The sequence below is a fragment of the Helianthus annuus genome, chromosome 6 (genome assembly GCF_002127325.2).
Source record: "Helianthus annuus cultivar XRQ/B chromosome 6, HanXRQr2.0-SUNRISE, whole genome shotgun sequence".
Lineage (NCBI taxonomy): Eukaryota > Viridiplantae > Streptophyta > Magnoliopsida > Asterales > Asteraceae > Helianthus > Helianthus annuus.
The window spans coordinates 26,362,388-26,434,476 of record NC_035438.2 but is presented as its reverse complement, the minus strand read 5'-3'; the positions used below and the strand labels follow the sequence as shown (position 1 = coordinate 26,434,476).

Sequence of the window (72,089 nt, the reverse complement as noted above, 5' to 3'; positions counted from 1 at the left end):
TCTCACAAAAACCAAAGCAATTGCCTTATCATAATGTGTATAAATTCTAATCGTATGGTTTGTTTTGAATCAGATTATCATGTGCTTCATTATAGATTAGTCTACCTTTATTGTTTGCAAATGTCACGTGTCCTTAAATCAGTAATCAACTTATCAACCTAATCATTTAATATACATATTATCTCTACTGACAACCTTATCAAATGTCTACATTGTTTGGTTAAATCATCACATGGCTGCCATTTTCATATTATCATGCATCAATTAGTACATGACATCCTTACTGACATATTATCGTTTGATTAAATAACCCACAAGTCGAAATCACGACGAATAATCAAAGTACAAGCTCAATTGAGCAGCACCCGAACTATCGTTGGATAGTTATAATCGATCAGACGTTGAATTGTAATAGCGATCGAGTTATTACCCTGATTGCGGCAGTGTTTCGTGATCGTGTGTGTGTGATTGTAGTATAACAGTGCTATCTCGACGTCTACAGAAGCTATTTACGTCGTTGTAACCTCTCAGTTTTCATGCCAAGGTCGGCTGTTTATAGCAGAAATTTCGACACGCTTACGGACCGTATGACTAACTCCTTACGGTCCGTAAGGGAACCCGGTCTGCTTACGGTCCGTAAGGCTATCCCTTTACGGTCCGTAAAGGGTGCAGCCTACTTCCTAGCCTAGCTGAGTTCGGTTGTAGCTTAGGTGATTCAACAATTTTAACAAATCAGAACTGAGCAACGAATTTACTAAGATAATTACCAACGAGGGTTTGCCCCCCTCGAGTTTTAGGGGCCCTGATCCTGATTCCGATTATTCCGGAAATTTCAGGGTTTATGCCAAACTACTTGGGTGTCTTAATTAAGGTTTTCTTATTGGATAATTATTATCCTAATTACGGGTTTTATTGACAGTTGTTACATCCTCCCTACCTTAAGAAAAATCTCGTCCTCGAGATTTACTGGAATAGATGAGGATATTTTCGCTTCATTTCTGATTCCAGCTCCCAAGTGTATTCTGGCCCTCTCTTTGAATTCCACTTGACTTTGACTAACACCAGTCTTTTATGCTTGAGGAATTTGACTTTTCGGTCTTCAATTTCTAATGGTCTCTCTACGAATTTCAATTTTTCATTTACCTCTACTTCCTGAAGAGGGACTATCAGGGATTCATCTGATAAACATTTCTTGAGATTGGATACATGAAATACATCATGTACTCCAGCCAATTCTTCTGGTAGTTGTAACCGATAAGCTACTGGTCCTATTCGTTGAATCACAGGGAATGGTCCAACGTATCTCGGACTTAGCTTTCCTTTCTTACCGAATCGTACTATACCTTTCCAAGGAGAAACTTTTAAAAGTACTTTATCTCCGACTTGAAATTCTAAAGGTTTGCGACGATTATCTGCATAGCTCTTCTGACGATCTCGAGCTGTTTTCAGTCTTTCCTTGATCTGAGTTATTTTGTCAGTAGTTTCTTGTACTATTTCAGGACCTGATAATTGACTTTCTCCGATTTCTGCCCAGCATACTGGAGTTATGCATTTGCGTCCATACAGTGCTTCGTATGGTGCAGCTTCGATGCTTGAATGATAACTATTGTTATAGGAGAATTCTATTAATGGCAAATGGCTATCCCAATTACCACCAAAGTCAATTACACATGCTCGGAGCATGTCTTCTAATATTTGTATTGTCCTTTCACTCTATCCGTCTGTTTGTGGATGATATGCAGTACTTAGATTTAGTCGAGTTCCCATTGCTTTCTGAAAACTTTTCCAGAAATGAGAAGTAAATCGACTATCTCTATCCGATACGATGGAGAGTGGGACTCCATGCAGGGATACTACTTCGTCCACGTACAGTTGCGCTAACCTTTCCATGCTAAAGGTTTCTTTCATTGGTAAGAAATGAGCTGATTTGGTTAATCGGTCTACAATTACCCAAATTGCATCATTAGGTCTTTTGGTTTTGGGTAACTTAGTAACAAAATCCATTGTTATGAGTTCCCATTTCCATACAGGCATTTCTAACTGTTGAAGTAATCCTGATGGTTTCTGGTGTTCAGCCTTAACTTGTGAACAAGTTAAACATTTGGATACGTATTCGGCTATATCCTTTTTCATTCCTATCCACCAGAAATTATTTCTTAAATCTTGGTACATCTTATTGTTTCCTAGGTGCATGGTATACCTAGATTTATGAGCTTCTTCTAGAATCTTATTTCGTAACTCTCTTTGTTTAGGTACCCAAGTTCGTTTCTTATGGAATCTCCAAATTCCATCATTTCCTTGTTCTAGTTCTTTCAGGTAACCTTTCATTCCTTCCGCATCATCTTTAATTGCTGTTTTCTGAACTTCTTTGATTTGTGCCATTAAATCTACTTGTAGATTCAACCTCAGAGCACGGACTCGTTTCTGCTTCTCATTGTACTTACGACTTAAGGCATCGGCAACTACATTTGCCTTTCCTTTGTGATATTGAATATCACAGTCGTAGTCGCTTAGCATCTCCATCCATCTTCTTTGCCTCATGTTTAATTCTTTTTGCCCAAATATATATTTTAAACTTTTATGATCTGTATAGACGGTAAACTTACTTCCGTACAGATAATGTCTCCAGATCTTAAGGGCAAAAATTATGGCTCCTAATTCTAGATCATGAGTCGTATAATTTTCTTCGTGCTTTTTCAATTGCCTAGAAGCATACGCAATTACCTTCTTACGCTGCATCAGCACACATCCATAGCCTAATTTTGAAGCATCACAATATACTTCAAAGTCTTCTGTTCCTTCGGGTAACGCTAAGATTGGTGCATTTGTCAACCTATGCTTTAAAATCTTAAAAGCTTCTTCTTGTCTAGGTCCCCATTCAAACTTAGCAGCTTTACAGGTTAACTTGGTTAAAGGTACGGCTATCTTAGAAAAATCTTGGATAAATCGTCTATAGTATCCAGCTAAGCCTAGAAAACTTCTTATTTCCATTGCTGTTTGTGGGATTTTCCATTTAGTAATTGCTTCTATCTTAGCAGGATCTACATGGATACCTTCTTGATTTACCACATGTCCTAAGAATTGTACTTCTTGCAGCCAAAATTCACATTTCAAGAATTTGGCATAAAGCCTTTCTTTTCTTAACAAGGTTAAGAGAACGTGTAAATGCTCACAATGTTCTTTTTGGCTTTTGGAGTAAATAAGTATATCGTCGATGAAAACGATTACAAATTTATCCAAGTATGGTTTACAGATTCGATTCATCATGTCCATGAATGCTGCTGGGGCATCCGTTAATCCAAAGGGCATGACTGTAAACTCATAATGACCATACCTAGTTCTAAAAGCAGTTTTAGGTATGTCTTCTTCTTGCACTTTCAATTGATGGTATCCGGATCTTAAATCTATCTTTGAGAAGTACCTAGCTCCTTGTAGTTGATCAAAAAGATCATCAATCCTAGGTAATGGGTATCGATTCTTAATCGTAACTTTATTCAATTCTCTATAATCGATACACATTCTCATCGATCCATCTTTCTTTTTCACAAACAACACTGGTGCACCCCAAGGGGATGAACTAGGTTGTATGAATCTTTTGCTTAATAATTCATCTAATTGCTTTCTCAATTCTAGCATTTCGGTAGGTGCTAATCTATATGGTGCTTTAGCTATTGGTGCAGTACCTGGAATTAAATGAATTCTAAACTCTACTTCTCTATCAGGTGGTAACCCAGGTAATTCTTCTGGAAAAACGTCTGGGTATTCTGACACTACCGGGATGTCCTGAAGTTCCTTATCTTTAGTGTTAATGATTACCGAAATCATGTACACCATTTCCTGCTTTCTTGAATAACTAGCCAATTTCATTACGGAAATGAATTTCAGTGGCTTTCGGGGTTTATCTCCAGTAATTAAAATTGCTTCTCCGGAAGGTGTTTGAATTTCTACAGCATTTTTATCACATAGGATTCGAGCATGGTTGGCTATTAACCAATCCATTCCTAACACGACATCGAATCCGGCTAAATTCATTGGTAACAGGTTTGCAGAAAACTTATGGCCTAATAGTTCTATTTTTCCTTCTTGCCAGACTTTATTTATTTTCACAGAATTTCCTTCTGCGGTTTCTACTGTGAAGATTTGCCTAAGAGTGGTTAAAGGTAACTTAAGATCTTAACAAAATGAAGTATTTATAAAACTTTGGTTCGCACCAGAGTCAAATAATACTTTGGCAAACACATCATGTACTAGGAACGTACCAGCTATCACATCTGGAATGAGTTCGGCTTCTTGAGTGGTTAGCTGGAATGCACGCGCATTTCTCTTGGTTGCTCCTTCAGCTGGTTTGGCTTGGTTGGCTACAGGTTTAGCTAATTTAGGACATTCGAATTGGAAATGTCCCCTTTCTCTGCAATTATAACAAATTCTTGTTTTCTTCCTGCAGTCTTCTTCCCGGTGACCTTTTGTCTTGCAAAAATTGCAAACCATGTTGCATTGTCCATAATGCTTCTTTTTGCAAATTTTGCAGAAAGGAGATGATGAAGATTGCCCCGTTCCTCTTTTCTTGGTATTACCCACACGAAATCCTTGGGTAATCTTTTGAGCTAATTCCTTCTTGCGATCTTCCTCTCTTGTGTGTACCAACTCATCCGTTAGGGTATTAGCTAATTCTACCGCATCGTCAATAGTACGAGGTCTCGCAGCTTTAACGATGTTTCGGATTTCACTAATTAACCCCCAGATGTAACGAGAAATAAGTACCGGTTCTGGCGAAGCCAGTGTTGGCACCACCCTTGCGTATTCAAAGAATGTCGAAGTATAGCCCCGACAATCTACCCCTGTCATACGGTGACTTAGGAATTTGTTTGCCATTTGGTCTTTTTCATATTCGGGACAGAATTTTCTTTCTACAAGACTCTTAAATTCTTCCCAACTCATGACATAGGCTATCCTTCTTCCTTTTGCCTGGAGGACCGTGTTCCACCATTCTAGCGCTTCTTCTTTGAATAGATTTGATGCATACATCACCTGATCCTCTTCAGCACATTTGCTTATTGCAATTACTGCTTCGGTTTTCTCTAACCAACGCAGTGTTGCAGTTGCCCCTTCGTTACCTGCAAATTCAGTGGGTTTGCAAGCAAGAAACTCTTTGTAAGTGCAACCAGACGTTGCAGCTTTTATTCTTTTTAGAAGTGGGACTTGTTGCGGATCATGATCGTTATGATTGCCGCCTCCATTTATGCTGTTACTGCCGTTATCTTCCAGAGTACGTTTACTAGGATTTAATTGTTGTGGTTTGGTAGGTTTATGAACAGCAGCTACAATTGCTGGAATAGCCTGGGCTATCCCTTGTGCGATAAAATGCTCGATATCTTGTCGAGTTATATATTGATCTTCTTGTTCTTGCTCAGATTGATTTACTTCATTAATTGGTTCATTGTTAGCGTTTTCCATCTGCTAATTGGTAGGAATTATTAGTGTCTAACTTATTACTAACAAAATTAGCACAGATGAACACATAAATTATTACAACATACAAGCATAACCAAAATTGTCGATTTCTCGACTTTCATTTTGTCATTGTATATTGTATATGCCTCCGTACACACCGTATCTTACAGAGTTTTATTGCCCATTTTACAGAGTTTTAAGTTACTATTTACCCTAGTATACAATACGGGTCCCTGACTTTTTCGTTAGTTTGACTGACAGTCCTAATAACGATGCTCCCTCTCGTCGTACTTCCAAGTTAGATGCTCTCCCATTTCCTTGATCCTATTACCCGTACCTATCAGTTCTTCACCGAACTGACGGAGTTCAGCCAGGTTTTCATTACTCATGGGAGGATTCGGGATTGGTTCTGGGTCAAATTGTGGAAGGAAACTATAAGGACTATTGACTATGTTTTGGAATTGCCAGTCGTTTGTCCACCATTCTTCCAGTTCACCTAGTGGTCGGGTGTGGATTAAAGGTTCAGGAATAGTTGGTGCTACGTTTAAGGGAAATTGGACTGTAGCCGGGTAAGGATACAAATTAGTACGGATTGGGCTTATGACTTCACAGTTTCCTAATAGACGGTCTATTTCGTCTTGGAACGTGATTTCTTCTGGTTGTTTAGAGCTTTCGCCAATTTCTATACCCTTTTGCTTAAGATCTATCCCTATTTCCTTTTCTGGTGGTTTCGAACTTTCTCTAGTTTCTATTTCTTTTCCCTTGCTCATGATCACAGGATTTTCTATTTTAGGGAGTCTCCTAGTTGCTGGTTTCCTACGGCGTACTTTCCTCCAGCCTACGTATCTTCTCTTCTTTTTAGGTTTGGCTTTTTCTAGCGGTGGAGCTTGGAATTCCACAGGTTCTTCTATGTCAGCAACATAACCAGTAAAGTCGTAAGAGACTTCGATAGGCACTGGATATAAGTTGAGATTCTGAAATGCTTCCGATATCTCACTCATGCTGCATAGTATATATGCAAAATACAAAATGTACTGTTAAAACTTTGGAACAAAGCTTAACAAACAACACTGAAGTTTTATTGCATACCAATTTATACAGAAAACAACGGAAATAAACACACTGGGATTTTATTTATTTACGGGATAGTGATTTTTCTATTAGACTCGATTCATTGGAAATTTAGAGGTTGGCATTTTCTGCTACAGTAGCTAGCATATAGAGATTTGCCCATTTCCCGTCTATTTTATCTTCCCACGGTGCACTATTACCCAATTCTTGGACTTCTGGGTTAAACCTAACTCTCTTGGTTCGGGGTTTCTTGTTCTCCTGACTCTTTTTAAGTATCGAATCCCTTTTCTCTGGGGAAAGAGGATTCTCGTAGTTTGCCTTGCGGACAAAGATTCCTTCTTCTAGGTTTACTGGGTTTTTAGAAGAAGACGCAACATCTAGTTTGTGGTAGATAGTAGATAGCTTTTGTTTACCCATACTGTAACTAACAAATAATCAATTAATAAAACATATAATTACAGAATAACAACTAGTAAAATTAAGTATTTTGTCAAATACTTAATTTAGTATTAGGCTTAATCAGCGGCTCGATCAGTGGCTCAATAGTTATTAATTCTTAGCTCTGATACCACCTTCTCTGTCACGGCTCCCGACCCTACCCTGGACGGAGCCGGGGGCCGCGGACCAGATTTCAATGGTACCCGTGGTATTATTATGCGACAGCGGAAGTCTTTTATTACAGGATCTTTTCACCGGAAAATGCTCGTTTTTAATATATTACACAAAGTTTAAGGGATAAATCCCATAATTTACAATAAGTTGATTTCACACAGAAATCTTTATTTTCCAAAACACGTTTTATTGATTTATTCACACTGAGCCACTTTTCTGAGCTTGATAGTGCTTTACTGCACTTTTCCTGGATCACACAGATCACCTGAAACATGTTAAAAAAAAAGTTTTGTCAGCGGGGAAATACTGAGTGAATCATTCAGTTTTCCAAAACGACCTGTTAGTTATAAATTACAGTATTAAGGGCGATTACAATGTTTTTATTAACCAATTATCAAGAATGGGTATTTGTCACTCGACCGGATCTGTGACTGTGGTCATACCACTATTGGGTCCCGTCTCCCCAATAGTGACGAATATCAGGCTCACTCACCTAGAGTGATAAAAATAGTAATGTGCACAATACCCCACATACCAGCTGTAATTTGGTGATTACAAAGACTTAATCCCTGTAATTATAACCTTTAAAAATAATTTGGAGATTTGTAATACTTACTCACAAACCGTGAGAAAACAGTTTAAAAAGAAGAATGACTCACATTGCAGATTAACGAGCAAATAGATAAGCCTACTGATTTGCCTTGATTATACCTAGTTTAACACAATGCACACACAGACAGGTTAGTAACTAATACAGCAGTTACGTCAATTCACGAGATTAAACCTTCACAACAATTAATCAGTGCAATACTCGATAATTCAATCGGATTCACAACGAATAACAAAGCATAGTCCGAATTCGAACAGCACTCTAATATTCAAGTCGAAATCACGACGAATAATCAAAGTACAAGCTCAATTGAGCAGCACCCGGACTATCGTTGGATAGTTATAATCGATCGGACGTTGAATCGTAATAGCGATCGAGTTATTACCCTGATTGCGGCAGTGTTTCGTGATCGTGTGTGTGTGATTGTAGTATAACAGTGCTATCTCGACGTCTACAGAAGCTATTTACGTCGTTGTAACCTCTCAGTTTTCATGCCAAGGTCGGCTGTTTATAGCAGAAATTTCGACACGCTTACGGACCGTATGACTAACTCCTTACGGTCCGTAAGGGAACCCGGTCTGCTTACGGTCCGTAAGGCTATCCCTTTACGGTCCGTAAAGGGTGCAGCCTACTTCCTAGCCTAGCTGAGTTCAGTTGTAGCTTAGGTGATTCAACAATTTTAACAAATCAGAACTGAGCAACGAATTTATTAAGATAATTACCAACGAGGGTTTGCCCCCCTCGAGTTTTAGGGGCCCTGATCCTGATTCCGATTATTCCGGAAATTTCAGGTTTTATGCCAAACTACTTGGGTGTCTTAATTAAGGTTTTCTTATTGGATAATTATTATCCTAATTACGGGTTTTATTGACAGTTGTTACAGTTAAGATTTCATCACATTATGATGTTTGCATTAAACCATACATGGATTTTATTGGCTTATAGACAAACTGTTCTTTAACTTTAAGTTTAGAACTTTCAGGTTGTTTTATGAACATGTAAATATGTCAGCCAGTTGTAAGGGAAAACTGTTTTGATGTTCATCTAATGTAGCTCAAAACTATTATAAGCTACTAGAACAGTGATGATCCTAAAAGAAATCTTTTGTTAGATATGTAATAACGATTCTTTAATAATTTATCTCTTCCTGAGTACAACCTTTGACAATCAATCATGCTTCTTTGTGTCTTAACGTTTATATCAGGATTTGGTTTAGTTATAAACACTCTTAGGTAATTCAATCAAATCCCAAACGTTATGCGAACACATAAAATCAGTTTTGCTAGAAAACTGTTTTATTCCATTCAGAAGATTGATTGACACTAATGGCTTAATTAGAAGAGATAGGATCAGTAAACTTTTCCAAAATCCATTTCAACTCCAAATTAGGGAGGTTATGTAATCATCAAAGTTAGTAGGTTTTAAACCTAGATGACCTCCTGAGTTGATTAATGGGTTTAATAGATTTTTCAGTTTTATGGATTAGCTCTTGATTAGGTTTCTATCATTTTCAGGATTCTAAGTTTGTAAGAGTTGGTGCAGTATGGTGTACAAGAGGTGTAATCGGAGTTAAATTTGGAGTGAAATTTAATGACACTCTTCCCCCCGCCTCTTGTATTCCTTGCAAGTCATTATAAGGACTTTGACTGCTCCCACTGACCTTAGAAAACTTTAAGAACTCAGCATGCTTAGGGTCAATATTTAACGACCAAACAAATTCTAATAGAGAAAACATATTAATGAACATATTAATGACGTTAGTCATTGTAGTTTCTCTTGTTGAGGATTATGTTAGTTTAGATAAGATATCTAAGTGTGCCCACAATTAAGCAACAATGAAACTTTTGTAAAAGTAGCTTTAGATTTTAAGGAGACAAGTTATGATAGAACAGTGTCAAGATGGAGCAGTGTCTTGTACAAGAGGTGTGTAAATTGAAGTAATATAAAGTTTTCACTCCCCACCTCTTGCAACTATTGCAAGTTATTATTAAGACACTTAATGCTCCCACTGATCTTTAATATCTCTAGAATGCTACAAGAGAAGTTTCAATGAGCTACGTGACGTGGGAACCTATCACATATACGTTAGACTTTATTTGATTCCTTTAATGTCCAGATATCATAAGAAACTTTAGGGACATATTTAATAGAAATCTTATTAGGTACATATATGAATAGATTCTTTTTAAAAAACTGTGGGCCATATACGACAAAATTTAGATACAAGTAGATAGTCTTTAAATGATAAATGAATTATGTCTGAATGTTCCATTTGGAATAAGTTCCACGAATGTCAATGAATGACTTATGATGGACCCATACTTATTCCTTGAGCCAAGTGATATTTAGGGCTATAACGTCATGATTTAAAATCACTTAGAATGAGATTAGATAAGAAATCATCCTCATTAACCATATCATGATTTCTCATGAATTTTGGTTATAATGGATGAAATTTGTAAGTCTCATTTTCCTTCTGTCAAAATTTTCATTTGCATGATGACAAAAGTTGTGAAAGTGTAAGGTATCATCTAGTTTTATCTTAATAATGTTTCAATCCAGATATTTAGAACAAATAAGATGAGAGTTTAAGATAAGTGTGACTTTATGTTGACTATGCAAACCTCACAACCTTCATAACATTGCTTAATTATGATACTATATTCTGATTAATACTCAGAATATATGTATGTTATCGAAAAACGTTGTTAGAAGACTGCTTATTATTGTTCTTATAGCCTTAACATTTAATCTTGTCACTAACTCGCATGTTAGTTATTTGTTAACTTCTGGTAAGGAAACGTTTAAAACTAGAGTCAAGTAATCATGTGTTAATAGGAATATTATAATTAGTAGACTTAAATATCTTTAATAAATGACTATCTAATTAATTCATCCAACTGTTCTTTAGAATAATGGATAGTCTCGTTGCTTATGTTTAGTCTAGTGACATAATTATGCAGTGAGATTTTCCCTTGAAGAAACTTAGAGTTGGGATTTTGTACTTGTATTTTGTCAATGGACCTTAGAACAATCCTCTTTTAAAGTTTAAGTGGTTGTAGGGTGAGTAACAACTTATTTTCCAGCTTCAAACATTTATTTCTCTGTACATATGTTGCTTATCAACACACTCATTATACTTTGGTATTGTTGAGTGTTATAGTTGATTTATAAGGCATCAAATTGTACAAGTGAAAATCTTAATATGTAATGTACTGGAAAATGTACTTATTTCCATGCGTAAGCCCTTAACTTTATGGGTCATGGTATTGTACATTATTATGTATTCACATATACCACTTAACTTTATAGTTTAGAATTTTAAAAGAAGGCATGCATCTTAGGAGTTCTAGTGATTATTCCATATATAAGAGATTAGCCTTAGGAAAGACTTAATCTGAAATAACTTTAGTGATAGCATTATGTTAGAGAGTTCTTGATTATCATAAGAGACATCATGTTCGATTTGTCCTGATCATCATGCTTTAATTTTCTTCTTTATAATCTTTATCAGAAGAGAGCAATAGGATTATCGTGTCTTAAGAAATAATCAAGGATTTAATTTAAGAGCTAATTCTTATAGAAACTTTAAATAAAGCAAACATTTTAGGTTTAGGAATTAGAGTGGATGAGATATATGTAGAAGTAAATTATAGTGAGTAAAATTATGGGTACTTAAAATAAGGCAGACGAAATGATCATAAAATTAAGTAAGGATCATTAATATAAGGATCATTATGTGAAGAGATTGTGATATGTCTATTACTAACATCAAAATAATAGACTTAGTAAAATCCTACTTAAACAAAGACAAATCAACTTTGGACAGAAGTGTAATCATTTAAGTATGTGTGCAAAGTAATCGTGACAAATCAGCTTTGGCCAGAAATGAGACAATCACTTTAGTTATGCACTTGTCAAGCATGCTAAACATAAATGAATTAAATCAGCTTTGGCCATAATTAAGACATTTCACGTTTGTAATGCATACTTAACATAGCTTTTATAATACTTGAACAATAAATAGATGTATTAAATCAGCTTTGGCCAGAATTGATACATCAGAAGGTCATTCAAGTTAAGCTATTTTGGTTTTGTAAAAATTATCGGATTCTGATTAGTTAATTAAGTGTTAACAAAACCAAGTATTTAATAGCAAACCATCTGATTAGTTCACATTAAACAGCTTAAAAATAATGAGGTTTCGAGTCTTGTGCGATCAGTAATGCCCAAGTCTTGTGTGATCAATAAGGCCCAAAACTTGTGCGATCAGTAAGGTCTTGTGCGATCAATAATGACTTGTGCGATCAATAACGACTTTTGTGATCAGTGAGGCCCAAATCTTGTGCAATTAGTCAGGCCCAAGTTTTGTGCGATCAGCATTGTCTTGTGCGATCCACAAGTCTTGTTCGATTACCCTTGTGTAACTGTCTTGTACGATCAGACCACGTCTCATGTGATCTGATCTTGTGCGACTGAAGGGAAAACTTGTGCGATTAGTTCATTTATAATTTCGAACCTACTGTTAATAGCTGTTTCTTGTGATTATAACTAAAACTCGAAATTTAAGGGATTGTGGGATAGTGTTTCCTATTTTATTTATGATCTAAACTTATCAAATATTTCGAAAATAATAACTGAAAAATCTATTAACAGTTTTCGAAATTTTAATAGATAAAATTCAGATCAAACATTGGAAAAAAAACATCCACTAATCCAAATTATATTCCAAATCTTAGGGAATTTTCGGGTTTTATTTAGAACAAAAGATGAACCCTAAAAAAAACATAATTCTGGGTTCCGAAATCTAAATTTTAAGACATTCTTTAATGGATTTCGAATATTAGTTTACCCATTATAATTTCGAGTCAATTTATCAAACATATTTTTCCGAAAACAGGGATTTCGGTACCAAGGGACCCGAAAACAGCCGAGACCTTTTAAGGCTTTAAAATTTTCGTTTTCCAGATTTTTGATCCCAGAATAATGGATACAAAACCAGAACTGATTTATCAACATATGCTCTGATACCACATGTTGATCAGTTCTGTTTAAAACATAAAGGAAAACGAAATAACATACCTTTGATTGCATCAGTAGAGAATCCAGTCAGAGATGCAGCCACGGAGTTCGACATAGTTGTCAGTTTAGATCTGGTTCCTCCTTATGTCACACCCCAACCGATGGCGGAATCATCGGGGCGCGGCACTAGGCGAATCAGATTGCTCAAGAGAATCCATAACAACTATATTGCGATAATATTTATTACATTTGTCATCCCATACTAACAAACAATACAATCACGTAAATCATCACAGATTTCTTGTCCTCTCGAACAATTCAAATCCGACAACCTAGATTTTTGATGAGTTTCTAGACTTCCTAGCTTGATTTGATGTAAACTTCGACTAAACCTGCAACATACGTTAAAACTTTGTCAATACATAAGTATTGGCGAGTATACAGGTTTGATATGTGATAGTGTAATAGATTAAAAGTGCTGCGAATTTCCACATGCATAAACGTAATACACAACATATATACTCACAAAACTGATACTACCAGCTAAGTCCTCGATGCTCGACTCTTGATGGCATAACTAGACCCCGTCGGGCGAAATAGTACTATACTAGTCTTGGTGGGACGTCACGAGTATAAGTCCTAGCATACATGTACTAGCATCACGTATATCTATGCAAACAGTTATTCGCAAGTGATAAATAGTCCAATTAAATCATTCGTTTGATAAGTTTGGTTGTTATGGAACGTATGTTACACCCAAAATTCGATAAAAGGGGTCAAGTATACTCACAGCGCGTATTCGGTTAGGTTTGCGGAGTCGGTGCCGGAGAATGTCCTGATTTCAGATAATTTATGTGAGTGATAGATTACTATGCGTGAAACGGCATCGATTTGCGTGAGATCGGGCGAAATTGGGTTAAAATTGGACGAAATGCTGAAATTGGGCTGGCCCAGTCGAACAGGCCACTCGATCGAATGGGCCTGTTCGATCGATTGGGCCTGTTCAATCGAATGGGCCTGTTCGATCGAATGGGCCTGTTCGATCGAATGGGCCTGTTCGATCGATTGGGCCTGTTCGATCGAATGGGCCTGTTCGATCGATTGGGCCTGTTCGATCGAATGGGCCTGTTCGATCGATTGGGCCTGTTCGATCGAATGGGCCTGTTCGATCGATTGGGCCTGTTCGATCGAATGGGCCTGTTCGATCGATTGGGCCATTCTGTTCGGCTGTTTTCGATGATTTTTCGAGCGTTTTTCGGCGTTTTGGGTCGAGTCGTTACGATGAGGTGTTAAGCAACTGAAATCCCGTCAATTCCGACCTGTTTTAACGGCCGGGAATCACCCCGTTCGTCAGAACTGGTCGTTTTTGTCGGTTTTTCCGTGTTTAACTCGAAATCGATCATTTTATCACTAGATCTGGTGTAAAAACCTTGATTTTACTTAGGAAATGCCCTGGATCTGAGTTGTTCTTGATGATATGAGGTCAACACTTGAAGTTCATAAGAACTTTGTGATGGAATCTATCCGAACAACCCAAATCCGTGGCCTTTTGATTAGAAAAACATTGATTTGGTTGAGATTCATGAAGAATCGTATGTAAATCATCCGAATCTGAGTTGTTCTTCATGGGATGACATCACCTTTGAAGTACTTTGTGGTGACATCACCTTAGAACACCCCAAATCCGTTGATTTCACGGTTAAAAATTGAGATTCGAAAGATAGAAAGATGAAGGATTGCATTTGGATCAAGAAAGTACAAGATTCGGGTTGAAAACTTACAAGAATCGGAAGAAATCGGGAGATTTGAGGGCTGGAGCGTCTTGGTCGGTTAGGAGCAGCAACACAAGTGTTTGGGAGTGAATGGAGGGGTATTTATAGGCAAGGAAGGGGAAAGGAAGGCAAAACAGCGACTGGATCGGTTGGCCCAGTCGATCGGCTGGCCCAGTCGATCGGCTGGCCCAGTCGATCGGCTGGCCCAGTCGATCGGCTGGCCCAGTCGATCGGCTGGCCCAGTCGATCGGCTGGCCCAGTCGATCGGCTGGCCCAGTCGATCGGCTGGCCCAGTCGATCGGCTGGCCCAGTCGATCGGCTGGCCCAGTCGATCGGCTGGCCCAGTCGATCGGCTGGCCCAGTCGATCGGCTGGCCCAGTCGATCGGCTGGCCCAGTCGATCGGACTGGCCTATCTGATTGGGCCGGTCTGACCAATTGGACTAGACTGATCGAATTGATCCGTTCGGAAGCCTTTTGATCCCGTTTTTGGTGCGATTTCGACGGTTTGAGCCATATTTTCATATATTCATATAATTATTAAATTATTTATTATTATTAATCACAAAAGGGCCGTATATACGTATTTATGTATCCAATTCTCAGTGCGGTGATCGAGTTACGCGTGCCTTTGAGTGCGTTCTTTGATGTGATGTGCCACAATGATTATCGGGGCACCACTTACTCATATTGCCATCATCGTCATGACGGTTAGAGTCATAGTACTCACCCGATAACCCTCGTTAGCGTTGATTACTCACATTTTGACACCTCACGCTTATCGAGAAGGGTAGTTTAGGCCCATATTCGACATCATCGTGAGTGTTATGCGAAATAGGTTTGTAATAGCGATAGAATATGCATAATTATTCGATTGTACTTCGATTTAGCGATATAATTGATATAGTTACATTATGATCCGAATCTCCGGTGCTAGGCGTAACGAGTGTATCGAGTAGTAACAACGCACGAAGGTGCGGGTTGTTACACCTTAGGGTGTAAAGTGATGATGGTGATGAACCGAAAGTAGGGAGGTTTCGGTTATAGAGAGAGAGGGACGAATTGTGATGTTATGTTGTTAGGCTGTGTGTCTAACCTTTAACCTCTCTAATAATCTCCTTATATATACACCCAAGAGGAAACCCAATTAGTTAATAAGGGTAATATGGTCCATCAACAATTACCAACTAATTATTAATAGGTTATTAATATATTTTGATCTATATTATATAAATGATAATATAAATGATAATGATGGCTACTAGATTAAATATAAATAAATAAATATTTAATCTTACACATGATGCTCAAGCGTGAAGACTTTAGAGGCGTCGCTCTAAGGTAGACGTATATTTGTAATTGGTTTAGACAAAAGTCTTGTAGCTTCTTTAGACATGATATTGTGATTGGGCGGCTTAAATAAACATTCCTAAAATAATTTAGACATGTCTTTATAATTATTTTGTTACGTTAATGAATTTTTTTTTTATAGCAGATATAAATTTTTGAATGCGACATTTTTTTATTTTTTACCTTTTTGCTGGAAAAGTGATTTTTTTTTTTTTAAGATTTTAGGGAATTTTGTTTTTTAGAAAAACCTTTTGGAAGACTTAGTTCTTATGGCTCTCACAATTTGGTGGCATGCCTTTTAATTTCCCAACCTAGGGGTGGTGGTCCATTGGCAAAGGCAAAGCCTTTAAAACACAGAGGTTGGGAAATGAAAGGTCTTGAGTTCAAGTCCCATAGAGTATAGAGGATTAAAGTAATTAGCCGTTCAAAAAACAAAAAACTTGGTGGCATGCTTTGGAAGCTATGGCGTCTTAGGCAAAAATAAAAGTGATGAGAATTACAGTTCTCACCAAATCATAGGGATGAAAACAACTTAGAGGGTGTTTGGGATTACGTTTTAAAGTGATTATTTGATTATTGCGTTTGTAAAACATAAATAATCTAAAAAATGTTTTGATGAAAAAATGATTATTTGCCTCCAAAACGCAAAATCTATTTTAAAAACGCATAATCTATTTTGAAAACGCAACACCAAACACCCCCTTACTCATATTCTTATTTATACGAGTATAATACATGGTACTAGAACTGAATATGAGACTTGGATTACAAATATTTGTCCCAAGCCCATCTCGTTGTTATCCTGTAATAGGTCGTGGTTGTAATAATTAAATTACTTGAATACGTCAACTAAACACAATCCTTAAAGTCCTTTCAATCACAACATGTTATCAAATGTTTAAAAAAATAACAAGTCTCATCTCAGAGATTCTCACCACCCTAATTAGTATTCACACAACTTGCACAACAACCCAAAGACATCATTAAACCCAAATTAGCTATAGCACATCTGATATTAGAGGAGAAATGAAGATTTAAGGTTGAAGGCATAGGTCTTATCTATTGGGAACAGTCCAATGGTGTTGGTGAGTTAGATAAGGTGTAGGATTGTAGGAGGTCATGGGTTTAATCACATGTTATGTAAGTTTAGTCGTTAAAAAAAAAGTCATAGGTCTCAAGTTCGAATCCAATCCCAACCGGGTTTTATCGAAGTAGGCCTTCGGGCGACAGGTCTTCTCAGAAACTGGAGACGGTGAGCTTAGGCTGCCCAACATTGTCTGCGATCTATGATCATCTTTTGCAATTGAATTATCCTGAATAGCCATTCGTTTATTAGTTGGCCGTTAAAAAAATCAATAAATTCCTACCCCTGACCCCCTTTTTTTTGTAAAGTGATTCGTATAATGAAGTCCAAAAACGTTACTATCAAAATCTTCCGATGAAACATTTTTATTGTTTTTTAAATATGTTTTTTATTCTGTATTCATGATTGTGATTATTTTTCTTTATATTAAATTCTTTTATTGTCCTTTATTTATGAATTATAATTATTAAGCTAACAAATATGATCATAATAATCAAACTTAAAACCCATTCAACTGCTGCAACTAAAGCATATCTAAAGGAGGTAATTCACAATAAAGTATGATTAGGACTTGCCATAAGATGTGTTGTGTAGTTGCAATATAATATAGCAAGATGTGAAGCATACATTGTATGTGATCACAATCTATCATCAAAATCTAAGAATAAGAATATTATTATGGTACACGTTTTTAAATATACAGAGTGACCCACACACAACAACGGACCGATTATTTTCTTCATGTGGGTGTAGTTTTTAAAGATTTTAGGCTCCTAGGTACATGAAAAAAAATTGGTTCATATCGGGCCATATCAGGTTGGTTCGGGTCGGGTCGGATCATGTAAAACAAAAGAAGATCAAGCTAAAATTTATACAATCATCAAAAACACGTCAAACTTCGTTACAAACATATTTAAAATGTCGCCCTACTGGTTTTTATTTTTTAAAATCTATCCAAACATCAACTAGAGCTACTTTTTTTCTAAGCAAGTTTTTCCCTATATAACATATACAACTAATTTTTAACACTAAACACTTAAACAATCATATACCAGATTTCATAATTTTTAACTTTAAAATCAAACCCTATTTTTAATTGTTGATTCCTTGTAACTAACTATTTAAACACACTAAACTTTGACTAAAACAACAAAATCAGCCAACTAAAGTTTCAAAAAAACGACAAAGCAAGAAAACAAATAAAACAAGAAAACAACAAAATAATCGAAACGTATCCGGAAAGAGTGATTAAGATGTTGTTTTCGTGAGTTTGATGGCCAGAATTTACTTTTCTCCGGTTGAATCCGAAGTTGTTGTTGCTGCCTGATGAAGACCTGTTGTGTGTTGTTGTTGGTGTCATGGGTCTGGGATCACAAAACAAAGAGCGAGACGAGAGAAGGGGAAAGAACGGTGGGTTAGGTTATTATATTTTAGTTCAAATTAGATTATTAGATTGGGTTGGGCTTGGGTTATGGAGTGTTTATTGTAACATTTCGTATTTCTGAACTTTATATTTTTAGCAAGTCGTATCGTACTTTCCCAAATTAATCAATTGTACTCTCGTTGCACTTTATTTTGTTCCAAATTATAAACCGAGACTTGAATCATAATGAAAAATGCATTGTTTCGATCATATGCTTGTTTTAATACTATGTTATGTTATTTCATGTTAAAACACGTCGAACACGTAAAAACAGTGGAAAGATATCCTAATCTTGGCTCTCGAAACAAGTATTATCAAGAGATTACCCTAAACTAGACAAAAATCGGGAATTCGTACGTTAATTCGGTAAATTTCCAGAAATTTGGGCTAAATCAAATAGTTATAATATATATTATTAGTTAAAATAAATAAATATAGTATTTATAATAATTAATTAATTAAATTTGTATTGTAAATAAATAAAAAGGATTTTTAATGAATTTTAGTTAGTTTAAACTAACCTGGTTAGAAATTTCCAAAGGAAACCACTAACTGAGTTAGAAAACTCAGTTAGTTTGGTTAAGTAAAAAATGGAACAAAAAGAGGGGTTCTCCTGGGTGAGAACCGGCCCCAAACCGGAATCGAACGCGTGACCTCTCGCTCAACAAACAACGTCTCAACCACTCGGCCGGGCATGCCACATCCGATTAAATTAGGAAACATATTATATTTATGCACTTTTTAAGTTTTCAAATCAATTTCCATTTAACCGCCTGCACAGCAAATACGTTCATTTGGTCAACTTCCCTTATACAACCGTGGACCTTTCCTTTCTTCCCTCCGACAACTGTGATTCCGACTTACCAAAACTCGAATGCCAATTACAAATCATTACCATAATCATCCGACTCAACCCACCTATAAATACCCGACACTCACCACCTCCGAAACCCACACCTCCACCTTCAAAACACCCCTCCGTTCAACCTGCAAATCCGGTGGAGAACATTTTCAGTCGCCGGAGTCCCTGAACAATACCGGGCTCGCGCCAGAGAAACACGCAACCCATCGGAGCTCGACTGCAAGTCCGTCTGACCCCGAAGCTTACGTCAGAACTCGTTACGGATCATCTGTTCGGTATACTATCCTGGTTCCATGTCATTGTTTTAGTTACTGTGTTTTTCTTTTGTATAATACGAAGATACAAGTTCTGTTGTTGGGCATACGTTTGGGCTAAGGATTGGGCCGGCCTATGGCCAAATCCCTCCTTTCTTTGATTGTTATAAACTGCTATTAATACAAATATTATTATTATCATAAGCAGAATTATATATATAGGATATATAAACCAAATTCTTGTTAATATTATTATTAATAAAACCGTATATATATACACATAAAACCAGTAATATTTCAGCATTTTTATATATTGTTAATACTAATTACTGTTAGTAACATATTCGGTTATAATTATTAATAATAATATTTATCAGATCTATTATTTCTACCAATTTACATAAATCAGAAATATTACTACCAAAGTTATTAATTAACTGATATAAAATTATTATTATTTCTAAAACAGAATTATTATTATTATTATTATTATTATTATTATTATTATTATTATTATTATTATTATTGTTATTATTAATATATATTCCATATATTAATATTATTATCAATAATGCTATTATTGTTACTAACAGTACTATTATTATATTTATTGTTAACATTATTACTACAAATATTAATATTGTTGAAATAATGTTAATATTATCATTATTAATTTAAAATAAGAAATAATATTACGTGATTCTCATTATTATTACTATATTACCATTGTTATTAATTTCCCACAAATTTTGTCATTTTCCATGATTATTTAATTCACCAACATTAATTAACGAATTCCCAAACACAATAGGGTGATCTCTTGCAAAACTTGGATCCAATTCACTCGCGTAATCTCTTACCAAGAAACGCAACGCAATCTAAGGTGAGTATACATGACCCATTTTCGCTTTTACACTTTTGGGTGCAATATGTATTCTATATCAAACATCACACAACACATTAAACATTTTACACACTCTATCCTTTATGCTATGTGAAACATTTTATTCATGTTAGACATGTTATGCTATTGTAAACACTCATGACTATGTGTTCATTAACTTTGCAAGCCTCCCCTAACAATGGTAGCGTTATAGGTTGAGAGACGCCCCTCTCGTTATATTAACGAGTATTGTTAGGTTAAACTATGTTAAAACCACCCTGTAGACTTTGGGTTTGACACTTTAATTGCGTTAAACTTTGGTTTGGACACGTAGAGTAACATCGTTTCGAGTATATACTGTCAATATGGTAATGTCTTCACAATTGGATATGAGTAAACATTTTAAACAAGTACTATGCTATGTATGAAAACTTGTATACTCGCCAACATGTTTTGTTGATTTATTTTAATACATATTGCAGGATGAAAGACCAAGAAACAAGAAACAAGCTAGGATGGATTTAGAAACCCATTTTAGTATTTCAAATTATTGTTGCACTTTTTCTTGTTTATTTGAGACTATGTAATTCACTTTGGTTATTAATAAAATGATTTAAATTATATTGTCCCATTTAGTGTTATGTTGTTTTGAGCAATTTGTACGTCTCATCCCGATGTTTCCGCCATCGGTTGGGGTGTGACAGATTGGTATCAGAGCCATAACTATAGGGAATTAGGTAGGATTGCCTTAGTTTTCCCTAGTCTATAGTAGGAGTACTCTGATACCAGATTGGTATCAGAGCCATAACTATAGGGAATTAGGAATGCCTTGCCTAGTCTATAGTTTAGGAGCTTTCTCACTATGTGTTGCTTAAAACAACTTCATTTCTACCTCACTTGCTTCTCTCTATTCTTTTGGACTTCTAATATACATGACTTTCCTAAGGCTAACACAATACACGTTTGGAAGACACTCTTACAACACAATCGAAATGACTTATCAAGATAGGGGTGATTCCCACACTTGGTGATGATTTTCACTCAGCTACACTTTGATTTTGCACGAAATCTACCCTCAAGTTAGGAGTGATATCCAAACCTTGATGGGAGTTTTCCATTTCATACTCTAGTGGACCCTTATCTTTTGATAAGTACCAACCACGTTAGGGTACGATGTTATCAAGTTAGAGGTGATACTCGCATCTTGTTAACTAGTCCCACTCCTCGATTTTCGCTCTCGCTAAAGTTTCGATTTCCCAATCGATTAAGGACGTGTAGTAACTGGAAGGACAAATATCGTTAGTCGCTCCTCGATGAGAGTATTTGTCTATTAGGCCAAAACACGTTTCCTTAATTCGAGAAGGTCTTCGATTCACTTTGGAAGTGTCATATGTTACGTTCCGTGACAATCTATATTTTATGTTAAATCTCTTTTATGTTATCTCAATTTCTATGTGATTTTACATTGAGCGTTATCTTCATTTCAAGCTAGGAAGTCACAATTTACACTATTGTCGCAATCTAAAACAATTAATGATACTCCTTCATGAACAAATTAAATTTATCATGCTTTTATCATACATGTTACCCTATGTGAAAATTCATGTTACTTTATTCGTGTATTACTATGTGAAATTCTATGTGAAACAAGGTGCTACATGGTGCATTCATGAAAACAAGTTTTTCCTAAACAAACATTATGATCAAGGTCTCATCTATTTAAAAAAAAATCACCTTTTCTAAATTCTTTCTCTTAGATTTCGAGGACGAAATCTCCTAAAGTAGGGGAGACTGTAACATTTCGTATTTCTGAACTTTATATTTTTAGCAAGTCGTATCGTACTTTCCCAAATTAATCAATTGTACTCTCGTTGCACTTTATTTCGTTCCAAATTATAAACCGAGACTTGAATCATAATGAAAAATGCATTGTTTCGATCATATGCTTGTTTTAATACTATGTTATGTTATTTCATGTTAAAACACGTCGAACACGTAAAAACAGTGGAAAGATATCCTAATCTTGGCTCTCGAAACAAGTATTATCAAGAGATTACCCTAAACTAGACAAAAATCGGGAATTCGTACGTTAATTCGGTAAATTTCCAGAAATTTGGGCTAAATCAAATAGTTATAATATATATTATTAGTTAAAATAAATAAATATAGTATTTATAATAATTAATTAATTAATTAAATTTGTATTGTAAATAAATAAAAAGGATTTTTAATGAATTTTAGTTAGTTTAAACTAACCTGGTTAGAAATTTCCAAAGGAAACCAATAACTGAGTTAGAAAACTCAGTTAATTTGGTTAAGTAAAAAATGGAACAAAAAGGGGGGTTCTCCTGGGTGAGAACCGGCCCCAAACCGGAATCGAACGCGTGACCTCTCGCTCAACAAACAACGTCTCAACCACTCGGCCGGGCATGCCACATCCGATTAAATTAGGAAACATATTATATTTATGCACTTTTTGAGTTTTCAAATCAATTTCCATTTAACCGCCTGCACAGCAAATACGTTCATTTGGTCAACTTCCCTTATACAACCGTGGACCTTTCCTTTCTTCCCTCCGACAACTGTGATTCCGACTTACCAAAACTCGAATGCCAATTACAAATCATTACCATAATCATCCGACTCAACCCACCTATAAATACCCGACACTCACCACCTCCGAAACCCACACCTCCACCTTCAAAACACCCCTCCGTTCAACCTGCAAATCCGGTGGAGAGCATTTTCAGTCGCCGGAGTCCCTGAACAATACCGGGCTCGCGCCGGAGAAACACGCAACCCATCGGAGCTCGACTGCAAGTCCGTCTGACCCCGAAGCTTACGTCAGAACTCGTTACGGATCATCTGTTCGGTATACTATCCTGGTTCCATGTCATTGTTTTAGTTACTGTGTTTTTCTTTTGTATAATACGAAGATACAAGTTCTGTTGTTGGGCATACGTTTGGGCTAAGGATTGGGCCGGCCTATGGCCAAATCCCTCCTTTCTTTGATTGTTATAAACTGCTATTAATACAAATATTATTATTATTATCATAAGCAGAATTATATATATAGGATATATAAACCAAATTCTTGTTAATATTATTATTAATAAAACCGTATATATATACACATAAAACCAGTAATATTTCAGCATTTTTATATATTGTTAATACTAATTACTGTTAGTAACATATTCGGTTATAATTATTAATAATAATATTTATCAGATCTATTATTTCTACCAATTTACATAAATCAGAAATATTACTACCAAAGTTATTAATTAACTGATATAAAATTATTATTATTTCTAAAACAGAATTATTATTATTATTATCATTATTATTATTATTATTATTGTTATTATTAATATATATTCCATATATTAATATTATTATCAATAATGCTATTATTGTTACTAACAGTACTATTATTATATTTATTGTTAACATTATTACTACAAATATTAATATTGTTGAAATAATGTTAATATTATCATTATTAATTTAAAATAAGAAATAATATTACGTGATTCTCATTATTATTACTATATTACCATTGTTATTAATTTCCCACAAATTTTGTCATTTTTCATGATTATTTAATTCACCAACATTAATTAACGAATTCTCAAACACAATAGGGTGATCTCTTGCAAAACTTGGATCCAATTCACTCGCGTAATCTCTTACCAAGAAACGCAACGCAATCTAAGGTGAGTATACATGACCCATTTTCGCTTTTACACTTTTGGGTGCAATATGTATTCTATATCAAACATCACACAACACATTAAACATTTTACACACTCTATCCTTTATGCTATGTGAAACATTTTATTCATGTTAGACATGTTATGCTATTGTAAACACTCATGACTATGTGTTCATTAACTTTGCAAGCCTCCCCTAACAATGGTAGCGCTATAGGTTGAGAAACGCCTCTCTCGTTATATTAACGAGTATTGTTAGGTTAAACTATGTTAAAACCACCCTGTAGACTTTGGGTTGGACACTTTAATTGCGTTAAACTTTGGTTTGGACACGTAGAGTAACATCGTTTCGAGTATATACTGTCAATATGGTAATGTCTTCACAATTGGATATGAGTAAACATTTTAAACAAGTACTATGCTATGTATGAAAACTTGTATACTCGCCAACATGTTTTGTTGATTTATTTTAATACATATTGCAGGATGAAAGACCAAGAAACAAGAAACAAGCTAGGATGGATTTAGAAACCCATTTTAGTATTTCAAATTATTGTTGCACTTTTTCTTGTTTATTTGAGACTATGTAATTCACTTTGGTTATTAATAAAATGATTTAAATTATATTGTAACATTTAGTGTTATGTTGTTTTGAGCAATTTGTACGTCTCATCCCGATGTTTCCGCCATCGGTTGGGGTGTGACACTTATTAGACTAAAGGTTAAGAGAAAGTTAATTGGGTTAAGTGAAAGTTAATTACTTAAGTGGAAAGTTAAGTAGGTTGTATTTAAAAAAAATCAATGTTTACATAATTTTTTTTATAAATTCAAAAGATTTTTTCCTAAGGGGGCGGACGAAAATTTTCAGTGGTGCAGTCGGGGTTTTACCAGGAATTTAGCACTTAATCTTTTTTTTTTTCAAAGGGTGCGTCTGCCCACCTTGGACATAAGGTGGGTTCGCCCCTGCCACACACCCTACTTTAAAAACGGGTAAAATAAATAAAATATTAAATAATTAGTAATAAAGATTTAGATATCATAAAAATATATTTTGTAATAACATCTATTTGAAAAATAAGAGACAGATTTCGAAGTGGTGAAATGAAATAAGGGTAAAAACAATCTTGAGTTCATTAATTATATCATTGATTAAAGGTTATAAATGATAGAGTTAATTGCATGGTTAGTCTTTATTGTTTCTTAAAAGTAACAAGTTTAGGAACTAAGGGTTTTAAGTAACAGGTTGAGATTTTATTGTTTATTTTTGTAACAATGTTGGGTATTATGACCAACATGTTGGATTAGTATGCCCGAGTAACGACATTCGACAATACTGCTACCATGGTACGATCTAAACGTTACACCGAGAGCAACAACTATATATGAGATTGTTTAGTAGTTAAATAATCTAACACGAAATGTGAGTTTGGTGATGATTATTAGAGACTAATCGGATCTAGGTATTAGTTATTATTACATGTAATAATAATTAATAAATTGAACAACAGATGTTAAATAAAGACATCTTTAATTATGCGTTTAATGTAAAAGGGATTTGATTATTTAATTAAATAGTTAATTAAATTAATCAAAAGGAAAATACAAATTTGTTTATTTATTTAATTAGGTTAGAAAATTAAAGAGTTAGCTAATGAGCTGGTGGTGGAGAGGTAAGAGAGACACATGGTGTTCTAAATGACCTAGGTTGGATTCCTACTTCTACCTATTAGTTTTGGTGGCACTGGGTAATGATGGGAGACTAGACAGGTTGAAGTCATCAGTTGAAGAAATCAAAGAAACGATGAATACTTTGGTACAAAACTCAAGACCTCCACCAACAAATACAGACATTGCAAAAGAAATATGGGTGCATTCACAGATGTATCTTCACCTTCAAAAGCAAGTTGCACAAGAAAAACAAAACAGGCAAATGGAGTTAGTACGAACAATGGTGGATGCAAAGTACAAAGAGACTCAAGCAGAGGTTAAGGCCATCAAAGACTTTATCCTTGAAAACACTGGTACAACTCTTATTCTTCCCAAATATCAAGATGATGCCAAAAAAAAGGGGAGGAAGATTGCATGAAAAAGCTCCCACCTCTTGTTAAGAAAGCTGGAAAAGGGCCTAACACTGTTGCTGCCAAAAACGCCAAGCAAGAAGAAATTTCAAAGGCAGTTGAAAACGAGAAGAGAAAAGACACAAGGGAAGCAAATATGTAGATCACAGTGCAAGAGATTATTGAAAGAAAGATAATTCAAGATAATCAAGGATCTTCAACAGAGGTTCTAGAAAGCACTTCATCAACTACTATCCAAAGCATTGTCACCTCTATCCAAATACATGTTGCCCAAACCACTGCTCTCATAACCCAAACATCTGTTCGCACTACAAAAGTGACAAAAGATGTTACAACCACACTACCACCACCACCAACACATAAGTCTCCTAAAAGACTTCTCATCCACAAAAGAAAACCAATAACAAAACCTCCACAACCACCAACACTTTAAACCAGAACCATGAGAACAAAATTCATTATCCACGATGATGATGAAAAAACTCCTGATGCATCACCTATCAGAACTACAACCACTACATCCCTATCCATTACATCTCAACCATCTACAACAACCACCGCAGCACTAACCATTACATCTCCTCCAACAAAACACCTATCACCATACTTGACCCATTAGAGTTAGAAAATGTATCAAAAGAAATACATTCTTTCTATAGTACAACGGACATCAGCCAACTTACATTTCCATCCCTAAAAAGATATTCAAAGCCTACAAATGTACAAGAATACCTGGACCTAAAGATCATACAGGCCGAAAGAATAGCTGTTGTTAAAAGCAAAGGAAAAAGTGATAAGGAGGCACAACAAATTTTATCTACATAATTCACAAAAGTGAATAGATTAGAATATTTTGCTAAAGATGTTAGCCAAAAGGCTTCACAAAGACCATTAAACAACCCAGAGCTCAGAAAAGATTTAAGGAAAGAGTACAAGAGCTCAATTTACTGGTTGGACTATAGAAGCCCTTCTAGATGAAATTGCAAGGATTGAGAAATTAAAATTGAATCTAGATATCAAGCCCACTCCTCATAGTTGGAAAGCGGGTAAAAAGCCTGTTGGTCAAAAGGTCGTTGAGTTAAGAAGAATGGAGGATAGTGGCAGCCAAATTTGGCTCAATGCAATCAATGGCTAGGTGGGATGAGCCAACAATCAAAGAGAGCTACAAGAAACTTGAAGAATTAAGAGCTAAAGATCCCGCATTCCTCCAAAAGGCCAAACTATGAAGACTTGAATGTACCTATCAGCTCTCTGGTTAATACTTCAGAACTTCCATCAACAAAGAATATCCTCGGCTATTAGAAGTTATCTCAAAAGACAAAAGGAGATGACTTCAGAAGATCTACAGAAATATGACAGAAGTTGGGTTTTTTGTTCAAGAACATTAGTGTAAAAAATTGATGTTAAAAATTCTTGCAAAACATTTAGACGGTGATAAAAGTTTCGATGTAGAAAGCACTTACACTCGTGTAAAAAAAAATTTAACTTAAGAAAAACATTTACGTTAGTGCACTATCTTGGAAATTCCTTTCTTTTAGTTGTGTTTTAGTTTGTTGCGGTGCAAAAAAACATTTACATTAGTGTAAAATCCATTAACAACTTGGGTTTACACTGTTGTAAGTGGTGGTTTCGTTCTTAAAATCTTTTAAGTTAATGATGACGGTAATGGAATTCGGGGTTTACGGTAATAGAACAAGCTGTTGTTAGTTATATATTTGTTTACATTTGTAAATTGTTTTTACATACTTGGTTATATATTTTTTAATATTTACATGAGTTTTTGTTATAAAAGTGTAACTTTTTAATAAAAAAATGATATTTTTGTTATAAAAGTGTCACTTATTTACGTAACAAGCATTACATAAGTGTAAATGCGATATTACAAACATGTATTATCCATTTATATAGATGTATATACAATATTACCCATATGTATTGTTGATTAATATCTTAACACTTGTTTTCTTTGTATTGATAGCTGATGGCCTTTTTTGTTGAAGATGATGATGACCAAGAAAAGAAGAAAAGTTGGTTTGATATTTTTCATGTTTTTTTTTTTAATAATAGATTTTGGATATTGTTGTTACTACATACATCTATGTAATTGTAAAATACATTAACGTAGGTAGATTCAGAAAAGTGAGCCGATTACGATTAGGAGTGCAAACAAGCCAAGCCTAGCCCATGGGCTTGATAAATAAACGAGCTTTATTTTAGGCTTATGCTCGGCTCGAGCTCGGTAAGGCTCGGCTCGTTTCAAGTTTTTTCTCAAGCCGCTCAGCTCGTTTGCACCCATAGTTACGATGGAGTAACCAGCTCTCGTCGGAGATGGAGGAACAAGGGGAAAACAATAGAGGACTACTTCAGAACAAGCATGTGGTTGGCGAGAGTGGTTGTCGATGACAATGGTGCTTGATGGTTGCGGGTTTCTTTCTGCGGTGGTGGTTTGATTGTGATGAGGCCGTAGCTGCCATATGAATGGAGGGGGGTTGAGGGGACGAAAGGATAAGTTCGGAGAGGGTGGTGGTGGTAGTCACCGGAGAAGATGGTGGTCATCGAAGCTACTTCATTTTTTTAGTAATTTACACAAATGGTCCTTACATTTAAATAGAGTTTATTGCATAAATGGTCCCTTCTGGTTACAAAACGACATTTTAGTCATTTTACTTAAAATTAACCGAAAAGCTTACGAGCACTAGTCATAGTACCTAACATTGTTTAAAAAAAATAAACAATAAACCTCAACCTGTTACTTGAAGCCCTTAGTACTCAAACATATTACTTTTGAGAAACCACAAAGACTAACCGAGTAATTAACTTTAGATGATTAAAAGTAGTTCTATGTGAACGACACCATGCATTAAGTTTTAGAAAAAGGTTAATAGTCTCCAAATGTTGCCTTCTTTTTCGTTCCATCAATTTTTTAAACGTAAATAACTTTTATATAGGTCATTATTTTTTTTTTCACTTATACCTCTTTAATTGAGTATAGTGTTGTTCTATTAAGAAAACATCGATTTAAGTGTGATGAACAGGGTGCGAACAATATGTCGTCAATATTTTTTAAAAGTGAGTCAGGATTATTTCAACAACAATTTAGGATTAACAGTGCATCATAACAATTCAACTTGGTGTCAGGATTAACAAAACTGCGTTTGGATTATCTCATGTCGAGAATCTTAGCATAACCCCACACACACATATATGTATATTTTTAATATTAACCTGGCCCGGCCACCATTTTGTCTATAGAATATAGATTGATACAAGATGGTCCTACTTTGACTCTGAAAGTCTTAGTTCATGCACCTTCTCAAATTCCTAGATTGTACGATCAAGGTGCATATATCCAGATATTTTTTTTATATGGACAAGTTGATAAACTTTAATTGTGCATATATCCAGATATTTTTTTATTTGGACAAGTTGAGTTAAACTTTAATTATGTGATTTCCTATGATATCATTCTTTATGGTTCAGACCCTAAAATCAATATTTTTTTTGGCTATGAAAGGTTAAGGAGTCAAGTGGATCGGCATGTGGAAACTAGGAGAGTTTTATTACATGGTTAACGATAAAACCGCCCATGCGTGTTCAAGTGTAGCTATAGATAAAATGCTTGATCATTTGGCGGACTTAAACTTTTTATCGACATAGAAAAGGTGTAGTAAAAAAGGAAGTAACTGAGATTATTTACTAATGAGGTTGGTGATTCCAAGGAGAAATATCAAATTCGGGTTTCACAAGAAAACAAAATAGGTCTATGACTTATTCGTAGCAAAATCATCATTTATATTTCATAATGTACGAATGGAGTTGACGGGATATCATAAGAGGTCAAAAAACAAGAAGACAGGATTTGTTATGACCGGCAAGGGATTGATATTTTTGTTATGACCGGCAAAGGATTGATATTTTTCAAATGGGTAATCTGAAGGATATTAACCATCTTTTTTATTTTGCTCTATTAAAGTTACTTAATCTTTTTTTTATATCTATAGAGTCACTAAAATTTTATTTATAAAGTTTCAACATTGTTCAATTATTATGTTACTAGGTTACAACTTGATAATGTGTCAAATCACATGTTTAATTTATAATACTTATGTGGATTATATATATATATATATATATATATATATATATATATATATATATATAATCCTCTACCTATATATATATATATAGTAACGTGATTTTTTAATTACAAAAATCTGATAAAAAAACCTACATCATTTTAGTTATTTAAATTTTAGAAAAATAGTCTTTTTTGTTTCCAAGTCTAAAATAGTCATTTTTATTATTTAAATTAAAAAAGAAATAATCCTTAAATTTGCAGAAAATATCATATTTTATGCTTTAATCTTAAAAACAAGACTGAAAAATAAGTATAATGTAAAACATATTCCAAAATAATGCATCTATCATCAAAAAAATGTAAACTAACATTTTCACCAATATTCCAAAAAAATAAACCAATACATTCATCTATATTGTCATAACAAAAAGGGTATACTCAAGAAAGAGTCATTATTTGTTTGGTTAACTATATTTAACATCATCAACAACAACATCTTCAGGTTCTAAGGATTTAGACATATGAGACTCAACTTCTAAGTTCTTTATTGAAAACAAATAATAGACATAACAAATAATCTACCATATAGAATAATCAACCAAAATTGATTTTTCCATCAAAAGTTCTGATGTTCTGTCAATTTTGATCAATGGTCCATAACACCTTTTACAAAAATAAAATTATTAACATGACCAAATCTATATATAGACACACGTGCACTCAAAAGTTTATTTTTCAAGAACTTTACTCACAAATGGGAAACACTATATAAAACATTATTGTTTTTAGTTTTGAGTAAGTGATTATATAAAACATTATTTGTTTTAATTAATAACTTTCATAAGTGATAAAATAAACTACTGTATACGTCATTCAACATAACTTATCTTTTATGGTTATACATGACACATTTATAGTCTTGTGGAGTTGTGGTTAAAAGTTCAAAAATAATATCAATAATGCATGCAACTCATAGCGATCAGCTTAATATTTATTAATGAGTTATTAAGTTTCTATGACGTTAAATTAGTGAGGTAGAAGTCACTTCTTTTATTTAACATAGCTAATCTATTTGTAGTTTTTTTTTTAATTCAAAAACTTAAGCCACAAAGATCTTATCAGTGTTTAAAGAAAACTAATGGGATTGTCCCGCGCTTCGCGGTGTGCTTTGGTTTGGTATCAGTTCAATTTATGCGATCGGTATAGCAATCGACATGTGTTACATCGATTGAAAACAAATAAAAACAAATAATGGTACCGATTATAGTGATTTCGCTCGGTATCGATTCGGTTCGCCACGTACTCTCGATATAGCTTATGATACCAAAAAAGTACTCTAGTGCGAAAACTATAAAAATGAACATTGTACAGGTACCGATGTTCTTTGGTCCGTATATGTTCGATTTGTGACGATAAAGAAAAAAAATTAAGTATACCAAATCCGTAATAAATAGAAGTTTTATCGAATCGCAACAGTATATTCAGAATTTTATAAAACGTTATAATAATGAAAAGGGCAAACAACGTCATTTATATATAAAAGGGTTGATGTTATTCGAATTGTATCAATTGATTCGTTACGGTAAAAAACCAAAAAGTTAACTTTGTTTGACCATTTCAAATGGAACTTTTATCAAATCGTAGATAAAAATAAGCATGTCACCGATGCATATTAAGAATTGATTAAGATGTTATATACATTATTAAACTTTATCAAAAACTGTATTTTAAAAGATATAAGCGAAAAGAAAATATATTTAAAAGTAATTATAATATTAAAATAATAAATTCTGTTAAAACATCGATGACATAGTGTTTTACTTAGTACTAGTTTTTTTCCATCGTGATTTGCGACGAAAAATTAGTGAGGAGTTATGAAATAATGGTGATTAACAATCACTTGTAAAAACTTATTGAGATCAAGCATCATCATCATCATATCAAGACAATTCAATATAGCTTTATCTGAAAAGGCTACATACAAAACAAATGCATAAAGATCGTATTATTGGCACATCTTGGGGGATTAAATCGACACCCTCAATACGCATCGTATAGGCCTATACGATGCGTATTGAGGTGGGTTCAAACTTCTATGTCTGCCAAAGGCTGCCATTGTCCCTACCAAAAAGTAATTGATATGTGCAAGGTGTTACATATTTTAGATGTATATTTTAAGCCCTTTTTACACTTTTAGCTAAGTTTAAAATTTATAAAACACGATATTTACTAACACTAAACACACATATGGGCAATTGCATCCATCGTGGACGTAGTATAGTGTTGGTAAGATACCGAGGTCGTCCAAACACAAGAGCTTTTAGTACCGGTTTATCCTCAACGTCTAATCAAACCAAAATGTTAGAAAAAGATTTTTAAACTAAGAAAATAAAACTAATTAAAATGCTGAAAATAAAAATAAAAATAAAAACAGATAGACAAGATGAATCACTTGGATCCGACTCGTGTGTAAGTGTAACCTTTGATTATTTTCGCACTTTTGCACTTGTTTAAGAGATTATCTTAGTTATTGTAGTAGGCCCCTCTTTTGAAGGCGACGTTACCCTCAACCCAGTAGTTTGAGTCAGCAAGGATACAATCCTAAAGGGTCGGATTATTGAAAGATAATTAATTAAGTTATTAATGCATAATGTGGCAGGCCCCTCTTTTGAAGGCGACGTTACCCTCAGCTAAGTAGTCTGAGTCAGCAGGGATACAGTCCTAAATAGCTGGGTTAAAGTTTTAATAGTAGTTAACATATGAGGGGATCAAAGAGTTTGGACCCCCGCCATCCAAAACCTTTGGGTATTGAAGGAGGTCCTACTAAATTTGACCCAGGTCCCTTGTAGGATCTCTAAACGCTGAACAACGGCAAGACTCTTACCAAACCGTTCCCTTAACCCCCGACCATGTAGCCAACATACCTCCATATAGACCGTGGAGATATGAATGGTGAAAATCTTTTATTTTATATAGACAGTAAAATAATGCCAAGACACCACGGACAAACGATAAGGAAGAATCACCTTCAACATAAGAAACTAGTAATTAAAGTCATTAATACAAAACAAATTAAAAAGTGCAAAAGATTAAAAATAAAAAGTATTACACTAAACACTTGTCTTCACCAAGTGATGTAAGAGACTTAGGCAAACATGTCCTTTGATTGTCAAGAACTCTTACGATCAATCTTGGATCCCGAGACGACTCACACACTCTATGATGGACAATGGATGATGGTGGTGGATGATGGTGTTATGGTGGTGGTGGGTGGTGGGTGAAGTGTGAGAGAGGTGGTGTGCCAAGGGATGAGTTGAAATGTTTCCAAGCACTCCTATTTATAGGCTGAACAGAAGCTTGGGCACGGCCCCGTGTCCATCCTTGTCTCTCTCCTCATTAATTGTAATTCGCAATTACAATAAATGCGCCTGCAGGACTCTGACCACGCCCCCGTGTCCGCTGGGCACGGCCCCGTGGTGGGCAATAGAAGCTTCTAAAGGTTTGTCTTTTCTGCTGCTTCTTGGGCACGGCCCCGTGCTCGCTGAGCACGGGGCGTGTTCAGTCTTCTGTTTCCTTGGTTTTGCTTGGGAAGATGCTGTTGAGGGGTCGGGCATTCCACTTTTGTTCCTTTTCTTGTATTTATGTTAGATTTTGCTGTCTTTTTTCTTCTTTTATTAATTTGAGCTCATTTATTCCTGAAAATACAAAAGGAAGACAAAAACACACTTTTTCCAACATTAGTACTAAAAAAGGGTTAGTTTTATGCCACATTTGATATAATTTGTATGTTGCATTTTGCGCATATCAAATACCCCCACACTTGAATATTTGCTTGTCCTTAAGCAAAACTCTTTATAATGTGGCTTTATTCACTTCCAAATGGAATGGGTAGAAGAGAAGGTTTTTGGGCTTGTCATAGAGTGTCGGGATTTCCAAGATTCTTTATTAAGGTTTTATTTTTATTTATTTACAATCCTATTTGGCATTATTTATTAAGAACATTCTTTAAGATAAATTACTTATTTGGGCATAACATACCTTTTTTAAAATCTCATATATATACAAGTTCACATACCTCACGGGAGATCACTCAACACTCGGCCGAAGGTGTATCTTTTTAGTGAATCACTCGAGAGCGGCATAGAACTTACTTCTACCATAAGCTTGCCAAGCAATCAATTCTCCTCCTTTTTAACTATATACCTTTTTAAATATCAAGAGGACTTTATGGGTTTTTTGGCTTGGGCTAAAGGTGGGTGGTTGGGTTAGTGGTTAGTAAAAAGGGCGAAAGGCGTAACAAACGTTAGTTTGAAAGACTTTTTTATTTTTCCTATTTTTATTTTATTTCGATGGGTTGTTCAAACAAAGATATTTGATAAACTTTGTTTTTTAGCTTCATCGAAATATTTTTTTTATGGAAGTGATAAGAGAACCGAACGTTGTTACTAAAAAAAATAAAATAAAAAAGGTTTAGGTGGGTAAAAAGGGTTGTGTTGGTTTAAGAAATGAAAATGTTTAGGCTCAAAGGGGTTAACTAGGGGGATTTTGGGTAGGTGGTTAAAAAAAGAGAAAAATAATGATGTAGAATGAAAAAGGGTTAGTCCTAATGCCTCCATCATTTACTTACTCGGGTTTAAGTTGGTAAGGACCGGGAATGTATTGTTGTGGCAAGTTCTAGAGTCGTATGAACCAAGCGGCTATTCAAACAAGAAACGAAAAATGAGCATTTAGTGTAAAGATATATATATATATTTGTATGCTCGTTAAAGGCTCAAAACTCACTTTTGTGGGAAAAGGGTTTTTTATGTGATCAAGTATATATAATCGTATTTTAACTAAGTTTGTCATGCCTTTTCATAATTTTCTTATGTTGGTTCTTTTTATCACGACGCTATCGGTTGTAAATTTGTTAAAATATAACCTTATTAAGACTTGAATTCCCAACTTAAACTTAGACAAGTAAAAAAAATGAAAATTTTTGGAAAAAATTTGGGGTGATTAGCGGTTCCAATAGAGTTTTGTGTAAGGCTTGTTATTAGGACTTGCAAAATTCAAGGTTTTAGCATCCCCCCACACTTAAATTATACATTGTCCTCAATGTGTCCCAAAAATAAGTTTTTAGGTTGATTGAATGTGTAAAATGGTGTTAAAAGCATAATTTTATGTTACTGGCAGTCTGGACACGACCCCATGGGGACCGGGCACGGCCCCGTGTTCAGGTGCCAGTGACAAAAATTTAAGAAAAGAAACAGAAGCCTAGGCACGGGGGCGTGTTCAGTGAACACGGCCCCGTGTCCAGATACCTGAACTGGGCGATTTGCTGCAGATTGTGCAGCACGGGGCCGTGTCGGGTGGACACGGCCCGTGCTGAGCCTACTGTAATGGGAGATTGTTTTCGGATTGCTCTGTTTTAGTGCATGGGGCTATGTTTCTCGTTTCCCTTGTTATCCTTCACTATCCAGAGTGTGTTTTATTTATTACAACACCATCCAAACCTTAAAACCATCCATTCATTCATAGAGAGAATTACATAGTCCTAAATATTACTAAGTTAGATAAGTAAGCACAAGAAGCATAAACCATGGAGTTCTAGCCTACAAGTTATTTTAATTAGCAAAATTTCCAAGAAGCTAATAGTCTTGGTTGGTTGAGGCTTCATAGAACTCCTTCTTCCGGTCATGGACTCCTCATATGTCGGCGATCCACTCCTCTATTTCCCTTGGGAGGAGAAAAGAGGGCTCGTTAGCGTCGGTTTGAGGAGGTGCAACTTCCACCGGGACTTCTTGTAGATCTTCAAGGGGAGGTTCCGCTGGAATGCCATCCCATCCGGTCGGGTTGTTAACTCCAAGTGCTAGGTTCCAATCCTCTTGAGGGAGGACGGGTTCCATTGGAGGTGTTACAAGAATGTTTAACCTTTGGTGCAATAAGTTAATTTCTTGAAAACTATTTTCCAGCCCCACCGTAAGATAATTGATACGGTCAATTAGGATTTCCTCAACAGAAGTCATCTCATCGAGAGCTTCCCGAAGTGCCATGACGTAGTGTACAAGGGTAGCTTCAATGGAAGGCCTCCTTCCTCTTCTACTGTTTGTTGAATGCACGGAAGATGTTCCACTGTTTTCACTTGACATTCTACGAAAATAAACCAAAAACAGCTTATTTTGTGAAACAGTATATTGGACACGGCCCCGTGCTCATTGAGCACGGCCCCGTGCTCATCTTTCTGCAGAATTTTGTAACAAGAAATTTTGAAGTTTCAAGTTATTCCTCTAACTTATGAAGCCCAGTTGAGCAATATTAACCTAAAACCATGTTGTTTAACTTGTTTTTAACAAGATTTCTTGAACAAAACTCAATAATCCCTTCATCAAAGCTTGAAACTTTAAGCTTTAATGGAGGTTTATGGAGAAAGATGAAGAAGAAGGAAATGGATAAAAGAGGAAAAGACAAGATGGTTGTTGGAACCTTCTTTCAGAACATACCTAGGATGGTAGGAGAGAAGATCCCTTCAAATCTCTGTCCCTAGATGGTCCAAATGTGCAGAATTCTTGGCTGCATTTATAGAAAACGACAGCGCGCTGGACACGGCCCCGTGTTGGCTGGACACGGCCCCGTGTGCAGGTAGGATCCTGACACAATTTGTCTGTATTCTGATGTAAAAGTCAGAAGGGAATCTTTTGATGGACACGGGGGCGTGTTGGCTGGACACGGCCCCGTGTCGAAGGGCTGTTTATGAAGTTTGTCTATTTCTAAGGAACTTATCCGGATCGGGTGGTTCCTTACTGGATGGCACAACCCCAAAGTGCCTAAGATACATTAATTGACCTAGGTTAAGATGAGAACGCAAGAGGTTGTTGGTGAGGGTGATTCCTATGCTATATGTAGGTGGACAAGTCCAACCCTTTTCCGGGCTCTCGTTAAAGAAGGTGTATGCCGAATCGCTCAGGTCTATGTATGCATCGAACGAAGTCGATGGAGAGTCCTTCACGGCACAATCGACACAGGGACGACTATCGTCCAAGTCTTTGCTAGAGTCGAAGGTATTATCGGGAGCAACAAGGTTGTTTGAATGCGATCCCAACACTTCTTCTTGGTTATTGTCTTGAGATGAATTTAGAAAATCCATCCTAAGTTCTTTTAACCAATTAAGAATCAGATCTTCTAGTTGAAATAGTTCATCAAGAAGCATTTCTCCTAAAATATCTGGTTGGGCGCCTTCGAGGGAGAGATAAGGATTATTTTTACTTTCGCCCATCTTAAGGATACAGGGAAACGATGGGTCTATATAGTGGGGCTTATAGTTTAGAAAATAACATTCTAATTCTTTATGTCCGCCTCCACATAATTGACACCATGTACCATAAGAGTGCTGAAAGTAAAAAAAAATCGTCATCACTCATTTTTGTGTCAGAATTTACCAACCGTCGGGATCTTACGGTTCTGTTTTTAGCAACTGAATCTTGGGCACGGGGGCGTGTTGAATGGACACGGCCCCGTGTTCAGCTTACTGTCTGACTTAAAACAGGATTGCCAGTTCTAAAGATTGGGCACGGGGCGTGTTCAGCGGGCACGGCCCGTGCTGAGTTCTGCAGAAGCTGAAAAATTAAGAAAATCCTAAAAATTAAAAAGAAAATAAAAAAAATGATTAGGCCGTTGATTCCTAACTTTCTTAAAATCCTTGTGTTCCCCGGCAACGGCGCCAAAAACTTGATGTGTGCAAGGTGTTATATATTTTAGATGTATATTTTAATCCCTTTTTACACTTTTAGCCAAGTTTTAAATTTATAAAACACGATATTTACTAACACTAAACACACATATGGGCAAGTGCACCCATCGTGGACGTAGTATAGTGTTGGTAAGATACCGAGGTCGTCCAAGGACACAAGAGCTTTTAGTACCGGTTTATCCTCTACGTCTAATCAAACCAAAATGTTAGAAAAAGATTTTTAAACTAAGAAAATAAAACTAACTAAAATGCTGAAAATAAAAATAAAAATAAAAACAGATAGACAAGATGAATCACTTGGATCCGACTCGTGTGTTAGTGTAACCTTTGATTATTTTCGCACTTTTGCACTTGTTTAAGAGATTATCTTAGTTATTGTAGTAGGCCCCTCTTTTGAAGGCGACGTTACCCTCAACCCAGTAGTTTGAGTCAGCAAGGATACAATCCTAAAGGGTCGGATTATTGAAAGATAATTAATTAAGTTATTAATGCATAATGTGGTAGGCCCCTCTTTTGAAGGTGACGTTACCCTCAGCTAAGTAGTCTGAGTCAGCAGGGATACAGTCCTAAATAGTTGGGTTAAAGTTTTAATAGTAGTTAACTTATGAGGGGATCAAAGAGTTTGGACCCCTGCCATCCAATACCTTTGGGTATTGAAGGAGGTCCTACTAAATTTGACCCAGGTCCCTTGCAGGATCTCTAAACGCTGAACAACGGCAAGACTCTTACCAAACCGTTCCCTTAACCCCCGACCAGGTAGCCAACATACCTCCATATAGACCGTGGAGATATGAATGGTGAAAATCTTTTATTTTATATAGACAGTAAAATAATGCCAAGACACCACGGACAAACAATAAGGAAGAATCACCTTCAACATAAGAAACTAGTAATTAAAGTCATTAATACAAAACCAATTAAAAAGTACAAAAGATTAAAAATAAAAAGTATTACACTAAACACTTGTCTTCACCAAGTGATGTAAGAGACTTAGGCAAACACGACCTTTGATTGTCAAGAACTCTTACGATCAATCATGGATCCCGAGACGACTCACACACTCTATGAAGGACAATTGGTGATGGTGGTGGATGATGGTGTTATGGTGGTGGTGGGTGGTGGGTGAAGTGTGAGAGAGGTGGTGTGCCAAGGGATGAGTTGAAATGTTTCCAAGCATTCCTATTTATAGGCTGAACAGAAGCTCGGGCACGGCCCCGTGCCCGCTGGGCATGGCCCCGTGTCCATCCTTGTCTCTCTCCTCATTAATTGTAATTCGTAATTACAATAAATGCGCCTGCAGGAGTCTGACCACGCCCCCATGTCCGCTGGGCACGGCCCCGTGGTGGGCAATAGAAGCTTCTAAAGGTTTGTCTTTTCTGCTGCTTCTTGGGCACGGCCCCGTGCTCGCTGAGCACGGGGCGTGTTCAGTCTTCTGTGTCCTTGGTTTTGCTTGTGAAGATGCTGTTGAGGGGTCGGACATTCCACTTTTGTTCCTTTTCTTGTATTTATGTTAGATTTTGCTGTCTTTTTTCTTCTTTTGTTAATTTGAGCTCATTTATTCCTGAAAATACAAAAGGAAGACAAAACCACACTTTTTCCAACATTAGTACTAAAAAAGGGTTAGTTGTATGCCACATTTGATATAATTTATATGTTGCATTTTGCGCATATCAGTAATACGCATCGTATAGGCCTATACGATGCGTATTGAGGGTGTGGATTTAATTTTTTTAATTTTTGCAAGGTAGCTTCCTGTCACGCGGTAGCTTTCCGTCACGCGAACGAAAAAACAGCACTTTGGACATTTGTTGGTCTTCAAACATCTAGGAAACATTATTTGAGAATACCCCTGAATTTATCGAAGCTTTAGAATGAGATCCTCCACTGTTGGGTTATCATCTTTCAACCGCATTTTCCCTAAATTTATCGATTATGTTTTTCAACAGGATGTAATGCAATGATTCCTCTCAATTGAATAGACTGACACTTGCTTCATAGGACTCACTTGAATCGTCTCGGATGTAATAACAGTACGTTTAGCATCCGTGCCTGCTTGAATTGCAGAAAGCAAAGCATAACGAAGATGAACATTGTATTTATCACGAAAGTACTGAACAACCGAGATAACAGCTCCGGTTTCATCAGCTGCATTTGGAACAGGAGATTTGAAAAAACTGCAATTGGAATTGATCTTGGAACAACATACTCTTGTTACCATATGACACATGATAAAAGCGTTTCTCTAGACAATCTAGGATTATGTTCCGCAAATTGGGGATCACATATTTGCTTCAAGATTTACGTCTGATGTCCAAGTTTGATCACATTTTACTTCATCTGCGGCAGTCCAATGACTTTCTTCCCACGTGTCTGCACCGTGATCTTCATATTCATGGTTCAATACCAACTCATATTTAGTAGTGTTTGTTTGAGAACCTGATTCAGATACACAACGGTTCTCTAATTCCAGATCTGCAAGCAAATACACAACGGTTCTCCAATTCCAGATTAGTAATGTACGGAGAAGCATTGAGATAACGGACATCCATCAAGCTCAAAAAGAAAACTTGTTTTTCCCATAGTCACAAATGATTGTGGTTTGTATTTCGCATAGCCACCGTTTCGGTAGTCAAAAAAGGTTGCGGTTTGCAGATTCAATCTTCATTGCTTCATTAAAATTAACAAGGCGGTCTCTTTGCTTCGTCCACTAGAACTATTTGTGTATGCATTCTTTTGGTAGTTAAAGCGCTAATGAGGCGCCATTAGAAGAAGTACCCAAACACTCTCTCTCTCTCCTCAGCTATACAACTGATTCCTCTAGGTTTCTTAAATCCGATTTTCACTTAGGGTTTTTATTATTTGATCAATGGAAGTTGAAATTGACATAAAGGACATCGATGATTCAATCGCAAACAAAACCAAACACGGTCAGGTATCTTGGAACTATTTGTGTATGCATTCTTTTGGTAGTTAACAGCGCTATAACAAGATGGATGTGACACACACAGATAGATAATATCTGATTGTTTTAGTTTTTTTCCGACTGTTTCAGTTATGTTTCAATAAATAATATCTGATTGAGAAGCACTAAATTACAGAGAATGTTATCGAAATTGAAGCAAAAGGAGTAAAAAAGATGATGTGCATTCTTTAAATCTGAATCAGTTGTTAGGGTTTCGTTTCTTCATGCTCCAACTAAACCCTTGAATCCCAATGCTTCTCTAAAAATATTCATTGCACATTCAATATTCACAGTTGCATTTGCGTACTGATTATTGAAAAGATTTGTTGAAATCGAAGAAAAGAGTAAAAATGATGAATTGAGGCGTACATTTGGAACAAGAAGTCCAACAATCCGTTCATTATCTGTTGTTGTCTAAAACAATATGCATGCACGCAACGAATTTGACAACTGTGAATAACAAACTGTGGAGAACTTGTTTGCGTTATCCTTCAATATAACAATTTTGAATGTATATAACGATCAACTACTTTGGGTATATTCGAAACCAACTAAAATATGTTAAAATACGTTTAAATACGCTAAATTACGCTAAATTACGTTAAATTACGTTAAAATACGTTAAAATACGCTAAATTATGTTAAATAACGTTACAATACGTTAAAATACGCTAAAATACGCTAAAATACGCTAAATTACGCTAAATTACGTTAACTTACGTTACAATACGTTAAAATACGCTAAATACGTAAAAATACCCTAAAATAGGTTAAAATACGCTAAAATACGTTAGAATACGCTCAAATACGTCAAAAATACTATTAAATACGCAACAATATCTTAGAATACGTCAAAATACGCAAAAATATGTCAAATACACGACTAACGATATTTACACACACGTATACATATAACACAGCACTATGGAGTCTAAGTGGATTTCAAACTAAACTGTACGTAATCATGGATTACGATATTCACACGCAACCGAACGGCACCGAAACGACTTATGTTGAAGGTATACGTCATAAAACGACAAAATATGCGAAAGTTCAGCAAAAAACGAGACGTATACGCGTCGAACCGAGGGAAACACGATAAAACTAAATTTGAAATAATGCCATATACGATTGTATAGGCCTATGTTGTATCGTATACCAGCTTAATACGCATCGTATAGGCCTATATGATTCGTATTAAACTTTGAATTTTCTCAAAAATACCCCTGAATTTATCAGAAAAACAGGGGTATTTCAGTGAATTCATCGATTAATACGCATCGTATAGGTCTATACGATGCCTATTGAACTATAAATTTCTCAAAAATGTTTTTCAAATCAAGGGTTCCATCATTACAACCACTTGTTTTCAACGGGGATGTAATGCAATGATTCCTCTCAATTGAATAGATAGACACTTGCTTCATAGGACTTACTTAAATTGTCTCGGAAGTACTGAACAACAGAAATAACAGCTTCGGTTTCATCAGCTGCGTCGTTTACCGTGGAATGCATCCGTATTTTTGTAAATCGCACAAACAAGCATGCCTTGAACGAGTCTAGAACACTCGTGATCCTCAACCGGCTTTGAAACCGGACGGAATCTACGAAGAAACTGTTCGATTTCATGGTGAGTGGAGAAATTAGCGACGGAGAAACTGTTCGACACATACATGCATCAGGAAAGAAGCATATAATGATTCCTTTCAATTGAATAGTGTTATTACAAGCAACTATGTAAACATTTAACATCTCATTAACGCAAATGCAATACTTACAAAATTTGATAGGCACTAGTTGTCAATATAGAAACTTAACAAGAGAAGCAACTAAAAAAGCGGTGAACGGTATTTAACGTACACACCGCATTCGAAGATCCTTGCATTAGACACAATTTGTTGGAATTTGTGGATTTCGGTTGGTTCAGATCTCTCTTCGGTCATCTTTCCTCTCAATTGAATAGACAGACACTTGCTTCATAGGACTCACTTCAATCAAACAGGCATGCCTTGAAGTACTGAATCAACAGAAATAACTGAAATAACAACTTCGGACTCACTTGAATCAAACAAGCATGCCTTTGTGGATTTCAGTTGGTTCAGACACTTGCTTCATAGGACTCACTTGAATCATCTCGGAAGTACTAAACAACAGAAGGATGAGATATCGGCAGTTAGCTCGAAGAAGTTTCTTCTGTTTTATTTTTTTTCTACTTTTAGAAAGGTTTGACCAACTCACGTTATGAGATTATTCGAGAATTAGAAAAGGAGAAAATACGGAACGACAAGGGTAGTATGAGTCTGAGTCCATTGTGGTTCGTGTCAGGTTTGTATTTCCCATAGCCACCGTTTTCGTAGTAAAAAACGGTTGCGGGTGGGCATAAGATCCGTGGGCCCTATTGTCAAATCTGTGACTCCATGGAAAATGTGATTAACGTAAGTGTGTCGTATCATGTGTCATAAAACAAAACATAATCCCAGATTGTCTAAAGAAGCGCTTTTATCATGTGTGATCCAGAGGTCGGTCTCGGGTGGGCATAAGATCCGTGGGCCCTATTGTCGGATCTGTGACTCCATGGAAGATGTGATTAATGTAAGCGTGCCGTATCATGTGTCATAAAACGGAACATAATCCCAGATTGTCTAAAGAAGCGCTTTTATCATGTGTGATCCAGAGGTCGGTCTCGGGTGGGCATAAGATCCGTGGGTCCTATTGTCGGATCTGTGACTCCATGGAAGATGTGATTAACGTAAGAGTGTCGTATCATGTGCCATAAAACGGAACATAATCCCAGATTGTCTAAAGAAGCGGTTTTATCATGTGTGATCCAGATGTCGGTCTTGGGTGGGCATAAGATCCATGGGCCTTATTATCGGATCTGTGACTCCATGGAAGATGTGATTAACGTAAGAGTGCCGTATCATGTGTCATAAAACGGAACATAATCCCAGATTATCTAAAGAAGCGCTTTTATCATGTATCATAAAAGCGCTTCTTTAGACAATCTGGGATTATGTTCCACAAATTGGGAACCACATATTCGTGTGTAAAAGCTTGGAAAGATTACCGAATAGAGATCTATATACACCCTTGGTATTTGTTTACCACATGACACATGATAAAAGCGCTTCTTTAGACAATCTGGGATTATGTTTTGCAATTTGGGAACCACATTGTAGGCTGGTGGGCTTAAATGGTTTTAATATACTTGAAATTGGAAATAATCGTGTCAAGATCTTTATCTATCATATCATCGACCAACTGCTCGAAATCCCTTTTGTTTCTCGAGTTCGCATTCGACACAACACAACAAAAAAAATCCAAAAAACAGTGGCCTGATACGCATCGTATAGGCCTATACGATGCGTATCAAACCCGCCGCCACATAACCTGCACCTGTCAGTCTGCCATGTTTTTTAATTTAATTCAATACGCATCGTATAGGCCTATACGATGCGTATTGAATTGAAAAAGTGTGCAAATAGACAGGGGGTGTGCCATTAGAAAATCCCATGCATAATACACCTTTAGTGATTTTAAACTCATTAACTTAATCTTTTGATTAAAGCCCAATAAAAAAAACAAAGTGTCTAAGAAATTATTTGACAAACCATTAAGAATCAAGCCCAATATAATTAAATATAGAGTAAACTGCCATTTTGGTCCCTGTGGTTTGGTCAATTTTGCCACTTTAGTCCAAATCTCAATTTTTTTTGCAATTAGGTCCCTATGGTTTCAGTTTTGTTGCCATTTTGGTCCAAAAATGAAAACAGACCAAATTCCCGTAGTTAAACTAGGGGTATTCATGAGCCGACCCGATCCGATCGAGGGTCTGCTCATGCTCGGATTGAATTACAACCGATCTGATCCGATCGGATCGAATTTGCAAAACCGAGCACAAAAGTGATGCTCATGCTCGGATTGAATTTGAATCGACCGGATCGTTTTCGCTCGGTAGCATTCAACAAAAACAAATCCTAACTTAATTAAAACATGTCCAACACTTTGCTAACAAAAGCAATACACAACTAAAATCATGATTCTAAAAATGTTCTTAACAATATCAAGAAGCACAAAATAAAGTGTGAAATACAAATTGTCATTTAGTTCAAAAGACATAAACTTCTTCTTCAATTTTGTTTTAGGAATTAGGAATTTAGTGTTAGATTTTGGTGTGTTTATGGAGCGGCAATATGCAGATCTTCATACAATCAAATTATGACTATGTGAATATTGTTTTAGGAATAGGGATTTAGGGTTAGATTTTGATATTAACTATTAAGTTGGGCTGAATATTTTTTGGGCTTTTAATTTTTTTTGGGCTAGTATATTTTTTGTGTTTCTAATCTTTAAAATCTATAAGATATATGTATATATATATATATATGATTAATAAAAATAATTCGAACGAAACCGAGCGATCGACGAGCGAGCAGACCTTTGCTCATGCTTGGATTGAATTTGAATCGAACCGATCCGAGCGGCTTATTTACAAACTGAGCGGGAATCGAACGAGCATTTTACGAGCGATCGTCGAGCGATCCTCGATCGTCGAGCAGTTTGGACAGCCCTAAGTTAAACCCTCAACTTTTGTCCTTTTCCTCAGGAGTATTTTAGTCATTTACGTTTTATTATAACTGATTATCAATTATAATTAATAAAACTAAATTATAAAAACTGAAACTCAGTCTCTCTCTCCTCTCTCTCTCTTTCTAAACTCATCTCTCTCTCTCTCTCTCTAAACTCTATCACCACACATACAGAACTTAATCATACACCCACCATGTCTGATCCCATCACCATCACAGACCGCTCACAGTCACCATGATTTCATCACCATCTCCATGGATCCCCACATTAACCCTTCTCCTCTTATCCCTTCCAATAATCTTCTACTTCACTTCCCACATCCTCCCCCCATCCCCACCCCCAAAACTCTCCCTCCCGGACGAACTCGACGATCTCACCCTCTTCCGCCGTGCTGCTGTCGTCGATTCCCCCGACCCACAAACCCATTTCACGTCTCGGATCCACCAACCGAAAACCCAAAATCGCCTTCCTCTTTTTAAGAAACAACCCCACTCCACTTTGCCCCTTTATGGGAAAGAATCTTTAACCCCAACAATTCTGTTCAAATCAAGAATCTTTACAATGTTTATGTTCATTCTGACCCTACTATTAAACCCTATGTTAAACCCCCAGGTGGGGTTTTTTCACAAGGTCGGTTTATTCCCGCGAAACAAACGTATCGTGGGTTAGGGGCGAGTGGCTGTGGGAGGGTGGGTGGTGGTGGAGCATGGTGGGTGTGGCAGAGAATGGGGTGGAGAAGATGATGGTTGCAGAGAGGAGAATGGGGTGGAGAAGATGATGGTTGCAGAGAATTGGGGTTTGGATTAGGATTTGCATGTGACTCATTTGGGGAAGATGAAGTTTTTTTTATTTAGTTTTATTATTAATTAATAATCTGTTATAATAAAATGATAATGACCAATTTACCCCTGAAGATAAGGACAAAAAAACAAGGATTTAATTTGAGGAATATGAGCTTAATTCACTTTTGGACCAAAATGGCACAAAACTGAAACCACAGGGACCAAAATAAAAGTTTTGGACTAAAGTGGCAAAACTGCCCAACCTCAGGGACCAAAATGACAATTTACTCTTAAATATATTATTAACAACCAGGCCCAATATTGGGCCTAGTTGGGTACAAAAAAAGACTAAAAACCTATACACTCATCTAACCGCCCCACCATTGCTGGTTTTGTGTTTGATTCAGCATCTAAATGTATATAACTTAAAAACTACTATAGCTAAAAAACCGGCACTGCCTCTCTAAACCACTCAGAGAGGGGTGACTCATATTAGGATCAAGACACTATTTATGAATGATCATCAATTATGTTATATTATATTATATTATATTATTAGAGTGAGGGAACACTATATTGTTCCATTTCTAGTCCCTGTTACTATCTATACCATGATAACCAAACGTGGCCGCTTAGGCCAACGATTGTGGATTCGATCGATCACCTCCTCCATTGTAAAGTGTAAACGTCATCAACACCCCCACCCCACCGCCAACATCACCTCCATAAATTCTATCTTCTCCATTGTGCCATTTCTTTATCCACAAATCCCCCTGCTAAATGTGTGTGCTCCTTTATGTTTTACAACGAGAGATGATGACGAATAGTGACAGATCCAGTATTTTTTTCATCAGGGACAATTAAGGAGCTTAATCAATCTTTTAGAAGGGATCAGGGGCAATAGAGAGGATTAATCAAAATTTTAGAAGAGGCAATCAAGATTTTCACTTTAAAAATACCCTTTTTAAGGGGGGAGGGTTGCCCGCTATTCATAACCTCGGTCCGCCCCTAACGATAAAGTTAGCTCACACATTAGAGTCACCATTTACACGGAGTTTAAGCAAATAATTTCATACTAACAATTAATTAATCAAAAGTACATAATTGTTATTTATGTTGTGAAACTAGCCTATTAACACAGGAATATGGGTAGAATTATAGGGATAAAAGAACTAATATTTCATTGATAGGTATGACTTACAATGAGATACAATAGCGGTATATATAGGTGTACAAAACTTGGAGAGAAAGCTAACCTATTTTTGGTGTTGATAACCACATTAATAATAAATATATTCATAACACTCCCCCTTGGTTATCAACATAATACGCTTGATACTACCTCGTTAAAAACCTTGCTAGGAAAACCCGGTGGGACAAAACCATAGCTAAGGGAAAAAGAGTGCAGAGTGTAATGCGCATTAGTCCCCCTGATACTTCTAGATCAGGTATGTTGCCTCATTAAAAACCTTACTAAGAAAACCCAATGGGACAAAACTTAGTCAAGAGAAAAAGAGTGCAACTTAAATAAGTCTCCCCCTCATTTTAACATGTATCCTTTAAGTGACGTGTGTCCATCTTCCTTGAAAGTTGATCAAAGCTTTTGTAGTCAATGATTTGTGGCTCGATCCTTTAATGTGCAATCCTTTACGTTGAGCAATGTTGTATAATCTTCTAACAAGACTTTAGGTGCCTCCTTCCAAAAAATATCATATGTCTAGGACTGTGTTTAGTTACATTCCTGCATCTACAAGACTAACCAAACTTGTTTTGATGGGTTAGTAAAATATAATCAAATATCGTTTATACCTGAAATATTTCATTGAACTCATTCCAATGTCTCTTCGCTTGACAAAGGTTATATCATGACAATAAGCTCAAGTGAAAGATATTATAACCATACATAGCTTAGCAAAACATTTTAGCGCACACATGCAACATGCATTTAATGATGGTACTTCTAGAATGAGAATCTCTAATTTGGTAAGAGATGATAATAGGCATTTCTTATAACAAATGACTTAACAACCTTTAAAATACTTTAATGTTCAACTATGTCCATACTAAAATATCCCAACATCATCTTCTAGATGTACTTGAGGGATTGATAAAATATAATTACATATATACGCGAACTCCAGTTCGAGTAATAATTAGATCGTGCCAAGGTCATTAAAAAAATTCTCCCTCTAAAAGCTCGACAGTTTCTCTCGATGATGCCTAAACATCATCACTATAAACTGCGATTATAGTGAACTTTTAAAAGAAGAATGTTGATAAAACATGGCTAATTTAATCAAACTTATATCCCTCTTTATGCGAATATCTCGAGTTGTACAACACTCGACTCGACTATTTTAGTCCACACATATTTTGTCAACTTCATATAGTATGTTCTTGAGGTTTTGACATCAATGCTTCTAGCATTATCAATCCATGAGGGAATTTGTTCCATCTTATCCAAATATGCACGTGCTTTCACTCTTTTAAAGTTTTGCTACATAAAATTTGCCCATTTAACACAGTTATCTATATCATATGCAAAAATGTCATGAACACTTGCTTTTATCTCCGAAATCCATATTGTACCATGCGTGTACACTATTTATTGAGATATCACAATTACCGGGTACAAGTTTTCTATGTATGTTTCTTGGTGCACAAGTATTACATCGTTAAGATGTTTCAATTAACCTTGTAAGCACTTAATTGCTTTAGAAACTCATCAGGAGTTCCAATTATATCCAACATGTAAAATAGTCATAACCTGTTCAAATCCGAATATGTATAAATGATCACATTGTTCTCGAGAACTTACTTTACATGACTTACAGAATTTAATCCTTCAGGACTTTCATGTAAACTTTTAGTATCAAGTGATACATAACATTCATAAGACGCATATCAATTCTCTCTTTATATTACCAGACTAATAAAATATTGGAAAGTCAATGCATCCACCACTGGAGAATACGTCTCCTCATAATCAATCATAGGTATTTGCGAAAATTCTTGTGCCACCAATTTTTCCTTATATCGCTCAATTTGATTTTTACATAATTCACATAAAAGACCCGTTTATATCCAACATATTTTACAACTTTAGTTATATGGACTGTTGGTCCAAATCTTTCCATGTCATTAGAGAATTCAACTTTGCCTTATTTGTGTCTTTCCATTTTGGCCAATCATTTCTATATTTACGCTCATAGGTAAATCTCAAATCTTGATCATCATCATTTAATCATTTCAAGCGCTAGATTATATACAAAAGTGTAACGACGTCGTTTTTTATTTCGATTCCATACATATCTTAGACATGATACACCTTATCGAGATCTCATTATTTTCAGGTACCTGAGGTTCTTCTTGAACCATCATGTCTATTGTCTCTTCAGGAGGCCTTCTTAATATAACTTCGACTTGACCATCTTAATTAGTTGCTCCAATTTTCGAGGAACTTTATTATTGGAAGGTCTACCACGCTTCATTACAAAAATGTGGTGATTGTCCTTCTGGGACACTCATCTTAATTGGAGCATTAACAGTTGGTATATGTGACATAGTCACCTTGTTAAGGTCAGTGAATGCGTCTGGTAATATATTCGCTAATATTTGTAAATGAGTTATTCTTTGAACTTCTGGTTCACACTTTTATTTTTGAGGATCAATGATAATTCATACCAACTCATTTCTTTTCCAACTGCTTTTTATCTCCCCCTGATGTTTGGAATGTTAATCCATTTAGATGGATATCAATTAATTGAGCCATATATAAATATCTCGTGAAAGGCTCTATTCGTTATCATATATTCCCAACCACCTTTTAAGGTCCTATTTTTGTGCGTAGTGGTGGATCAATTTCAATATATACCGCACAACCAAAATCTTAGAAAGGACATCTTTGGTTCCTGACCAAAAACCAACTATAATTGGGGAGAAACTATTACAACATATTGGCTTGATGTGAATTAATTTTATTTCATGTAAAATTACATGTACTCATATATAAACATGAACTTGCTCTCATGATTATTGGCTTTGCTATCAATCGTAGACGTTCAATGACCGTCTTAACAAAAGCAATTCGTGTATGAACATAATCTACATGAAGTTTAACACTTATTCCGTCGATCATTAATAGCTAGGGAAATAAACTTATCGTACCTACTAATAAATACATGCAATCTGGAATATTGTGCTTGCTATCTTATTAGCTAAGCCATAAATTACACAAACATCAAGTTGTGAATTTGATAACCATTTAGACGACGCATCGATTTAAAACACTAAATGGTATCATGTTGAGTATGCATATCTCTTAATCATTTCCAGAATATTTAGGGATACACACCCTAATTGGCAAATAAACAATTTCCCTTAAGAGCAAACGTAATATGCTATCAGTTAGAAGAATCTTCAAGTTCTTCATTATGTTTCACATCATCATTGACTCGGTGTGGTCTAACCGGTCATGCCAATAAAGTAAATAATCATGATCCATAAACTTCTGGTTTATGATCGTATATGTATTACTTGCACGTATGCTAGTACAAGAGATGAGACACGAGATAATGAATAAACTATCATGTTATATCACCGTTATTATTTCTACATATCATTCTCATATTATCGCTCCCTTATTTTGCCACTTGTGGTGGTCAATCTCATTATTAACTTGGCTATCGTCATAATTTCTAATGGTTGATCTCATTATTACAATGAGCATCATTGCAATTTTCTCAACTATGTCCATGATCACGACATTTCCAATGATCTTTATATAATCACATTCACTTTAGGAAATGAAATAAGCAGAATAAGTTTCATAACTTTTCATTATTTACTTAGTCACACGAATATAAAATTATTTCAATCTTTTCATACTCTCATAATGATATTGCTACTGGGAATTTAAATTTCCTGTTTTTGCACTTAATAATTCTTTTCACATCATAATATGAATTTGAAAGTAATCAAATGACCGAGTCATGTATCATAGGTTTTAAACTTTATGATAATGAGATTTAGGGAGTAGGACACTTCGAGTACCATACCAAGTATATATACAATCTTTTGTGAACCACAACATTATTATCACAACTTAACTCACTTAAAGCAAAAGTTCTTATTCAAATATACTGCATCTAGGAAATAGCCTAGCTTGTTTGCACGTTTAGTGTAGCGGTGTAGATATGAACAACATCTAATCAACTTTCTTTTAGGTGATCTATTCAATATAATCGATCAATAATAACGTATAGAATAGAAGACACACATAAAGTCAAAGTTATAAATGCATGGCGTTATCTAAAACGAGTTATTACAAAACTTTATGTAATAATATTTTTCATCACTTACAAGAAAAAGCAAATGTATATAATTCATGTATGAACTATATCATACATATAAATATAAAATATTTGTCTCTCAAATTAAAATGTAAACGTATACCTCAATCAATTTTCCATGATATTAAAATAAATAGTATATGATTCTTGATTAAATGTAAAAAGTTTTTTTTTTCTATAATCATATATTTTATTGTTCCATATAATATAAAGGTATCCTAGAAATCTATTTTATTCTACAAACATATCTTTCATTCTTTGCCAAACAAACATTTAATATATACAATTCTCATGACGCGGGGAAGTCAAGCAGATACTACCTAATGTATATACATGGAAAGAAATATGTATATGAAATTAAAAGGTAGTTATCTCCATTCCTAATTTCAAATGTATTTTTTACTTTTGAATTCAAAATTTTGTCATCGATATTTTACAACTATTGACGATTAAAGACATAATTAAATAATATAAATCCCCAATCCTTCTAATATGCTTGGAAATTAGTTACCTAAAAGTTTAAATTACTCAGGAAAATTCAATAAATATATTATATTATAGGAAAAATTTTAAATATAGTTTAATAAGCTCATAGCTCATAACTTCATTAAAAAAAAATTATGTTTATGCATAAGGGATTACGTTATGTGCTTTATTAAAAGTTCTGAATATTTATTCAAATCATATTAACTAAATTAATGTAATTAGTTTTAAAGGAAATAAAAATATTTGGGTTGTAAAGCCATTTTTCTGGCCGGAAGTAGGCCACACAAATTGATCATAATTCGTAATAACGTTAGGGTTGGGATTATCTTGTGCTCAAAACTACGCCATCAAAAAGGGAAACCCCCAAACCCAACCATATCCCAACTTTTGGTAGTATATTTATATTCAAGTATACAAAAGAAAAAAAATGATTTGAAGCCATTACCTCACGTTTGTTGACTGGAAGATACAGATGGTTGTTGTGACTCACGCTCGGCAACTACGGTTGTGTATCAAAGATGACAGCTGTTGTAGGATAGTTTGATGGAACACACTTCGAGGAAAAGTTGCTTGATACGCCGTTGTTCACATAAAAACCATGAAGGGATTAGGGTTTTGGTGAGAGAACTTTCGTGCTGATAACGTGTTGTGAAACTAGCCTATTAACACAGGAATGTGGGTAGAATTATAGGGAGAAAAGAACTAATATTTCGTTGATAGGTATGACTTACAATGAGATACAATAGCGGTATATATAGGTGTACAAAACTTGGAGATAAAGCTAACCTATTTTTGGTGTTGATAACCACATTAATAATAAATATATTCATAACAATTTAATATTAATCTAATATATATATGGTATGGATTCTAAGATAAAAGCATCATACTTGAAAAATTTGAAAATCATTTCGGACCACACATTTATCCAAGCCATTTTTTTTAACTTCTAGTCATACCTTTTTAAGAGTTTTGTTTTCTTTTTTTAGAAATATACATATATGTATATTCTTAATTTTGAATTACACACACATATATATAGGCGAATTTTAAACTATACATATGTGTATATTATGAAAAATATATATCCTTAACCTAAGAAGTGTAGGAAACCGGGTCAGACAAACGCTGATTAAGCTAATTCCAACGGCATTTGGAACGGCTCACTGAACAATAATCAAAATCTCTAGACTCTAAGACTAGACCCTAAATCCTAAGTCTACTATGCTAAAACTAAACCCGAAACCCTAAAGCTAAACCATAATGCTAAACCCTAAATACTAATGCTGAGCACTGAAGCTAAACCCTAAATACTAATTGTCACACCCCAACCAATGGCGGAAACATCGGGATGAGACGAAGTGTGAAGATTGCTAGAGACATCATAACGCTATTTGTGACAATATTTTAATAATCCGATTTCATTTCATAAAGTAAATTGTCAACATTACAAGAAATTCAAATACAACAAGTTCAAAAGAAGTACATGACAACACAAGCAAAATTGATACAACATATTAAACCTAAACGTCTAAATGTGTATCTAGGCATCAACGCTACTTCTTTTCATAGCATCATCATCATCAACCTGTAACATGTTTAAAATACAATTCAATGCAAAAGCAAAGGCGAGTATACAAGTTTAAGCATAAGTATAAGTATAAGTTTAAAAGTTTAAAACGAATCCACATGGCAACTTAGTCTATACGAGATCAACCTAGCCTGGCATGCAATATTTCTAGCCAACCTCTGTTTACGCAAGAAAGTTTAATTAATTCAACATGACCCAAGTTTAAGGGGTGCGGTGCGTTACTCCTATAGCGCTATACATGTCGAAGGGAGGCTCGTGAGAGCTAATGACTAAAACATATCACATAAGTATGGTCCACGTAAGCATCAAGTATCATAACATAGTATTCATGTATAAGGATTGTTTTGTGCATTGCATAAAGAATAAGTTTAAGTGTAGTTTAATAGTAAAACATGTTACACCCCAAAAAGTGGTAAACATAAAAAAGGGGGTTGCGAGTATACTCACAAAAATTTGCATATGCTTTCCGATTATCCAATGTGACGAAGTTGATGGGGTTAGAAAGTTGAATGTGTAGGGTTAAAGTTCTAGTATGCTTAGAGTCGAGATTCGGTATTTAAAACAACATAAAAGTAAGATATGAGAATAGCATGTGAAAATAATCATCTTCAACACTTAACCCTTGTATGACACTTGGTAACCACAAGGGTTATGATAATGTTTTCATGAGTTGAACACCCATAAGAATCACAACAAGGTTTAGGTCTTAGGTGATGTTCTACTACTTTAACATATAAACACAAGTTCAACATCAAAGGTTCGAATGAGTGTATATATATACTTAGGTTAGGTACTACATATTATTTAGTCCAATAATTCAAGTAGGAGGTAGAAGATTAGGATCTTCATTTAGGCACCTCGTATTATCATAGATGTCATGTATGGGGTAGGAAGGACATGCTTCCATTTAGGAACCCCTTGAATGTTCACCACTTCACTTGGTGTAACAACAACCAAGGAGGGTCACGAACTAGGATTTGCACAATAACATAAACAACCTAACTATAGAGAAATCATCAAATCATGTGAGGATTGTATGTAGGACAACCCAAGTCGTTCCATAATCACTCATGTATCAAAGGCTATGTTTGACATGATTTGTGGGTTGAAACCCTAAACAAAACACCAAGTTTATGAGGTTTAATCCTCTGATTTTAAATGTCTCAACCTTGTTTTTAAGCTTAACCAACCATGGGATAAGTTGTAAGCATTAGGACATAGGTATGAGATGTGTTGAACACAAGTTACATAGGTTTAAACAAGTTTTTGATGAACATAAAAACAAACAGAAAGTTTATGGACGATTTCGGGGCATTTCCAGGTCTGATTTCTCCAAGGAGAAGTCTAGGAATCGAACCCCATGATTATCCAAGTAAGTAGGAAAAAGAATCAAGTGATTTCGTTAAGAAATGAGTGAGTTATGCTCATTTTCGTGAAGGGGTGTCAATCTGCTCGAACCTTTGCTTTCAGCTACGGTTTGGAGGATGTTTTGAGAGTTTTTAGTCTTGCAAAAGTGGTAGGGAGGCTGGTTATAAGTGGTATTTATAGGGGGAAGGATTAGGGTTTCAATGGGTTGGGCTTTGGAAGTGTTTAGAAGGGGTTACACCTTGAAACTAGCCCACAAAGCCCAACTATATGGGGCTGAATTTTGCTGAATTGGGGCTGCCATATTTCTTTATTTTTTATTCTTTTAAAACATTATAATGAGTAATTTTGTTAATTAAGTTGTGTAATAATATGCAACAATGTTTCCCCTAACTTGTAACAAGGTGAAATATGAAATAAAACATGATTTAACTAGGTAAAAAGTGTAATGTACAAGTATGTAACATGTTTGTAAGTGACAAGTATATGTCACATATTAGATGATTAACCGTTGTATAAATAAGCATATTATTAGGGGTTTTTAGGTAACAATTTGAGGACAAGCATGGACATGCATCGTGAATAAGTATCGTATAAGTATGAATTACAAATAAGGATTCGATGTACAATGAATTCCAACGTATGAACATGTATGAATATGTAGATGGCGAATTTAAAGAAATACGAATTTTATTTATGATCCAAGTCTCGGATTTTACAACGAAAAGACGACTACAATAATACAAGATTTCCAAAAATAGCATTACAAGGCGAGCTTTCTAATTATGGAAAATATGAAAAAGCAGGGCGTTACACTAATGCTAAACACTAAAACTAACTCATAATGCTAAACCCTAAATACTAATGCTAAACCCTAAAACTAAATCACTCACATCAATCATAGATGTATAATACTTATTTTTCAATTTTAAACAGGTATATACATATATGTATAGTTAAAAGATTGACAATATACACATGTATATAAATCCTTAAAAAAATTTAATAGAAAAAGCTTTGATTTTTTCAAAAAAAAAAAAAGATAGAAAAGGCTTCGATTTTTCAAAAAAAAAAAATGCCATTTTCGCTTTTTTTTTATTTTACATTTTTGCTTAGAGAAAACTAGGTTAGAACCCCGTGTATTATACGGGTTGAATAAATGTAATTTTATATACTAAATTAAAAAAAATTCTTTAAAAATCTCGTTTATCACACGGGTTGAACAAATGTAATTTTATATATTAAAATTATATCTCTAAGAATCTCATGTATTGTTGTAACACCCCGAAAACGGGTTTGGTAATTAACCCACGTTAATACTAAAAGACGGGTAAAGTATCGCTAGTAGTAAAAATAACCCGGTAAATATTTGGGATTTATTAAGAAATCCTAATATTAAATACAACCGAAACAAAGTTTTAAGGAATTGAGTTTATAAGAGCCCGAGTTAACGGGATTTAAAACACTATGGATTATAACTCCCGGAACCCACCAAGTTAACTAGGTAAAATTAACCTAGTTAGTAAAGGGTAATTAAATAATAAACTATGAGTTATGGTTTCATATATGAATCTCTAAACTTGAGGGACTAAACATGGGCAATTAGAATAGTGTTTTATTAAAACACTTATAAAAAAATAAATAATAGAAATCAATACACACACATACGTATGCGACCAGAGGAAAGCTCCATGGGAGCTCAAACCCTAACTTCAACAAATCAACAAAATTGAAGGATCAAACCAAGTTCAAATCGAAAATGGAGCATAGATTACTGATCCTCATCACAAGAGGATCACAAGGTATGTAAAATTTCATAAAAACTCTCAACTTGAAATTCTCATGTAATTGGGAAAATCTGAAATTATAGTTGCATGTATGTCATATGATGATCTAGGAACAACTATAGTGTCTAGGGAGAAACCCTAGACAAATACAAGTTGAAAATCATGTGAAATTGTAGTGAAACCTATGAACACCATTGTAGGTGATTGATGGTTTATGTGAAATTTGATGAACACTAGGAAATAGAGTGTTGATCTAGTATAATGTGACAATTTGAAGTGATTTCAGAAATTATGGAAGTTAACAACTTTGTAAGATGATTGATTTATGTGAAATTAGGGCTAAGAGATAAGCTAGAGACTTGATAAATAAACATGTAAAATTCTGCCCTCAAAGTGTTTGATGAAATGCCTCAAAGAAGGCTCGAAACTAGAATTTTTGTAGTTAAAACACTTAATTGTGATGTTTTGGCTAAATTTTGATATGAAATTTGTAAGGTGGAATAATCGTACTAAGTCATGATTAAACTAACCACCTTGTGAATGACGAATAATAGTTGGCGCTTAACAAGCTAGGTGGAGCTTGGGGAGAAAGCGGGTCAACCGAATCAAGAAGGAAAAGAAAAGTGTAGCTTGGATACGAGGTAAGTGTAACTTACACCTTTCGTAGAATAATTAGTTATTCTATAAGCTTTCTTTTAATTCGATAAAAACAATATTGGGAAATATGGATTCCCGACGCAATTGATACGAGTCGGGGCATATGCAATATTTGGTAAAAACCATGATGAAGGGTAAACATTGGAAAATGGTAATATCGCCGTAAATGATAAGCATACAATGAATCTGGAAATGTTACCGTATGGGGTAACTCATGATAAGGAAAGGGATAAAATGGTAATTTAGTCATGTGCCGACAAATATAAGTAAAAGTAATAAGATACCCTACGGCGTAAGTCGAAATGGGTTAAATAACGAAATGGTATATATATGTAAATATATACCATTCTAAATTCAAATGCAAAATGTTTGGTCGTTTAGACCAAACGGGTCAAAGGGTGACTTGTAGTGCCATTTGACCAATGACGACTAATAAGTATGTGTCAAGTCTTATGCTTACAGGATAATAATGGTTTATGGATTTAAAATGCTACGAATTAGCATATTATAGAGGCAAGGTATCGAAACGGGTCAATAAATTGACCCGAGCCAGGTACGCGTAATTATAGTTGTGGATAATATACTTTATGGCTTTATATGTGGCGAAAGCCCTTCGTAGTAAATGAGGGGCTAATGTTGACTAAAATGCCCTCGAAGGATAAATGAGGCAAACAACCCATAAAGGTTGTTTAGGAACTTATATTAAGATCTTGTAATCCTTAGACGCGTATGAAAATAGTAGGTATAAACTATCGAGGGTTAAATGCCTTAAAATAGCATATTTGAGGGGTAAGACTCGGGATAGATAGTCTATTACATTATACTCACCACATTCATAGTTGTGGTGGGAAAACTAATCAAAGTAAAAGAGCGGGATTATGAGGCATAGAAGAAATGAGCGAAATTAGGCTTAAAAGGACATAAATGTCCTTAACGGGTCAAAATAAGCACTTGAGCATAAACGGGTTTAGAATGTGTAATAACCCATGATTTGAGCCTTGTACAATAGGAAACAATCACAATGTTATGTTTACAAAAGAAATAGGGACCGCAGACAGGTTGTTAGACGAAATCACAAACGGGTCAAAAGTTGGTAAAAAGGGTAGTAAGCCGAAGAGTTAAAAGTCTTAATTTTTGATAATCCGGATGCCGGATTTTAACTCCAAATGATGGAGGATCAAGTTACAAGTACGTAGGAAGAAACGGTAGGTCAAACGGACAAACGGATTAAATGTTATGAACGTTGCCGTTTTAGAAAACGGCAAACTTGGAGAATTCTGCAGAGGCCACCGTAAATTACGGTAGTTACCGTAATTTACGGTAGGCCATATAGCTTTACGCCATGAACCTCCTGAATTACGGTGGTGGAATAAACATTCAGGGGTTACCGTAAATTACGGTAGCCACCGTAATTTACGGTGGACCCTGAACAAAAATGTATTTTTGATCAGTTTTGTTTCCGGGACTTGTTTAGATACATATTAAATCCCGTATGACTAAATCATTTCATGTTTTTATGAAATGTAGGTACTTTTTGGATGCCGGAAGACGATCAAGCTCAACGCAGGACCGAACACGATATAGTTACATGCTTCCGCATTTTGCCACGTTGTAAATTTTAAACAACAAATTTCGGTCACGTTATGTAGAATAAATTATAATTTGTAAAAGTTTCAATAAACCCGAATTTTTGTAATATGTGTTGTCTTAGTTACACAACTAATTGTTGGTAATTACATACAAAATCGTTAATTAGTAACTAGGGTGTTACAATTGTACAGAATAAATGTAATTTTATATAACAAATAATAAAAACTCGTGATTTGTACGGGTTGAATAAATCTAATTATATATACTATATAATAAAAAAAGTTATATTTTTAAAAACACTGTGTATTACACAGGTTAAATAAATGTAATTTTATAACCTTATATATTACTAGGGTTAGATAAATGTAATTTTATAAACTAAATAATAAAAACGTTATATCTTTATAAACTTCGTGTATTATACAGGTTGAATAAATCTAATTATATATACTAAATCATCATCATCATCATACTCAGTAAATCGCACCAATAGCAAAGCTAAGGTAGGGTCTGAGGATGATAAGATGTAGAGGCTGCTTTCAATGAGACCCCCGGCTCGATAGTAGTTTTGCATCAAGCCTTGGACATAAGGCACATAACACTCAGCAATCGGGACAAAGACCGATTAGTGCATGTTCCCTTTTGTCTTTCTTTTATCAACGCCACCACATGATGATGATACATTATTAACCGTCCGCCGCTTTTAACGTTATTTTCACGAACTTTGTAAAATAACGTTAAAATTAGTGCAATTTCACTTTTACCCTCCGAGCGTCCACACATATATATTATATGCGCATACCGCAAGCGGGGCGAATATATACTAAATAATAAAAAAAAGTTATATCTTTAAAAACACCATGTATTACACAGGTTAAATAAATGTAATTTTGTATAGTAAATAATATGCTATTGGATTCGTTTAAAAAATCATAAATTCGGTTCGGTTTAATTCGAATCAAATCACAAACTTGGTTAAGTTTAATTCGAATTGATTAGAACCCGAATTTGAAAAATCAAAAACAGAATTATATTATTAGCTTCTCTTCCTAATTAGTGTTTTTTTTAAGTTTGATCTAATGTCTAATAAGTTATTTTGCATATTTTGTTTGTACTTTAAATTTTTATATGAGCGTATTATTGTTTTTTTAAGTTTATGATTATTGTTTTGTGCTATTATTTAAAAAATATCTTTAATTTATAACTTAAATTTGAAGATAATATATTATTTGAAAAAATAGAATATTTATAACTTAACTTTGAAGATAATATATTATTAGAAAAAATAGAATGATTCTATCCGACATTCAAAGTAAGATAAGATTTAATATTAATTAATTATTTATTATTTAATTAACTGATATAAAATAAGTATGAAAAGACAGGAAATTACAAATGTAGACGCTTTCAATGAATGACACGTGTCACTTATTGGTTTCTTTTATTATATAGTATAGATATAGATATAGATATAGATGTATGATCAAAAATGCTAAACAAGTTTTTCAATTATGTCTAAGAGCGCCATCAAATTATACCGTAGAAAAAGATTCTAAGGTGGAACTATAAAATTATACACACCAGCCTATAAATAACCAATTATGACTATGAGGGCCAGCAATTATGAGTAGTAATACCTCATAATACAACAAGATATATTAGGTTTTATATTTCAAATTTTCCTGTTAAAAATATATCGTATTCAATTATAAGATTTTAATGACAAAAATCCTATAACATTAGTCAAAATTATTATAAATATATACACAGAATGAGAAGACCAACGTATGGCTGGGCCCGGCCTGGTTAATCCCATTAGCCTTATAAGCCCGTTTACTAATGTAATTCCAGGGCTCACCGTTCACTAGTCAGTCTCCAGTCATCACTTCAAGACCTCTGGGCTCTTTCTGGACCAGGCCACTCATTGTTGACGAATAAATTTTAAAAAATATTGGATTTAAATAACCTATCATCAATTGGCCGATAACCCTATCAACTTTCAACTTATTTTCCTCTAACACTCCAAACACTAACCCAGTTAGCTTTTTACTGATGTGGCATCTGACGTCACTTTTGCTGACGTGGCATTTGAATTGCTTTTTTTTTTGCTGATGTGGTACTTGTTTATTGATGTGACATTTGACGTCAGCTAACTGGGTTGAAGTTCAGTTAGTTTGGGAGTGCTATAGAAAAATAAGTTGAAAGTTGGTGGTACAAATCCAAAATTTGAGAGTGTTATCGACCAATTGGTGAAAGTTGAGGTTATTTTAATCTAATATCTCAATTTAAAAACATAAATGCAATCATTTTAATTTTTACAGCCAATCATTAAGGCACGTGCAACATAAATATAAATGGCTTTCGGTCTAGCGGTATCCAGATGTATAAAATGGTGTCTCTCCCCAAGAGGTTGAGCGTTCGAATCCCACGGTGAACAATTATAATGGTGTCATATTAAAAATAATAAATTAGATTGTTGTTCAAAAGAAAAGAAAAAAAGAACGCAAAACATAAATCGCAATTATTTGGGCAACAAGTATATAAAATTATTAATCAACCTCCAGACGAATCCAAACACGCCGAGTCGATTGGGTCTACCAGACCCGTCAAAACGGTTCAATTTAAATATTTGGGCAGTTTGAACCGGTTCTTAATTTATTTACTTCTAATACTAATATAATCAAGATAATTCATGTATAGCTTACATAAACTGGATAATCCAAAAAAAAAAGCAAACAAGTAAATAATTAATGGTAAATGGCCAGTTTTACGTTCCAAACAGTAAACCAAACCATGTAAATATCAAACCAGCCGATTTGCTTCGCTTGACTGTTTCAGTAGGTTTCAACGGTTTATGAACATCCCTATAATGCTTCATGTAACAAAAAATAGGAAGTTAGGTGGGTTGGTTTGGTCCATTTTTTGCACTTGAACAGACTGAAGCGTTTGCCTTAGAATTGTGTGTGTTTGAGGCAACCCGCAGCGACACCTCGCCTGAGTGCCTAGATGTGCGCCTCTTACCCTATAATATACTACTAAGTTTGGGAAAACCTGTCCCAGGATCCAAACATTATACAAGTTACAAGACACGCCAGCAAAAAAGAGCCATCTGTTGAAAACATAAAAATACTTGCATACCGCAATCTACATAATATTCTATTGCTGTCTTCTCCTCTACATCATATTGAAATACAATATTCTGTGCATCAAGATTCACATAACCCTTAAGGTCCTAATCCAACTAATCATGAAGCATATAAATCAGTTGATTTTGGATCATCTAAAAGGTAAACCATCGTCCTCGAATGGTATTACCAACAGTTTATGCAGGGTAAAACAAACTTAATCACGAACCATTGATTAAAACTTACCGAAACCATAGCTCGAGCTCTTTCTATCGTTTGGCCATTCATCATCTACCCATGTTCTTCAATTAATTGATAAATAGGTTGATACATAAAAAAATTAGAGAAACCGCTTCTGGTTGTAAATAAAGGTTATTTGGTTGCGCACAGATGCGCGCCACGACTTATGGGACCAAAACGCCTCACGATGATCAGCATCATACAATCATACATAGTGCATGTTTGGCTTTCCTTATTTTGCCTCAAAAGTCCTTATTTTGAGTGTTTGGCTTTCCATTTTTAGGACAAAAGTCCTTTTTCTCAGGCAAAAGTCATGTTTTTAAGGACTTCTGGAGAAGTTGGAAATAAGTTAAGCCAAACATGCCCATACATGAACATAAAAACACTAACTTAAGATGAGACAAATATAGTCATGAAACAAATTTATTATATACATTATTGTCTTCAAATGCTAAACATAATAATTACATAAAGAAGCAAATTATATACAAATTAATAATCAACTAAAAGAATTATATAACCAAACTAACAGAAACCTTCTGCCTCTCAGAAACCCCATCACCTAATATCCTCCTGATCACCCTCTTAAACGCAAAGTGCAAACAATTCGAAAACACAATCCAACAAAGCACTCCGTACACAAAATCAAACGCCGGATCCAACTTCTCCGGCACCGATTCATCCCAACCAAACCCACCACCACCGCCGCCGCCGCCGCCGCCGCCACCGCCACCGCCAAACGGGCCATCGCCACCGTCAAAGAAACCTCCAGAAAAGTCGTTTTCGTTGACAGAGGCATCCCCACCATCGGTTTTGGAACTTCTTTTGATACGACATCGTTTTCTGGCCAGTTTTTTGGGTGCTGTTCTGGGTTTGATTGTGGGTGGAGCTATGGCGTCGATCGGAACAATTAGGGCGGAGATTTGGAGGAATTTGTGGTTGTATTTGGTGGCGATTGTTGAGAGGGTGTCGGGAATTAGAGAGATTTCCATTGAGTTTGGGTGATTGTTGTAGGGAAATTGGAATTTGGGAGATATGGGAATGAAACAATCGGTGGCGTGACGCCTGAGGATTTGGGAGTCGAAATTGGTTACGTGGAGTTGACAATTCGAATTGGTTTTTTAACAATTAACATTATCAAATATGAGTTGAGATAGTGCTAACTGTAAGAACTATAAGAACAGATCTGAACCATTGATAGTTTAAATCAAGGGTTGATGTTGATTATAAATAAAACCCTTATAATTAAAAATTAGTAGTAACAAGTTATGGATAATTTCGTAAAATTGCTAGTCATTTGACCATTTTCAATTAAATACAAATTCCACCAAGGTTTTTTAAACTAAAATAACTTTTATATACTTCATTATTTTTTTAAAAAAAAATATACCATAAAATCAAGTATTTTTTTATCTTTAATATGAGTACCATATTGCTATACCTTTTTTTATTTATAAAAGTGACTTTTAAAAAAGTTACCAAAAGTTGTTTTATAATTGTGCTGATAATGTGCTGATTATGTGTTAATTACAATATAATACAAACAAACACCAAAAGTAGATATAATCAGCACATCTGATGTGCCGATAATGGAGAACGATTGAGGATGTTGTGCTAATGTCGTTTATGTTGATAATGAAGAACGATTGAGGGCGATGTGCTGATAATGGAGAACGATTAAGGATGTTATGCTAATTATATAGTGTTGTGCTGATTATATTTTTTGTGGTGGTTCCTGCGGGTTGGTTCGATCATGGAGAGTTACTAGATTATGGATTTGTTAAAAAATTCAAACTTTGATTTGAATTAAACTTGGATGGATTTGGGGATATATTAATAATTATTTTTAATTAGTTATAAATAAATATGGTCAAAAGGTCTAAATTACCCCTAAACTAATTTTTTCTTGAGTGACACTTGTCAATTATGTGTTGGTTCTTACGGTTCTTACAAACATAAGTGTTTGTATTTGATCCCATTCCTATCAAATATTTGTTATTTTCTTTATTATATTGATTAACTAGGTTAGAATTCCGTGTATTATACAGGTTGAATAAATGTAATTTTATATACTAAATAATAAAACAATATATATTTAAAAATCTCGTTTATTACATGGGTTGAATAAATGTAATTTTATATATTAAATAATAAAAAAAATTTATTTTTAAGAACCCCGTGTATTGTACAGGTTGAGTAAATTTAATTTTATATATTAAATAATGAAAAAAGTTACATTTTTAAGAATCTCATGTGTTATACGGGTTGAGCACATGTAATTTTATATATCAAACAATAAAAGTTATATCTTTATAAACTCTATGTATTATATGGATTGAATAAATCTAATTTTATATACTACATAATAAAAAAGTTATATTTTAAAAAACCCCTTGTATTACACGAGTTGCATAAATGTAATTTTGTATAGTAAAAAATAAAAATGTTATATCTTTAAAAAACCTGGTTTATTACAAGGGTTGAATGAATCTAATAAAAATTTATATCGTTTAAAAAAAACTAACGGATATACTCGATATACGATGGATAGGGTGATTGCGGTGATGGTTCTTATAAATGTCACGTAAACATAGTGGTTACCGTATTTGAGTTGAGAGTTGAACACGAAAATAAGTATAGAACCAATAAACATTGATTAATACTTTTGTTTACCCCTTATAAACATTTTTGAAATATGTTCTACCCTTAACTACTTTAGTTTAATAAAATAAATAAATTATTTACATTATATTAATTTATATTTAGCGTATATCTTTTGTCAATTTTAGGATAAAGAATTTTGAAATCTGATAAATATTTTAAAATATTAGATTATCTCCTATACGAATTGTTTAAATTTATATTAAATTTAATTTATAATTATCTTTTAATTGATATTAATTAATTATCTATAAAAAACAGATGGCTTCAAAGAATGACATGTGTCCTCCCATTGATTTCTTTTATTATATAGTACTAGCGGTAAGACCCGTGTGCAAACACGGGTGGCTCTTAGAAAACCATGTATAACACATTTTGATAGAAAGTATAGATAGGTATATAGATATTATATCAAAACGTATTATCTATTATAGCTAAAAGACAACTGTAAACATAGATTATCGGTTAATATGTCAGTTACATACGATTATTTTCGTTCTCTTATCCAAAAAAGCGCGTATCCACCCATTGACAATGTAAACTTTTACCAAAAAAAACAATATAAACTGTTTATAGACATAAGTACATATAAAAGATGTCTAACAAAACTTAATAGAATTTGAATACAACTTAAGTTTCAACAAACATTAACTACAAACACACAATCACATGCCTCAACAACTTTCAGCAAAGCTAAATCAAGAAATCAGCACACTTTAGAAATCAACAGATCTTTATTCTCTTATCAACCTTTCCCGGATTTGCCCTTTGAATTGGAGCTCAAAATCCAAGGAATCAGTATCATCTTCATCCCTGTCAAGCTGAAGGTTAAAAAGATCTTGGAGGTTAACTGGATTCAGACCAAGTGTATTCTCCCTAGATATCTTTTCAACACTACCATCAGACTTGATCAATGTCAATTCATGGGTCTGTTTGTCAGACTTCAACTTTAGTATTTTTGGGTCTGATGGGTTTTTTTTGGGAGAAGTTTTATTTAAGAGGAGTTTGGCGATTGAGGCATGCTTGCCAACCTCTGAAGTGCTTGAGCAACTTGAGCTTGTAATTGCAACGAATCATTATCCAATCCATATCGTAACTAATTTCTGATAGACTCTTTTCTGATTTCAGCTTCTCTCTTTTCATCTTCCTCATCAATCAGTTGTTGTCTTTTTCTTTGGTTCAAGGCAGCGATGGGTACATCTGCTGATGAGAACAGCTTTGTAGATGTAATGGTCTGCCGACGTCTAACAGTGGTTTCGTCTTTGTATACTGGCTTTTTAGGAAGGGATGGATCTGTCTTTCTTCGCTCTTCTAGCTTTTTGTAAGCTCGATCAATATACTGCCTAGGCCATTTTCCAATTTGTCTAGCAGTCCCATACTTAGCTGCTAGAAGTTCTGCCCTCATTCTCTTGTACTTCAACACTTCATCCTGTAAGACACGAACACGCTTTAACTGAAAAAACGCAGCGGAAATACGTACCATAAAATTTCTTTCATTATAAACGTTTTGACTTACTTGAAAGTTCATTTTAAAATAACTCTTTTACAATATATGCATCCTTCGTACTCATTTAATAAAATAACAGCATAACTTATGTTTATCAAATTACATACTCAAGCATTCCCGTACAATCTATCTTGTGACTCGGTCTTTGATCGCTACTCCTCGTGATGATAATCTGTGATTAATACAACCTGCACCCACCACATACATTCGCAACATTAGCATACACTATATACAAACAAGATTCTCAATCATGTAGACTCGTTACGTTATATCCACATATACTTTCCATCCCGTTATCTTTCTAGATTTAATCATTCCATCTGGGTGTCTAATCCTTGGCGAAACTTCAATAATGTAGCTGCATTACATTACATTACATTTCATTCTCGAGGCACACTGTTAATAACGTCAATACTTAAATGTATTGAAACCACATATACAATACATACATAACTACGTACATACTTACATACCTTTACTTGCATACATACGCATCTACTTACATACATACATGATTACGTCTTCACATACATACATACAAGTCACATTCACTTATTTGTAAGTTGAGCCTTAACTACAAACATATCAACACAAATCAATTCAATTACAAACAAACATAACCGACTAACTTCCAACAAACATGATGAATATTCAGCAACATAATTAACATCCCATTAACACGATGAACATTTAGCAACATAATGAACATTCCATTAACACGATGAACATTCAACAACATAATGAACATTCCATTAACACGATGAACATTCAGCAACATAATGAACATTCCATTAACACAATGAACATTCAGCAACATAATGCACATTCCATTAACACGATGAACATTCAGCAACATAATGAACATTCCATTAACACAATGAACATTCAGCAACAAAATGCACATTCCCTTAACACGATGAACATTCAGCAACATAATGCACATTCCATTAACACAATGAACATTCAGCAACATAATGCACATTCCCTTAACATGATGAACATTCAGCAACATAATGCACATTCCATTAACACGATGAACATTCAGCAACATAATGCACATTCCATTAACACGATGAACATTCAGCAACATAATGAACATTCCATTAACACAATGAACATTTAGCAACAAAATGCACATTCCATTAACACGATGAACATTCAGCAACATAATGCACATTCCATTAACATGATGAACATTTAGCAACATAATGAACATTCCATTAACACAATGAACATTCAACAACAAAATGCACATTCCGTTAACACGATGAACATTCAGCAACATAATGCACATTCCATTAACACAATGAACATTCAGCAACATAGTGCACATTCCATTAACATGATGAAACTATCATCTTAATTTACATTAAGGATAGACGAAGTTCATATGAACTTACCTTGGTACTTACCCTTACCCGTAAATTCTTACTTGGTTTCCCTATATACAACATACCAAACTTCATTTATAAATAAGAAGTGATTTCGGAAATCACTTACCTCGAGTGCCCGTTTCATACATGCTTCCTCATTTTCTTTCCGTTAGCCTTCCATGCTTTCCCCCATCTTGACATGATCCTATACTTTCATGTCATCATGGTTACCACTTCATTAGTATAAATGCACATTCTAATATTGCATTCATTTCACATTCATATCCTACATTAAACTTTACTCGTCAAATTCCAACAACACAAAGTATAAGCTAGAAGTCGCATCTTTTCATTCCACATAATTCTTCATGTCGTCACAAATAGCACATATTGATATAGCATGTACTTAATGATTTCTCTAACATAACACTTGTGACAAAAGCCTTATTACATTATTTATGCACAGTTGACTTTTAGAAAGTCAACTGTCTATCTTATGAATTATCAATCTAATCTCATACATCCACATTATTATAGTCGATTATACTACGGACATCATATACGTTCCCTACTCACATAGTAAAACACACATAAAACCACAAGATCATATATGCACACAATATAAACAATTCCTTCCTTACTAGTCTTCTCATAATTCCACAACTAACAACATCATTCAAGATTAACTAATTTAACACTATCCTTGAACCCGACATTATCCTTACTAGAAATCCACATACCATACAAGGACACCACTTTCACCCCTTGATCCCTACCACAAAATCAACTAAAGGCATAAGGTGTACCATATCTTCAAGCATAGAGTACAAACTCCTAATGCACGCTTCTACCACATCACACTATCCATTCAAATTTCCACATGAACTCCATCTAAATCACACTTCACATATTAGTTAGCTAACAATTACATCATTATCACTTTCTATGCATATTTACCCACAACTTGCATATAATTCCACATATAATTGTCACTTAAGCATTTCATCAAACACTTGGTGTGCATACCACAATTTTTGCATAATGTACAACCAATTCATGCATATTCTTCTAAACTCATACATAAATCATCAAATTACTCTTCTAATCAACATGGATCATTCATGCATAACATCAAACATACTAGTATCACATTTCTTTTAATTCCTCTAACAAGAATCTACCATACATATCAAAATACATCAACATTAAGCAAGAATTGGACATGGGTGACCATTCAAGTCGTCATCATCACCATAATCAACGGGTTTCATCTCTAAACATCAAATTAGCCTAAATCATGCATAACCCATGTTCAATATGATGATTCTAACACACACCCATTCTCAATTTCATACAAATTCGCAATTTACATCATAACCCACTTCGTGAAAGATCACTAATCTAACTTTTAAGACATACCTTACGATCCCATTGAGAAGGTGATCGTTAATCCGTACTCGGTTATGGATTTAGACTTCATTTACCCTTCCAATTTGATGATCTTCCATGATTAGGGTTATGGCTCCATAAGATCTCCTGCTCTTTCTAGAACACATGATTATGTGTGTTTGTGGGTGTATTTTTCATATATTAATTCAAGTTTCATCTTGCCCCATTTTAGTCCCTCAAGTTTGCCTCAAAAAATATAATTGGCACAACTTCATCTTTTAATGTTTTTTTTATCATACTCTTAACTAAGTTAAACAACCTAGTCATTCATTTCTTGATGTACCATATCATAGCATTTAACGAATATAAACATTCGGGTTTTTGGGGTGTTACAAGTCTACCCCCCTTAAATAAGGTTTCGTCCCCGAAACCTTTCTCATTTCCTCTTACACACACACATCTTTGTTTGACTTCATATTTGCATCATAATTACAAGTAGCCATCCGATTTCATTTCATAATTATTCATATAATTGACTTCTTCTTAATAAGTCTATACTTTCCATAGCATATTTCCACATAACATTCTCATTTCTTCGACCCGTTTGTAACAGGTCAATATACATATTTATTTAAACTTATAATAATGCTTACCTTCATATGATCATTTTATAACAGATTAAATACCTTCATCCCATCCTTTAAGATTTCATTCTATAGACACATTGCATAACACTTAACCCTTGTTTTGTTATCACAACAAAACTATACTTCATAGTCACACCTACGTGCTTAACTCCATAGTTAACATCGTTCTACATTTCTTTAGTTATTTGTACCATGCTTACCCTTACGTTACTTTCAAATTGTCCTATTCATTTTACATTACTATTACTCTCAATTCATGCATTTCTTAATTTGCATAAGTATACGTGTCATGCAGATTCATTATACGAGAGTTTAACCCATACTCGTATCTTTTACTCAAACCTTTGAGACTCATTTCTTAATGACATAATTTTCTTCTTATGTCAAATTTTAAAAATCAAACATTCCATACTATACCATACCCATTCCAACATTCATTTCGTAGGTCGTCCCCAATTTACCAATTCATACTTATCCAACATAAGTTAAACTTTTACTAACCTCATCTCACATCATCAATCGACGATCCGTAACCTAGATCTATCCGCATTCTTCACGAATACTAGCCATACCAGACTAGATTTCATTCATCCGCGTAATGCGCTTCCGCTCGTGCACATCCTTCCACCAATTCAGTTGGTTTCATCACATCAAGAGTTCCTAACATTATCATCTACAATTTTAGCGGTTAGCACATTTCATTCAAGCATTCATTATACTAGGTGATTACTCACCTATAATTCCCTTTTTTTTTATTTCCTACGTACAAACTATAACACATTCCACATTTCCTTCCTTACATGCAATTCTCTTATTCTGGTTGTTTATTTCATCAACCTTTGCAGTTTGACCTTTCAAGGTCAGACTGTCATTTCTTACTTACCATAGATGCATTGAGGTACTTTTCGTACTTCTTTCCATTCATGCTTACTTGCAAAGACATTCATTACATCATTTCGGTATTCTTAACAAAACTTACCCTTCTTGTTTGTACTTAAATCATTGTCCGGGTCGTAGCCCATCATTCATTATGACTCCTAAGAGTCAATTACTAACGCATTTAACACATAACTTGTTCGAACTTCTTTCTTTCGTTTTAAAATTTGGGTTTGGGTGCCAATTAAGACCAGTTTTTTCATTCATTTGCTTTACATCATCTCCTATAACTCGTTTGACACAACCACGGTCAAACTATCGACACATCCTAATGTGGACTAATCTCCTCCTTTTTATATTTTAAATCCGTCCGCGGGATTCAAACGTCAGATTCATACCTTTGATTGCTTCCATGTTTTGAATCCATCTAGCGGTTCCAAACATACCATTCATACATTTTCTTCCTTCTATGCTTTGAATCCATCTCCTGCATTCAAACATATCATTCCCATCTTTCATTCCTTACATGGGTTGATTCCGTCTCGCGGATTTAGACATATCATTTCTATATTTCATTTCCTTGAATCCGTTTTACGGATTCAAACATTCCATTCATGCCTTTCATCCCTTAAATCCGTCTCGCGGATTCAAACATTGCATTCACACTTTTCATTCTTTGAACCCGTCTCTCGGATTCAAACATTTCCTTCATACCTTTCCTTCCTTGAATCCGTCTCGCGGATTCAATCATTTCATTCATACATTTCATTCCTTGAATCCGTCTCGCGGATTCAAACATTTCACTCATATCTTGTTGATCCGTACTTTCTTACGGATTCAACATTCTTCATTTTTATCACTCATACTTTTCATTCCTACATAGTACTCTCAATTTCCCGAGAGTTTTATTACCCATTTCACCCGCACGCCCACCAGTTACCCAATTCTAACGGACATACCTGTAACAATTATCACAGGCTCACGAACGTCATATGTTTCTTGTGTACTGGCCAGGTACACAATCCACATACTAGTTTCGTGTCTTCGTGTAATTGCCACCTTGTGTCTGAAGAATTAAGTTTCGGCACATGAAACATTTTCAAAACTTCTTTACCAT

At 34.9% G+C, this 72,089-nt stretch overlaps 1 long non-coding RNA gene across 1 annotated transcript; it reads left to right on the top strand.

Moving 5' to 3' along the window:
- Positions 1-57,465: 57,465 nt before the first annotated feature.
- LOC118479740 lies at positions 57,466-59,260 on the top strand. The gene is made up of 2 exons (XR_004860366.1): positions 57,466-58,117; positions 59,092-59,260. It is a non-coding gene; the product is annotated as an uncharacterized LOC118479740 (long non-coding RNA).
- The last annotated feature ends 12,829 nt before the right edge of the window (positions 59,261-72,089 follow it).